The sequence below is a fragment of the Apodemus sylvaticus genome, chromosome X, assembly GCF_947179515.1.
Source record: "Apodemus sylvaticus chromosome X, mApoSyl1.1, whole genome shotgun sequence".
NCBI classification, from domain to species: Eukaryota; Metazoa; Chordata; class Mammalia; order Rodentia; family Muridae; genus Apodemus; species Apodemus sylvaticus.
In genome coordinates this window covers 14,050,068-14,111,015 of record NC_067495.1, presented here as the reverse complement: position 1 = coordinate 14,111,015, position 60,948 = coordinate 14,050,068, and the positions used below count along the sequence as shown (strand labels likewise).

The 60,948-nt window shown below is 41.5% G+C and overlaps 1 protein-coding gene and 1 pseudogene across 1 annotated transcript; both read right to left on the bottom strand.

The window, feature by feature from the left end:
• Window positions 1–13,719: 13,719 nt before the first annotated feature.
• LOC127675274 (germ cell-less protein-like 2) lies at window positions 13,720–15,216 on the bottom strand. The gene has a single exon (XM_052171341.1). It carries the CDS (start codon window positions 15,214–15,216, stop codon window positions 13,720–13,722), a length of 1,497 nt encoding a protein of 498 aa, XP_052027301.1.
• Window positions 15,217–18,523: 3,307 nt separating this feature from the next.
• Window positions 18,524–33,881, bottom strand: LOC127675552 (actin, cytoplasmic 1-like; annotated as a pseudogene).
• Window positions 33,882–60,948: the final 27,067 nt, after the last annotated feature.

The window sequence follows — 60,948 nt, the reverse complement described above, 5'->3', positions numbered from 1 at the left end:
TTAGGCAAATGGATGGAACTAGAAAGTGTTATCCTGAGTGAGGCAACCCAATCACAAAAGAATACACATGGAATGCACTCACTAATAAGTGGATGTTAGCCCAAAAGCTCAAAATAAACAAGTTACAATTCACCAAGCTCAAGAAGAAGGAGGACGTAAGTGTGTGTGCTTCGGTTCCTCTAAGAAAGGGAACAAAATACTCACAGGAACAATAAGGTAGACAATGTGTGGAGCAGAGACTGAAGTAAAGGCCACCCAGAGACTGCCCTACCTGGGGATTCATCCTGTGAACAGTCAACAAAACCTGACACTACTATGGACGACAAGAAGTGTATACCAAAAGGAGCATGCCACGGTTGTCTCTGGAGGGACCCTTCCAGAGCCTAAGAAATACAGAGGCAGATGCTAACAACCAACTATTGGACTGGGCATGGGGTCTCCAATGGAGGAGCTGGAGGGGCATCTGGAGGAGCTGAAGGGGTTTACAGGCCCATGGGAAGAACAATGATTTTGGCCACCCAGATGCCCCAAGACTCCCAGGGACTGAACCATCAACCAAGGGGTTTACAGGCCCATGGGAAGAACAATGATTTTGGCCACCCAGATGCCCCAAGACTCCCAGGGACTGAACCATCAACCAAGGGGCACACATGGTTTCAGGCAAAAATGTGGCAGAGGAAGCCCTTGTTGGGCATCAGTGGGAGGAATGGTCCTTGGTCAGGTAAAGGCTCAACAAAGACCCAAACAAAGGGAAACTGAGGGCAGAATGAGGGAGTGTGTTGGGTGGAGAGGCATAAACATGGACGCAGGGGGAAGGAGGAAGGGGAGGAATTGGGGGGTCATAGGGGAGGGGGGATATCAGGAAAGGTTTTACCATTGGCAATGTAAATGAAGACAATATTCAATAAAAAATAAATTAATTAAAAAATAAAAACTTTTAGATGCCCATGAACATACAAGAAGTCTACAGGCTTCCAGTCTCTACCTCTGGATCAGGAACAGCCTTGGCAAAGGTGCTCCCATCTCCAGGCAGTACAAGAGGCCAGCTGTGCACCCGGAGGCCAGCTGGGAGGAGGCAGCGTGCACTGCTGAGTCCCCCCTTGCAGAGCAGAGGATCCAGTCCTGAGGCCTCTTGCAGGAGCCTTCCAGTCTCCGCCTCTGGATCAGGAACAGCCTCGGCCACTGTGCCCAGTCTCCAGGCAGTGCAAGAGGCCAGCTGTGCACCCGGAGGACAGCTAGGAAGAAGCACCTTGTACTGGCCAGCATTGACAACAAGACCAACTAACACCAGTGAGAAATAGATAGCAAAAGGCAAACATAGGAACATTACTAACAGAAATCAAGGCAATATGTCAGCATCGAAAACCAATTCTCCATTAACAGCATGTCCCGGATACCCCAACACACGAGAAAAACAAGATTTGGATTTAAAATCACTGGTCATGATGCTGTTACAGGAACATATGAAGGACATAAATAAATCTCTTAATGAAATTAAGGAGAAAAGGGATCAAAAGTTAGAAACCCTTACAAGGGAAACACAAAAATCATTGAAAGAAATTCAGGAGACTATGGGTCAAAAGATAGAAACCAATAAGGAGGGGGAAAAATCACTTAAAGAAATAAAGGAGAACTTTGGTCAACAGGCTGAGGTCATGAACGAGGAAACAAAAAGATCTCTTAAAGAATTACAGGAAAACACAAACAAGCAAGCAAAGGAGCTGAGCAAAACCATCCAGAATCTAAAAACAGAAGTAGAAACAACTAAGAAATCACAAAGGGGGACAGCTTTGGAGATAGAAAACCTTGGGAAGAAATCAAGGGCCATAGATGCAAATATCAAAAACAGAATACAAGAGATAGAAGAAAGATTCTCAGATGATGAAGATACCATAGAAACCATGGACTCAACAGTTAAAGAAAATGCAAAAAGTGTGCAACCCAAAACATCCAGGAAATGCAGGACACAATGAGAAGACCAAACCTAAGGATTATAGGCATAGATGAGAGCGAAGATTTACAACTTAATGGGCCAGCAAATATCTTCAATAAAATTATGGAAGAAAACTTCCCTAATCTAAAGAGAGAGATGCCCATGAATATACAAGAAGCCTACAGAACTCCAAACAGACTGGACCAGAACAGAAATACCTCCTGTCACATAATAATCAAAACCCCAAATGTACTAAACAAAGAAAGAATATTAAAGGCAGTAAGAGAAAAAGGCCAAGTAACATATAAAGGAAGACCTATCAGAATCACAGCAGACTTTTCACCTGAGACTATGAGAGCTAGAAGATCCTGGGCAGATCTCATGCAGACTCTAAGAGAACAAAAATGCCAGCCAAAACTACTATACCCAGCAAAACTCTCAATCACCATAGATGGAGAAACCAAGATATTCCATGACAAAATCAAGTTTACCCAATATCTTTCCACAAACCAAGCTCTACAAAGGATAATAGGAGGAAAACACCAATACAAGGAAGGAAACTTCACCCTGGAAAAAGTAAGATAGTAAACTTCTTTCATCAAACCCAAAAGAAAATAACCAATAAAATATAAAAAATAACATCAAAAATGATAGGAAGTAATAATCACTATTCCTTAATATCTCTTAACATCAATCGATTCAGTCCCCCCAATAAAAAGGCATAGACTAACGGACTGGATATGTAAACAGGACCCTACATTTTGCTGCATAAAGGAAACACACCTGAGTGTCAAAGACAAACACTACCTTAAAGTAAAAGGCTGGAAGACAGTTTTACAAGAAAATGGTCTCAGGAAACAAGCCAGAGTAGCCATTATAATATCAGATAAATTGACATTCAACCTAAAGTCATCAAAAGAGACACTGAGGGACACTTCTTGCTGGTCAAAGGAAAAATACAACAAGAAGAACTCTTAATCCTGAACATCTATGCTCCAAATGCAAGGGCACCCTCATTCATAAAAGAAACTTTACTAAAGCTCAAAGCATACATTGCACCTAACACAATAATTGTGGGTGACTTCAACACTGCACTTTCCTCAATGGACGGATCAGGAAAACAGAAACTGAACAGGGACACAGTGAAACTAATTGAAGCATTGGACCAATTAGATTTAACAGATATATATAGAACTTTTCATCTAAAAGCAAAAGAAAATACCTTTTTCTCAGCACCTCATGGTACCTTCTCCAAAATCGACCACATAATTGGTCACGGGACAGACCTCAACAGATATAAGAAGATCAAAATAATCCCATGCCTCCTATCAGATCACTATGGAGTAAAAGTAGTCTTCAATAGCAACAAAAACATCAGAAAACCCACATACACATGGAAACTGAACAATACTCTACTCAATGACACCTAGGTCAAGGAAGAAAGAAAGAAATCAAAGACTGAAATCAAACAAGTAGAAACAAAGAGAACCATACAAAGAATCACCAAAACCAGGAGCTGGTTCTTTGAGAAAATCAACAAGATAAATTAACCCTTAGCCAGAGTAACCAAAGGACACAGAGACAGTATCCAGATTAACAAAATTAGAAATGAAAAAGGAGATATAACAACAGAAACTGAGGAAATTCAAAAAATCATCAGATCCTACTACAAAAGCCTATACTCAACACAACTAGAGAATCTGGAGGAAATGGACAGCTTCCTAGACATATATCCGACACCAAAACTAAATCAGGATCAAATAGATCATTTAACAGTCCCATAACACCTGAAGAAATAAAAAGGGTCATAGAAAGTCTCCTAACCAAAAAAGCACGGGACCAGATGGCTTCAGTGCAGAGTTCTATCAGACCTTCATAGAAGACCTAACACCAATACTGTTCAAACTATTCCACAAAATAGAAACAGAAGGAACTCTACCCAACTCCTTCTATGAAGCCACAATTACGCTGATACCAAAACCACATAAAAATCCAACAAAGAAAGAGAACTTCAGGCCAATTTCCCTTATGAATATTGATGCAAAAATACTTAATAAAATTCTTTCCAACTGAATCCAAGAACACATCAAGATGATCATCCACCATGATCAAGTAGGCTTCATCCCAGGGATACAGGGATGGTTCAATATAAGGAAATCCATCAATGCAATCTACTACATAAACAAACTCAAAGAAAAAAACCACATGGTCATCTCATTAGATGCTGAAAAAGCATTTGACAAAATTCAGCATCCTTTCATGCTTAAAGTCTTGGAAAGAACAGGAATTCAAGGCCCATACCTAAACATAGTTAAAGCAATATACGGCAAACTGGTAGCCAACATCAAACTAAATGGAGAGAAACTTGAAGCAATCCCACTAAAATCAGGGACTAGACAAGGCTGTCCTCTCTCTCCATATCTTTTCAATATAGTACTTTAAGTTCTAGCTAGAGCAATTAGACAACATAAGGAGGTCAAGGGGATACTAATTGGAAAGGAAGAAGTCAAATTATCACTATTTGCAGATGACATGATAGTCTACTTAAGTGACCCAAAAACCTCAACCAGAGAACTCCTACAGCTGATAAACAACTTCAGCAAAGTGGCTTATAAAAAGTGGAGTTATAAAATCAACTCAAGCAAATCAGTTGCCTTCCTATACTCAAACGATAAGCAGGCTGAGAAAGAAGTTAGGGAAATGACACCCTTCACAATAGCCACAAATAGGCACTCAGGGCTATGAGTTTTCCTCTTAGCACTGCTTTCATTGTGTCGCATAGATTTGGGTATGTTGTATCTTCATTTTCATTCAATTCTAAAAAAATCTTTGATTTATTTCTTTCTTCCTTGACCAAGGTATCATTGAGTAGAGTATTGTTCAGTTTCCATGTGTATGTGGGCTTTCTGATGTTTTTGTTGCTATTGAAGACCACTTTTTCTCCATAGTGATCTGATAGGAGGCATGGGATTATTTCGATCTTCTTATATTTGTTGAGGTCTGTCCTGTGACCAATTATATGGTTGATTTTGGAGAAGGTACCATGAGGTGCTGAGAAAAAGTAGTGGGATCCAATGCCCTCCTCTGGCATGTCTGAAGACAGTGACACTGTACTCACATACATTAAATAAATAAATAAATAAATAAATAAATAAATAAATAAATATTTTTCTAAAAAGAATATGTTGTCCTTATAAGAGTTGCCTTAGTCATGGTGTCTGTTCACAGTAATAGAACCCTAACTAAGATACCAGGATTCAGTTGATTACCAGGCCTCCCATACTTACTAGGTCTCACTTGCATACGAGGCCTCAAATGGATTCCAGGCTTTCTATGTTTGGGACCCTTTCCTTGCATGCTATGCTTCTCATATTAACAAGGCAACACATGTATACCTGGCTTAACATTCCATCTAGGAATTTATACGCACCGGGTCTCCCATGTTTCCAAGGTATCTTTTATACTTATTAGCCCTTCCAAGATTTTCACATCTTTCTTTGTTTCTAGGACTCCCATGGTTAGTATGCCTCCCCAATCTAGCCAGGCTACTCATACTTTCCAGGCCTCTCAGAAATGCAGTCCTCCAATGTATATCAGACATCCCATCCTTTTTAGGTCTCCCATCTTTCCAGGTTGTCCTTGGGTTCTAGGACTCCAGTGCTTATTAGGCCTTCCCATGATTCCAAGGCTACTAATGCTTCTAATCCTAAAGTGGTTTCTAGGCCTCCTATGATTATTAGACCTTCCTTGCATACTAAGCTTCTTATATTAACCAGTATTTCCATGTATATCTGTCCTAACCTGCCATCTAAGACTCTGGTACTTAACCAGGTCTCCCATGCTTGCTGTACATTTTATGCTTATCAGACCTCCTATGTTTATCAGACCTTGGATCATTCTTAGTCCTTCCAAGATTTCCAGGTCTTTCTTTGTTTCTAGGATACCCATGGTTAGTTGGCCTCCCCATGCTTGCCAGACTACTCATGTTTTCTAGGCCACTCAAGCTTTCCAGGCCTCCCAAGCATACCAGGCTGTCTATGGTTATAGGACGGACCTCCCCTTTTTTCTACGTTTCTTATGCTTTCAGATTCCACAGGTTCTACCATTCCCATGCTTACTAAGCCTCCCAAAATTTCCAGGCTTCTTGTGCAATAGGGCCTACTAAACTCTCCAGGTCCCTCAGGCTTACCAGGCCTCTTGTGTTTATCAGTTCTTCCATCTTTATTAGGCCCACCATGCTGTTCAGGTCCTTCTGGGGTTCTGGGACTTCCCTGCTTACTAGACCTCCTAAGGTTTCCAAGACTTCCAGGTTCAGCAGGCCTTAAACATTTGCATAAACAATATCCCATGTTAACCAGGCATCCCATACTTACCAGAGCTACCAGGGTGCTAGGCCACATTTGGTTATGAGACCTGACATATTCTTCAGGCCTCCCCTCATTACTTGTCCTTAGTTGCTAACTAGGCCTTACATGCTTGCCATACTTCCCATACTAGGCCTCACATGTTCACAATGCCTCCCATGTTTACTAGGCAACATATGGTTATTCCAGCTTCCATGGTTACTAGGCCTCCCATGTATACCATGTACTAACAATTACTCCAGGCCTCCAATGATTAAGAGGCTTATGATGCTATCTAGGCCTGTTATGCTTGTGATGCCCTCATGCATATCAGGCCTCCGAAGCTTTCCAGGTCTCTCAGGTTATGCAGGCCTGAAATAGTTACCAGGCTGGATACTGCCAGGCTTACTTGGTCTCTCATACTTACCAAGTCTACAATGGTTGCTAGGCATCAGTTGGTAACTAGACATCACATACTTCTCAGACTTCTCTTGGTTACTAGGCCTCATGTGCTTATCATGCCTCCTATGGTTGCTAGGCCTCACCTAGTTACTTGGCCTCACATGTTCACCAGGCCTCACATGGTTATTCTACCTCCCATGTTTAGTAGGCTTTTCATGAATGCCTTGTCCTGACATGTTTACCAGGTCTCTCATGTTTATCAGACCTATCATGCTATCTATGCCTCTTAGGTGAACTAGGCCTTTGAAGCTTACCAGGCCTCCTGAGGTTTCCAGCCCTCCCAGGCTTAGCAGGCCTTAAACATTTACCAAAAACATAACTTTAGCCATTTTGTATTCAGTATCCATTTTGCTCATAAGGTAAAATTAAATTCAGGTTCTCAGGCTCTACTTCCCAGAATAATTATTAATAACTGACAGTGAAGAGTGCTACTAATAAGCCAAAAAGTTATGGTTCAATCATTCATACCCTGTTAATTCAAAGTTCTGAAATTCCCCAGTTCACCACATGTCCACCTTCCCATTTACCTCACTCAGGACCAATCAACTTAAAGTGTGGCTGATAATACTTTACCTAGATAGCCAAAAATATGGTACCATGTCACTGATTGTCTTTAGATGTTTGAACCTAGTTTTTCATATAAAAAGCCTGTCCTGAAGACAAACTGGTGCCGCATTAGCTTTTCCTTCTTGTAGTCCGGGATGTCCAGTATTATGGTTTGTGGTCAATAAACTATTCTTGCTTAACTGAAAGTGGTGTGTTTATGGTTTGTGTGACAACTCTCAGACCTCAACACCATACTTATCAGCACTCTCATACTTACCCAACCTACCAGGGTACTAGGACCCACCTGGTTACCCACCTGGTTACAAGGCCTTCCATCTTCTCCAGGCCTCCATTGATCATTAGGATTCAATTGCTAATTCAACCAGGCCTCTCATAGTTAACTAAGCAACTACTAGGCCTCAAGAAATTTCTAGGCCTCCCATGGTTATAAGACTTTCTATGTATACTAAGCTTCTCATATTAACCAAACTTTCCGTGTATACCTGGCCTAACATGTCACTTAGGATTACCAGGTCTCCCATGGTTCCCACACATCTTGTGCTCACCAGGACTTCCATGTTTACTAGAACTCACATACTTACCAGTCCTTCCAAGATCTCCAAGTCTTTCTTTGGTAGTAGAACTCCCATGGTTAGTAGGCCTCCCCATGCTTCCTAGGCTATTAATGTTTTCCAGATCTCCTTAGCTTCCCAGGCCTCTTAGGCATTCCAGACCTCCAATGTTTATCAGAGCACCCCACCCCCAATTATTTATAGGCCTTGGAGAGGAAACTTAATGGTTCTTTGGAAAGTCAGTTATGTTGAATGGTGTTTTGCTGCGGCAAACACTTGAAGGAACATTTTGCTGAAGTTGACACATGTGAAAGGCTAAGGCAGACTTGTGAATGAAACTTTTGCTGAAGCAGACACAGATGAAAGGATGTTCTGCTAAGGCAAGCATGAAAAAGGACACACAATGAAAAATTCTTTGCTAACTGCATGCATGTATTGGTCCTTACATTGCATTGTTGAGCTGCATTTGTCAAGACTGCATAGAGAGAAACACCAAAAAACTTCTGGTGGTGTGCTGCAGTTTCTTGTTGCTTCCTTGAACTCAGGATGATTGACAGAGTGATGCTAGCTGAGACAGACTCACATGCTGAGGTAAGACACATGGAGGACATGTGATATTTGGAGGAAGTATAAAAGGGACTAGAAAGATAGTGAAGGAGCCTGAGCTTGTCTTGCTTGCATAGCAAAACACCTCTTGGTCTAGTATCTTTGATGATCTGATCTTCTTCACTTCACTGAGAGAGACATAGTGGAGAACTTTTCCTGGCATTCCTCCTGGTCCCTCATACCAATTTGGCTGAGAAGCCTGGTTGTCTCTGTTAAGTAGTGCCACTGCTGCTGATTCCTGTTTGCTATCTTAACTCTACTGGACTGTAGCTGCTGTTTCATGTGTGGTAATTGCCTGCCTAGAAGACTGGTCTGCAGCTGCTGTATCATATTTGGTGTTTGATATTGGACTGAATTTCTGCCAAAGAAGATTAAGCTCACCCCCAAAGAACTATCACTGAACATGTCCACTTCCTCCATAGCCTAATAATTGTTCTCTTCCTCTACCTCTGCTGGGTGGTGGGCTAGAGAAGAGGTTGAACCTTTAATAAAAGTAGGTTGTAAAAAAAAAATTACGGTTACAATGCTTTCCATATTTCCCAGGTCTTTTGTGTGTTCTAGCACTCTAAAGCTTTCTGGCAAGCTTCTTACAATTATTGGGTGTTTTCCCAGGAGTCACAGGCTAACTAGGAATCTCTTGGTGATCAGACCTCCAAATCTTACTAGGTCACCCATGTTTCCTGATCTTCTTTGGGTTCAAGGACACTTATGCTTACTAGTCCTCAAATGGTTGGACTTTTTTGACTTCCTAAGCATTCCAGGCCTCCCAGACTTACCAAGCCTCCTATGATTCTTAGACATCTCAACCTATCTATGCTTCCCAAAGTTTCCAGGTCTTCCTGGGGTTCTAGGCCTCCCATGCTTACCAGTCTGCTAATACAGGCCTCCTAAACTTTCCAGATGTTCCAGCCTTACTGGGCCTCTAAGGGTGAGCAGTACCTCTATGGCCTACCATGTTAGCCAGAACTTCCTTCAGTTCTAAGAATACCACGATTGCTGAGCATCCCTATATTTGTCAGATTTCCTGTTCTTATCATGCTTCTTAATCTTTCCAGGCCTCCCACATTTACCATGCCTCCCATACCTCCAAGTCCTCTCATAATTACCAGATCTACCATGGATACTAGGACTCAGTTTCTAACTAGGCCTAACATCTTTACTACACTTCCCTTGGTTACTAAGCCTCATGAGCTTATTTTGCTCACTATAGTTACTAGGCCTTACCTAGTTACTAGGCACCCCATGTTCACCAGGCTTCAAATGATTATTCCAATGCCATGATCACTACTCCTCCAATGTACATCAGATCCTGAGAAGTACAGCAGGCCTCCCATGTTCTAAGGGACCTATCATGCTATCTAGGTCTCTTAGGCTTACCATGCCTCCCATGTTTACAATTCCTCCTACACTTTCCAGGCCTCCAAGACTCAGTAAGCCTCAAACATTTTCCAAGGCTCCCATGCTTACCAGATCTTTCAAACTTACCAGGTCTACCATGGTTACCGGGCCTTGGTTGCTAGCTAAGCCTCACCTACTTAAGGCGTCCTTGGTTACTAGGCCTCATGGACTTATGCCTCCTATTGTTATTAGGCCTCATCTGATCATTAGTACTCACATGTTTACTAGGTTATGGCTTCGCATGAGTTCCTGGTCCTGATTAGTTTACGTGGCCTCTCACGTATACCAGGACTGTCATTCTATCTACTCCTCTTAGGTAAAACTGGGCATCCCATGCTTACCAGCTTAGGAGGACTGGTAAGAAGGAGCAATGGGAAAAATAATAGGTCTAGATAGCATGATAGGCCCCTTAAACACTGGAGGCCTGCTACACTACTCAGGACCTCACATATACGGAAGGCCTAGTAACCTTGGAAGGTTGAATAATTATGTAAGTCCTTCTAAACAGGTAAGGCTTAGAAAACATAACAGGCATGATGAACTGGTGAGGCTTAGGAACCAAGGTGAGTATGGTGAAAGTGTGAGGCTTTTCTAAAAAGTGGGGCCTAATATGGGTGGTAGATGTGGTAAATTGGAGAGGCCTTGGAGACATGGGAGGCATGGTAAATGTGGGAGGCCTGGCAAGATTAGGAAGCTTGGTGAGAACAGGAAATCTGACAAACATAGGGAGGATCATCAATCATGGTATTATTAGAACCGAAGGAAGACTTCATAAACATCTTAGGCCTAGTAAGCATAGGGGTTGTGCTTAGCATTAGAGGCCTAGTAAGGCTGGAAGGTCAGTTGAACACAGGAAGCCTGGTAAACATTGGTGGCCTGAGAAATTTAAGAGGCCTGTTAAGTATGAGTAGCTTGGCAAACCTGGGGAGTCCTAGTAAGCATGGGAATTCTAGAAACAAAGAAAGAGCTGCAAAGATTGGGAAGCATGGTTACTATGGGATGAACAAAAAAACATAGGAAGCTTGGTACGTCTGGGGGAGGCCTGGAAAGCTTAGAGTCTGGGTAAGAATGAGAAGCCTCTGAATACTGGGAGGCCTGGGAAATACAGGCATCTTAGAACCCAAGGAACGTGGAAAACACGGGAGGCCTTGTAAGGATGGAAGGAGCAATAAACGTGGGAAGTCTGACAAGCCTTGGAGAACTAGAAAGCTTCAGAGGCCTGATCAGCATTAGGAGCCAGGTGAATAAGGGTAGACAGAGTAAGCATTAGAGCCCTCCAACCAAAAACAAACCATGGAAAGCACTGGAGGCCTAGAAAGATTTGGGAGGTGTGAAAATACATCAGATGTCTGCTAAGCCAGGGAGGCCTGGAAACCACAGCAGGCCTGAAGATGACGAGAAGCATCCAAGGATAGGGAAGCCCAGTGAGCACGGGAGTCCTAGAACCCAAGTACACCCAGAAGCACAGGAGTCCTAGTAGGGACAGGAGGGTGGGACATGATACAAACAAGGGACTTGTTAGCCTGAGACTGCTGGAAACGCAAGGAGGCCCAATGCAAAGGGGAAGGCTGGCAAGATTTGGATGGCCTAGTAAACATGGGAGTCCTAGAACCCTGCAATCCCTGGAAAGCATGGGAAACCTAGAACAAATGGGAGCTGTGATAAGAATAAGAGCTGGGAGTCCAAGAAAGCATAGGAGGCCTGGGGATCACAAACAATGGGGGAGGCACTGCAACTACGGCAATCCTAGAACCAAAGAAACACCTGGAAAACTTGGAAGGCCTGGTAAGGATGTGAGCTCTGTTAATGTGGGAGGCCTGGTGAGCATAAGATGAGCAGGAAGCCTGGGAACCCTGGTAATCAAAAGTCTGCAATGGCAGCTTAGGCCGGGTGTACATGGAAGCCTGGTTAGGATGAGAAGAAGCATAGTATACCTGGACTCCCTCAAAGCCATGAAAATCCTAGAAACTATTTGAGGCCTAGTAGCCAAGTGAGGCCTAGTAATCATGTGAGGCCTGGTAAGCAACTGAGGGCTCTTAACCAAGGGAGGCCTGGAGAATATGGAAGGCCTTGTAATCAGGTGGATCCCAGTTCCCTGACAGGCTGGGTGAGGATGAGAGGGTGGGTAAGCACTGGAGATGTGGTAAAGGCTTCAAGCTTCGTTAGCCTGGGAGGACTGAAAGGCTTGTTCAGTACCCAGCATTCATGAGGTCTAGTAATGATGCGACTTTTCTTATGAGGTGTGGTGTGCATGTGAGTACAAGTAAACATAGGTGAAGTCTAGTACCCATAGGAGGCATAATGAGCACATGAGGCTAGTAGCGAAAGGAAGGATGGTAAAGACCAGGAAAGGACAACTCTCAGCTTCATATAGAAAAGAAAACAACTCAGGATAGCTAGTACAATCCTGAATATAAAAGGAACTTCCGGGAACTCAATTCCAGTTCAAGTAAGACTACGATGCTATGGCATTGAAGAAAAAAAAAAAAATGTAGTATGTAGTAAAAACAGCATGGCATTGGGAAAGAACACTGATCAAGGGAACATTTTATGGGGACTTTAAAAGTTGGATTAAGTGGATTTTGTACCATACCATGGTTGTGGACCTATGAAGACCAAGGGTTGGATGGTTATGGCTTAAACGTGATGTGTTTGAGTATCATGCTGACCAGAGGAAAAGTTGTGACAGCATCTACAACCATGAGAGAGTCTAGGCTCTGGAAATGCCTGTTGAAGGTTGTCTTGATTTCGTAAAGTGACTTGGGAAGACCTATCTATCCTCAGTGGCACTGTTCCTTGACTCTGATCCTGCACTCTACCCAATGGAGAAAGTTAGTGGAGAATTTGCACAAAGGTCATCTCTTTCTCCTGCAGGTGTAATGTGGCCAGCTTTCTCAACCTCCTGGCCTGAAAGCCTAGAGACTCAACATATGAGATGAAGTCAACTGTTGCTCCTAAGGTGCTTTCCTAGGTCTTTTAAAAGAAAGTCAAGGCAATAGGAAATGAAACTAAGGCCTAGAAATTGAGCAAGATACTGTGAGACAGCTCATTATCTTGATAGTCAGATAATAGGCATCATGAAGACCTGTTTTCCATTTTCTGGCTTGGTTATCACTTTCAAAATTTGCATTCTTGGTATTTACACTTACATCAATACATAAATATGTTACATGAGTAAACATAAATACATTACACGAGTATATATAAATATATTACATGAGTATATATACTTCTATGTAAATATATTCCATGTATAATTCACTTGTTTAAACAGCATACGACACAATATATAACTACAAGATCAATATCTGTTTGTATGCATTTATAGTTAGAGATAATCAGCAGTAAATATTTTCCAAACCCATACTTGACACTACTTGGTTCTTTGAAAGCCCACACCAACACGGACGAGTCTCAATCATTCCTACTTAAGCAATGATTTGCATCTTATAAATTTTCATAATGAAAGAAATGGTTCACAACAGTTTCAGCAATGGAGTGATTTTTATTTGTCTCAACTTTAGCTAGGGCCAATTCTACTTAAGTTCATTGAGATGTTTTTCCTTGCAAACATAGTCTCTTATTTCCATTTCAAGTTTGACACTTGGCAGTAAATGAAAATCAGAAGACTAGCTTCATTTGATTTGATTTGACAAATACTTTGTTGGACGTGAAAGATTTCTTCAGAAATACATGGAAATAAGGTGATGGTGGGAAGCAGTCACTTCTGGTGGTATAGGACTTGCAAGAATTGTCAGTTTGTTGTTGGTCTTCTTTACTGTATTCATGACACAGCCTTCAGATTAAATGAGCCATTCGATGAATGCAAAATGCTCTTACAGTCTAAAAAATGATGAGATTACTCGTTTTCTGCACTTGCTAGGTTTACGAACAGGAAATTGCCAAATATATACAAAGGGAAGGTTAGAATTTCAGTATCCAAATTCATTACAATTTGCTCCTCATTATATTCAAATGTAAGGATTTTATAACCTGTTGTTTTACTGAAAGTTACTTTCTGGTTGGAGTCAAAACACATCAAAGTTATTCTGAATATGATATTTCGGATATGGTTTTCGCAAGCAGAACCATCACACTCCTGATGCATTTGCCTGAAAATTACACACTGCCTGGTAAAGGTGACACGAATAGGAAAGTTAAGTCGGGAAGCTGACCACTTCCAAGTGTATCTACCATCTTTGGGGATCCTTTTACCACATCTCATGGTGCACTCTTCGAGCTGTTCTTCATTGATGGTTTGTGGTCCCGTTGCCCCGTATTCTTGTGCATGTAGCAAAATCAGCCACTGTTGTTTATAAACGGGAGACAACCAATGCAAAGGAATTAGACGATCCTCTTCAAGAATAATTGTGGAAGCCAAATCACAGATGATGTGCTGGAACCTTAGCGTTTTAAACACTGGTTGAAATATTAGTCCTTCTTCACTTTCAAGAAAACTGATGTTGTGGATATATCCCATGCAGGTGGAAAGCCAGTTGTTAGCATGGTCCAAAAGCTGCATGAAGGTTCCGTTCCAGTATGGATTAAAATAAAGGAACATCCATTTTTTCAGTGTGGTATATACATCCATCTCCTTTTGCCTCACTAGTAAGTCAGAAGAAGAGGCAAGAAGATACATCAACTTTGCATCTACTTCCTTGTAAAGGGCCACACTTGGATGTATCATCAAATTGTGAAGAAGCCATTCAAAGCACTGGGTCTTTACAGCATTTAATCTATAGGTTTCTGCTGCCAAATAATAGGAGCACGCAGTGTTCCTGTTGATGGTTGTCTTCATGATCCCATCACACTGGCGAATTACTCGATCCACCCGAAGCAGGCATGCTGCTGCCAAAACGTGAGGAACTTCCAGAGGTGTTATTGACAAATCCTCATCCGTGTACAAAGAACCAAACACAATGTGCAGAGATCTGGCATCAATATCCTCGTTCTTAATGACCAGTCTAATAACACGACTATGTGATTCTCTCCAAATACCTTTGAGGATGTTAGCAAAGTAGCCTGAATGACATAAAAATACTTTGTGTAAATACCATGTTCTTCCCAGAGCAAGGATTTTAATGTCGCTGTCTTTCCCGTTCAAAAATAAATTTTCATAAGCATAATTAGATGAGATCTTAACCCTCTTCCTGTAGATGTAGTTGAGAACTTGATGTAGATTCACTCCCCGGTTTTGAGGTCCATGAACTTCAGAGCTTGGTGTCAAACCTTCCGAACTGCTCAGTTTTCGCTTGCGACTGACAGATGGACGGCTGGGACTGGCTATGGCTTCTGGCTGTGGCTCTTCCAGGCTGGAACCCCCGCATCTCAAGACCCTGCTGGTTAAAAGCCCCATTGGTGAAACCTCCTAGAACAGACTCTCATAGAGGCTTCTTGGTCGTGGCATTGCTGTAGTCTGCCAGTCCTGGCAAGTCTTCACTGGGTTTCTGTATGAAGGACTCTGACGTCACAGAGAAGGCATGGCCTTCTTCATTGTCCACGTGTGCCCTGCCTGAGCACAGGCCACGCCCCCTGATAGCAAGCCCTTTCAAAGCTAGGAAGTGCATCCAATCCTACCTCTTCCCTTGCTCCCCTCCTCCTGCCCTTCCCACCTCCCCCTCCTCCCTTACTCTTAAGAAATCGCAATTCATAAGAAACCAACTCATATTTTTAAATATTTCTTTGTATTACTCTTTGCTTTTTTTAATTTATTTATTTTTATATACATTACAAATGATTTCCCCTTTTCTGGGTCCCCACTCCCCGCAAGTCCCATAAACCCTCTTTCATCCCCCTATTCTTCCATCCACCTCTTCCCACTTCCCTGTTCTGGAATTCCCCTATACTCTTGCACTGAGTCTTTCCAGAACCAGGGCCCACTCCTCCATTCTTTTTGAACATCATTTAATTTGTGGATTATGTCCTAGGTATTCAAAGTTTCTAGGCTAATATCCACTTATCAGGGAGTGCATACCATGATTGATCTTTTGAGACTGGGTTACCTCACTTAGTATGATGTTCTCCAGCTCCATCCATTTGTCTAAGAATTTCATGAATTCATTGTTTCTAATGGCTGAATAGTACTCCAGTGTGCAAATATACCACATTTTTTTGTATCCATTCCTCCGCTGAAGGACACCTAGGTTCTTTCCAGCTTCTGGCTACTACAAATAGGGCTGCTATGAACATAGTGGAGCATGTGTCCTTATTGCAAGCTGAAGAATCCTCTGGATATATGCCCAGGAGTGGTATAACAGGGTCCTCAGGAAGTGACATACCCAGTTTTCTGAGGAACCACCAGACTGATTTCCAAAGGGGTTGCACCATCTTGCAATCCCACCAGCAGTGGAGGAGTGTTCCTCTTTCTCCACATCCTCGCCAACACCTGCTGTCTCCTGAATTTTTGACCTTAGCCATTCTGACTGGTGTGAGGTGAAATCTCAGGGTTGTTTTGATTTGCATTTCCCTTATAATTAATGATGTTGAACATTTCTTAAGGTGTTTCTCAGCTCTCCGAAGTTCTTCATGTGAAAATTCTTTGTTTAGCTCCGTACCCCACTTTTTAATGGGGTTATTTGGATCTCTGGGTTGTACTTTCTTGAGTTCTTTGCGAGTCTGGTCAGCAAAGACTATTGAGGCAGAGCGAGGTGAACCAATACCAGACGTTCCTCCCACTGTCTGATAGCTCATATGTATATTTTCTTAACATCACCTCACCTCTCACATGTCTGTTTTAGCAAAACATCTGCTAACCTTTGTCTGCTTCTGCCAAACCTTCTCTCACCTGTGTCTGCTTCTGCAAACCATACTCTTTCCTGTATCTCCTTCAGCAAATCATCCTGTCACTCATGTGTCTGCATCAGCAAAACCTTCTTTCACGTGTATCTGCTTTAGCAAAGCATCCTTGCACCAGTGTCTGCTTCAGCAAAGCATCGTTATACCTTTCTGTCCCACTGAATTATCATATAATGTACCTGAATTTCCAATGAAATCAGAAATCTCAACTTCATAATAGTTTCAGAAGTAATAATAATGTTGCATTCCTTAACTTGTTTGCTTTTAGTCATGCCTAGATGACATCCCAAGAATAATCTGTGAGAAGAGTGAACGTCTCACCACACTAGATATTATTAAGAACTTTGATCCCTACAGTGTCAGTATCAGTATTGGCTTTCAGTTGCAATATGAGCCTTTTACTCTCCTTGAGGGCCACCTCTTTTTAGTTGATTCTTATATTGAGTCTTACATCTCTAATAGCTTCCCAGAAATGCTTAAGTGGTGAAAGTATTTGTTCTCTCAGAATACCATTCCTTGTAAAAGCATTAATATAAACATTCCACCTATGAGGAAAATGTAAGCAGAGATGGGATAGAAAAGCTGGTGGGGATGAGAGATTAACTAAAGTTAAGGATATATTTAAAAAGCCACATGGAAAATTACTATTTATAATGCAATTCAAAAAAGTCTCAAAAGACAGATTTAGCAGGTAGATGGCCTGTATGTCTACATAAGGTTGCTGCTGAAATCCAAGGAAAAACCAAAATCCCAATTCCAGATATGAGATACTGCCATATGATATTTTATTCAGGGTGTTTCCAGAAATCTGTAAAATAATCCAGGCTCTTTCCACTCTTTCTGTTTGCCAACCACTACTATCTGATAAGACCCTGATACAAATGACAACCACATGTTGGTTGCAAAATATAGAAGAATTAAGCTGCAGTGGACCTGGAATCTTCCTTCCAGATAGTTAGCTTTCATAGTTCTTCTGGACTGGGCTATGCAGGATACTGGCAGAGTAATGGAATCAAGATTAATGTTATTAGCAGTTTTACCCAGACATGAATTTTATCACGTATAATTCCAATCTTCTGAGAAAGATATGTCCCCCTATACCATAGTGCCATGACTGTTATAAGGGTAGTCTATATCTCTATCTGGATTTGAGGCCAATTTCACAGGAAGATGGAAAATGTCTTTGGCCCTAGGGGAGAACTTACTACTGTTGTATATGTAAAGTCTCAAGGTGTGAAGCTCACTTTTATGTATTGATATTTATATTCATGAGAAAATGCTACTCCAAAGTTCATTCAGAGAAGCCCCTTTTGCAATAAACTGCAGTGGGGATCAATATGTATTACTGCTCAAAGCATGATAATAAGAAATGGTTAAATAGTATTAATGTCTTGTTTAGGCATGAACACTCATGGATCCATAGAAGAAAGAATCTAAAAGCTGGAAGATAAGGAGAAGGGCTATGAAATCTGTTTTTTCACTACAGGACAACCAGGGAAGTCATGACTTCCCAACACCTGTGAGTATTTGTAATGTCTATACATGACTAAAACCTCTCCACAGTAAAGCCTTTGCCAGGTAGGGACCCCATTCCACATTTCCCTCTCTTGCTTACATATTAGGTATTGGTGGGTTGTGAGGGAGAGAGAGTCATTATCTTCCATATATCCACTGTGCAGTGTCCTGCATCTGGTCTCCAAGATAGAGTTTTTAACTCATGGTCACACAGAGAATCCTGGTTAACCTCTAGGTTTCTCAAACACAAACAAACAAGCCTATGTCTGAAACAGAACCAGGAGGAGGAAAGGGTTAGTAGACATGGAAGGGAGACTAGAAAGGTTAGGGGGATCATAGGAATCTGAATATAATTAATACACATACAGAATGTCAATGTCACACTTCATGATGGAATTGAGTGTAGTTTCATGGATGCCACAGGATTCCATACCCAAGAAGGAAGGCTGGAAAAGAGCCTCAAGACAGCAGAAGTGCTCATTGACCATAGTGAGGACCTGGATGCTGAAAGCTCTTCTCCAGAGAGGAAGAGGATGCAGCAGTGGCCATCTCTTCCTGCAGGTCTAGGGCAACACAGCACAACTTTGCTCTGATGGTATGCATGACTTCCTTCCCAGCTGTGCTGGTGAACTCTTGCCGCACTTGGTCAGATACTTCATGAGGTAGGCTGTCAGGTACAGGCCAGCTAAGTCCAGACACAGGAGGCACGGAAGAGAGCAGAGCTCTCAGTGATGGGCCCATTGGTTGTGACCCCCATCTCTGGACTCCATCACAATACCAGCGGTACAATCAGAGGCATAGAGGAACAGCACAACCTGTATTGCTACTTATATGGTTGTGGTTTTGCAAGTCTCAAACATGATGTCGGTGATCTTTTCCCAGTTGGCCTTAGGGTTTTAGGGGCACATGGTGAGCAGCATAGTGTTCTTTTCGGTGGTCACATGCCTTTTGTTGTAGAAGGTTTGGGACTAGATCTTCTCCATATTGAACCAGTTGGTGACAATGCCATGATAAATGGGGTACTTTAGGGTCAGGATGCCTCTCTTGCTCTGGGCCTCCACAAAGGAGTCCTTCTAACCCATGCCCACCATGATGCCCTGGTGCCTAGGGCAACCCCAGAATGGAGGGGAAGAGGGCCTGGGAACATCCTAACCAGCCCACTGGACTCTACCCATGTTGGATCCATTGTCAACAAAGACTGTACTTAAATCATCATCCAGGGAAAACTGGTGGTCAGTTTGGACCTTCAGGAGAGGAGCTGCTAGAACCCTGTGCTAGTGGGATGAAGCACATTGGACATACTTTTTCTCTTGAGGGAAATTTAGCTTGTTTTTACTTTCTCCTCTTATGAGCAGAGCTGCAATGGGCACAGTTGAGCAAATGTCTCTTGGGTAGGTTGAAGTATCCTTTGGGTATGTGCCCAAGAGTGGTAAATCTGCATTTGGGAGTTAGATCTTTTCCCATTCTCCAGCACAACTATCACACAGACTTTCATAGTAGCTGTATAAATTTGTACTCCCACCAAAGATGAGTGCTTCCCTTACTCCACATCCTCCCCAGCATGAGCTGTCACTTGTGTAGTTGATCTTAGCCATTCTGACTGGTCTAAGATGGAATCTCAAAGTAGTTTTGATTTGCATTTCCCAGATGGCCAAGGATATTGAACATTTCTCTAAGTGTTTCTCAACCATTTGAGTTTCCTCATTGGAGAATTCTATTTAGATCTACACTCCATTTTTAATATGGATGATTTGTTTCTCTTGGTATCTCGAGTTCTTTATATAGTTTACATATTAGTCTTCTATCAGATATGGCGTTAGTCAAAATATTTACCCATTCTGTAGTCTGCGTCCTTGATGGAATGATAGTGTCCTTTGCCTTACAGAAGCCCTTTTGTTTCAGGATGTCTCATTTAGTAGGTTTTTTTAAACTTGTTTTTGATTATATATTTGCTTTATTTACAGTTCAAATGGTATCCCCTTCCTGTGCTATCCCTCCGAAAGATTCCCATCCCCCTCCACCTGCTCACCCCCCCCTCCAATTTCCTGACTTTCATTCCCCTACTCAGTGCCTTCACTAAAGGTGTCCTGTTTAGAAAATCTTCTGTGCCAATGAGTTCAAGGTTATTCACCCCTTTCTTGTCTATCATGTTCAGTGTCTCTGTTTTATGTTGAGGTCCTTGATTTTCTTGTATTTCTTGTGCAGAATGCTACGTGGATCTATTTGTATTCTTTTACATGCAGCCACCTATTTTGACCGGCATCATTTGCCAAAGTTGTCTTTTTTCCAGTGTGTATTTCTCACTTCCTTATCAAAAATAAGGTGCCCATAGGTCTAATGATTTCTGTCTGTGTCTACAATTAGGTTCAATAAATCTGTCTGGTTTTGTGTCAGTATATTTTTGTTACTCTAGTTGCAAACACAGAATCCGTACTGTTTCTCTATCCAAGAAAATTTCTCTGTAGTACAACTTGAAATCAGGGATAGTGATACCTCCAGCAGTTCCTTTGTTGTTTGTGATTGTTTCAGCTATCCTGGGTTTTGGTGTATCCATGAAACTGAGATTTGTCCTTCCAACATATGTGATAATTTGTGTTGGAATTTTGTTATGGATTTCAGTGAATCTGTAGGTTGCTTTGGTAGGATGGCCATTTTTCCTCTGTCATGTCTACTGATCCATGAACATGTGAGATCTTTCCATCTTCTAATATACTTCTTCGAATTCTTTATGTGATGTCTTGAAGTTTTTAATGAATGCATGTCTTTTACTTTCATGGTTAACATTACCCCCAAGATGCTTTATGTTATTTGAGGCTATTGTCTAATGCCTTGTTTCGCTGGTTCTTTTTCATAGTCTATTTTTCATTCATAGGAAGGTTATTGGGGTTTTTGTCATTAATCTTGTATCCACACACTTTTCTAAAAGTATTTATCTGCTCTAAGAGTTCCCTTGTAGATTTTTTTGGTAATCTATATATCCTATCATATTTTCTGTGAATAGGGAAACTTTGAATCCTGCTTTTCCAAATTTTGTTCACCCTCGTCTCCTTTAGTTGACTTTGCTGTAGCTAAGACTCCAAGTACTATATAGAATAGGTCTTGGAGAGAGTGGAAAGCCTTGTCTTGTTTGAGTATCTCTCCATTAAGATGACGTTAGCTATGACCTTGATGTATACTGCCTTCATTATGTTTAGGTGTTTTCCTTGTATCCTTGTATCTTTTGAGGACTTTTTATCATGAAGATATGTTAGATTTTGTCAAAGGCTTTTCAGCATCTAATGAGTTGCTCATGTGGTTTTGTCTTTTAGTCTGTTTATATGGTAAATTGCACTAATAGGTTTACATATGTTGAACCATCCCTACATCTCTGAAACAAAGCACTCTTGATCATGGTAAATGATGGTTTTGATGTGTCCTTGAATTCAGTTTGTAAGTATTGTGAGTGTATTTTGCATCAATGTCAATGAGGAAAACTGCTTTGTAATTTTCTCTTGGTTGGGTCTTTATGTGGTTTTGGTGTCAGAATAACTATCTGTGGCCTCAGAAAATTTTTTGCACAATGTTACTTCCCTTTATATTTCGTGGAATGATTTTAGTAGTATTGGCTTTAACTTTTCCTTGGCAGTCTGGTAGAATTTTGTAGAAAACAGCCTTTCCATTGGCTGGATTTCTTTTTCTTTTTTCTTTCTTTTTTTTGTGGTTTTGTTGTTGTTGTTGTTTTTCTTTCTTTTTGCAAGGGGTTTTAATATATAAAAGTTTATACTATGCTTTATAAGTCACTTTAAATTGCTTATCTGATTTGACATTTCTGATTTTTCAACCTTAAATGATATTTAACACTGGTGAGTGGTATGCATCTAGAAAAATATGCTTGAAATATCCTTTCCAACCTCTTGAAGTTATTATCTATCCTTGATTGTGGCATGCATTACTTGTATTCATGCAGAAGCATGAATCCTGTTTCCCCATCTATTCTTTTAATCTGTGAGATTTTTATTGTAGAATTTGAGATCATTTATATTGAAGGATATCAATGACCAATAATCGTTGATTCCTATTATTTTGCTGCTGCTGGTGGTGGTGGTGGAGATAGTAGTAGTGTGTGCATGTTTCCCTTGTTTTTGGTTTGGTTCATCTAAGATTATTTACTCCCTGTGAATTCATGATTATAATAAATGTGTTTGTATTGAAGTTTTCCTTGTAGCCTCTTCTATACGACTGGATTTGTAGATTATATTGCTTAAATTTGATTTTATCATGAATTTTTTTTAAATTTTCTCCTTCTATGATAATCAAAAGTTTTATTAGGTATAGTAACTTGGGCGACACCTGTGGTCTGAGTCTGCAGCACATCTCTCCAGGCCCTTTTGGCTTGTAGCATCACAATTGAGAAGTCTGCCTTTTTATAGAACTAGGTTTGTTCCTCTTGGCACTTTTCATGTTCTTTCTAGGTCCTGCACATTTAGTGCATGGATGATTATGTGCTAAGGTTCCTTGTTTTCTGGTCTAGTCTTTTTCTGTTCTGTGTGCTTCTTGTACATCAATAATTATCTCCTTTATGCTAGGGAATTTTTCTCCTATGATTTTATTTAAAATATTTTTTGGCCCCTTTACCTCTTCTATTCCTATTATTCCTTAGTCTATTTATAGTAACCCCAATTTTGTGGAAGTTTCATACCAGGAGTTTCTTAAAATTAGCATTTTCTTTAAATGAAATATCCATTTTTGTCTATTATACTTCAATTCTTGAGATTATGTCTTCCATCATTTGTATTTGGCTGTATTTTGTAGTTCCTTTTCTATTTCTGGTAGAATTTTGCAGAAAACTGCCTTTCCATTAGCTGGATTTATCATTTCCAGAATGTCCTCATTTTTAAAAATTGAATCTGCTTTTCTTTTCAAGTCTTGAACAATTTTATTTATTTCCTTACCCTGTTTGTTTTTTCTTACATGTCTTTAAGAAATTTAATAATTTCTTCTTTAATCCCTTTTACCATATTCACAATAAGGACTTTTCCTTGTATATCAGCTATATTGGAGTATTCAGAGCCTGCTGTAGTGAGGCTATCGGGTTCAGGTGGAGACATATTGTCCTGGCTGTGCTTTTACACTGGTGTCTAAGAATCTGGTTTGGGGAAAGTTTTAGGTGCTGATGTGGGGCTTTGTTGGGTGGGTGGGGTTTTTGTTTGTTTGTTGGTTGGTTGGTTGGTTGGTTGGTTAGTTGGTTAGTTGGTTTTACTTATTCATTTTACATTCCACTGTCTCTCTCTTTTGGTCACCCCCTCCGACAACAATCCTTCCCCCATCCTCCCTTCCTTTTCCTCTGAGCCTGTGGGACTTTCCCAGTTGTTCCCCTACCCTGGCACTTCAAGTCTTTGCTAGACTAGCGATCCTTCTCCCACTGAGGACAAACAATGCAACTCAGATAGTGGAATCTATTTCACATACAGGCAGCAGCTTTTGGGATAGCCACCCTATTCAACTTGTTTGGAACTCACATGAAGAACAAGCTGCACATCTGCTATATATGTGCGGGGAGGCCTAGTGGACTTCCAGCCCATGTATGTTCTTTGGTTGGTGGTTAAGACTCTAAGAGCCTTTAAGATCCAAGTTAGTTGACTCTGTTGGTCTTCCTGTGGAGTCCCTATCCCCTCGGGGCCCTCAATCCTCCCTGATAATCTTCCATAAGAGTCTACAAGCTCCATCAAATGCTTGGCTGTGGATATCTGTATCTGTCTGAGTCATATGCTGGGTGGTACCTCTCAGAGAACATCATGCTCCTATCTTTATGATTCAGGAGATGGTGTTTTGTTGTTTGGTTTCTGTTTCCTCTCTGGAGTTTAAGAGGTCATAACTGGATTTTGCCTGAAATGTTTTTTTGTTTTTTTGTTTTGTTTTGTTTTGTTTTTGTTTTTGTTTTTGTTTTTGTTTTTTTGGTGGACCTGAAAGTTGTGACCATTGGGGGTACCAGGTAAAAAGTATTTCTGGGTATTGGGAGCAGACATGTGGGTATTTGGATAGGCTAGGTTTCTGAGGGAGTTCACAGAAGGGAACAAAACAGAGGGTTCCACCAGGATCTGCATTTTTAGTCTTCTTTGAATCGGGGTGTAACTGGCATTTGGCTATTTTGTGGGTTCTGATTTCTTCCATTCTTCTCCACCCTTTCAACCCCCTAATGTTAGGTAAGAAAGAAGAAAGAATAGAAAGGAAAGAGGTGATGTTATCTTTAGACTACTTTCTGCTGCATAGGGGTATCATGTTCTTTGGGGCAAGTTTGATCTTTGTTGTCAATATATCTAATTTCTTCTTGTTATTCTTTGTGCATGACTCCTCAACAAACTGCAACCAATAGCAACCAACAACTAACCCACTTCTTGGGGCCTTTGCATGTATATACCCCAGAAAATTCCCCAGAATTCCAAATGTCACACAATCACGGAAACTATCTGCAGCTGGGAAAATCATGCCTCTTCTAGACAGCGAGGCAAATCATAGCCACCTGCTGTGCATAATCTGGAGCAGCCACATATCACACATTTGGGATTAATATAAAAACATATTCTTATACTACCTTTATGTTTTTAAAGGAACAAAAATGCCAAAATTGTCACTACATGATAGCAGAAAATGCAGAGAAGTTACCCCAATAGGTCTACTATACTGGCTGTTGCAATTGTGGGCTAGAATAAAGCAACTGGTTGGGGTAGAGTGGGTAGGAGAAAAAGACCTGCGGGATAAACAGAAGATGGCATCAGGGAGCAGGGAAGACTTCCATCTGTGTTGTGTTGCAGAAATGGGAGTGAGACTAGAAGCTTACAGAGGAAGATGGAAGACCTGCAGTCAGCCACAGTTCCATGGCAGGAGTGGCCTGTTTCTTTATAAATTGTTTTAAAATGTAGATACTTCCTCAAAGAACTGCTTCCAATGTGTCTCAGAGGTTTTCTTATGTTCTGTTTTCATATTCACTTAGTTCCTGGGATTTTGTTATATGTACTCTTTTCACTCTTAGTTTCTTCTTTGACTCATTCACCATTTACTATCAAATTTATTTCCAATAATTTGTGTATTTACTGGAGCTTGGGTAGCATTTTTCTTATGTTTTTGTTTATTTGTTTGTATGCTGTCATGTAGTATAAAAAGATTGATTCCAAATTGAATTTGTGATGGTCTCTTTTATGTCCCCAGATGTGTTGTATTTTAAAAAATCTTCTATGTATTGCTGAGTAGAATGTGTATTCAGTGGTGTTTGGATAGAATATTCTGTAGATATCTGTACTTCATTGATGTATAATGTCAATAAATTTTAATGTTTCTCTATTTTTTTTGTTTAGTTGATGAGTCTATTAGAGAACTTGGATGTTAAAATAATCTACTACTAATGAATTGGTGTCAATCTGTCTTTAATCCTAGTATATTTTTAAATATAAAATTGGGTATCTCTGAGTTTGATGCATGTAACTTTAGTCTTTTGTCCTTGATGTCACTGAGCCTTTTCTATGTGTCCTGTCTTATTTAAATCCTTGAATTATTTGAAAAGATTTAGGATTTTTCTTTGAACTTCTGTGTGCTGGCATTTACCTATGTAATCCTCATAGGTAAGCATTTCTACACAACTTTTGATTTTAAAGAGAAGATACCACTGGGTTGATCTTCCTTATTTGTTGGTATTCCTAAGAAGAGATCTGGGCATGTGGAGCTCCTTTGTCAGTTCAGAGTGTATGGTGGATGGAGCATGATGAGGGTAACAAGATAAATGGGTGTGTTAGGCCCAGAGATGTGCTAGGTTAGTCAAACAAAATGGCTGGGTGGAATGAATTCAGATGGACTTAGGGTACTGTGGTGGTACATAGATTTTTTTGTCCTATGCCAAGGTGGGGGTGTGGAAGTAGATAGGTCATAATAGAAATGATGGCTATGATAAGAGAGAGTCCTATAGTTTGATGGGTGGGTAGCCAGGATCCTGGCCCAAGCTTAGAGTTCCTTCAGAATGAAGACAGAAAGGCCAGACTAGGCTGGGGCATTGTTTATGGGAACCAGGCTAAATATGGTAGGTTGCAGAAAAGGCCCATATGAAGTTGGAGTAATCACCAGGCTTATACCTGGAGGAGGATATGGAATATCTGGGGTAGAATGGGGTTGTGTGAAAGCTGAACCAAGGGTCCTGTGGGTGGATGCAGGTAGGGCGTGTCCTTATTCACTACTTTTTAAAATATAGATATGTTTCCATAGTAAAGAGTTTTCCTAGCTAACATTTTTCATAATCAGTTTTCACCTATTTCCCTGAGTTTCCTTATCTGGTCTCCCATTGTTCTTTATTTGTCTAGAATATGCTTATTGTCATTTTCATCATATGCTATAAATGTAAAAAGTGTTTCCTTTAAGATTTGATGAGCTCTTTGAGATTTAGTGTTCATTTTAGGTTTGAATTTGTTGTGGGAAATTGTTTTTATTGTTCATTTATTCCAATTGCTATTGATCAGTTCATAGTTCTGTGTTTTCCTCAGTCACTTCTGCTGGTCTGCATACCAGGCATATCCTAGGGGATCTACAGGGCTCTGGCTTGGCCAGAGAGGCCAAAGAATTGCAGCTTTCCATGAGGGAACTGGAGCAAGACAGGCTCCAGGGCCTCTCCCACAACCGACCAACTGACTGCTGCAGCTAGCCCAGAGTTAGTGACAGGCAGTCGGATGCATGGGTGGCTAAGAGCCAAGGTCCAAGCCACCAAGCAGGAAGTGGCTGTGGTAGGCTTAAGCAGCTTCCAGTGATGAAAGTTTCAGGAGAGAATACTCTTTCCTGGAGTGTTACAGCTCAGTAAGACAGGCACTCTCAGAAGATCTTTGGTGAAATAACGCATGCACATTATCCCCTGTAGACAGGGATCTTATTAGCATTTTAGGGTAGGTTGGGATTTAAAGGCAGATAGATGTTTTGGGTTGTTTTTTTGTTTTATGAGACAGGGTTTCTCTGTGTAGCCCTGGCTGTCCTAGAACTCACTCTGTAGACCAGGCTGGCCTCGAACTCAGAAATCCACCTGCCTCTGCCTCCCAAGTGCTGGGATTACAGGCGTGCGCCACCACCACCCTGCAGATAGATGTTTTCTATTAGCTTAGTCTGAGATGTTAAGGATGTATCCATCTGCATGTGGAAGGGCTTCAGGTGTTGTTCCTACATGACTGATTGTCACAGTCCTCTCAATGGGATTTCCTGGTCACATGTTCCAGGACATGAACCTGGTCTGAAGTAGATTTAACCACCTACAATTCTCTATTATGAGAATCGCCAAGATTTCTGACCCTGCTCAAACTTACTAGGTTTTCTGTCTGGTGGCATGGCCCACAGCCCCACATACCTAAGCTATATTTATAAAATTTCTGCCATGTCACTTAAATTTTCAAGTAATTGAATAAATGTTGTACATGTTCTCCTTTTTGTTACAGTGTAAAGACTACGCTTATAAAATGTAAATAAAATATAAACATACATATGAAAATAGAGAGGCATAGTCTTCAGTCATCTTTCAAAAGATGTAGCTCTGTCTTTTCAAATCCAGGATCAATCAGAGTAGTGAAACAAAGGAGAAACCCTATGTTCTGGAACTAGCTGTAGAAAGGCAGTTTCCTGTGGCCTGCAGGGGCACAGTCAACCACAATTTGAGTATTTCCCATGCAATGTGCCTGTATCCACAGAGCATGTTAACATCACACCTTAATCTTGCATTATATCAATTACATATTCCTTTGCTTTGACAGTTGATTTTTCTAAAAATATAGACCAGGCAATGGCACAAAATAGTCCTTGTATTCTGTTGTGTTGAATATGGGGACCAACTCACGGGGCATAAATAGCATTTAAATCTGAAGACTTCCAATCGGGTGACACCATTCTTTTGATCTTATTTAATTGAATTACTGTTTATTCAAAGACAACTTATATGTTTTATTGATTTTAGCTATAAATGTGTTTGAGGTGGTGTTGACTTTATTAGTTATTTTCATTGAAGTATAATTTCAAATCCATACATTTTTCTCTTTTGCAAACAGTGCCTGTGACTGCATGTAAACAGCACTAGCCCACAATAAAGAAAGAACAGGTTTTCCAACCTCCAAATCCCTTTATAAGAAAAACATCCCTTTAGAGACAGACACCCTTCACCAGTTGTTTGCCAAGTATCCCTGCCCTTCTCTTTCTCTCCACACCCTGCTCCAAATTTCCCTGTCCCTCTTGTGCCTAAACTCTAAAACACTTCCAAAGAAAATCATCCAGCCAGTCTTCCAAATCACAAACCCTAGGATCATTATTATATGCCTGCCATTCTGGCTTCTGTATGGTCCTTATCTTTGGTTCATGCTTCAATCCAAACACATCTCAGCTCTTTTTGAATAGTAATTTCCACAGAGATTGAAACATTCCATCCTGCTGAGGAGTTAAAGCCGGAAGATAAAAAACACAAAATAACATGAGGAAGTTCCTGAAACTGGCCAGATTATCTAGGCCACTTCCTCCCTCTCAAGAGTATACCAAAAAAAAAAATTGCCTTGAGTAACTTTCAGGCAAATTACCAGCAAAGAAGACTCTGAGTCCAGATCAGCTGCCTGAAAGAAGCTAGATCAGCCAAACTGTCAAGAAGCTTAGACCAACTGAATCACTTGGAAAGGCAAATTTCCAAGCCTCTGCTCTGCTTGTAGGTTGGGCATTGTCCTGGAGTGGGCTTTGTGGATTTAGCTGTGTCTTTAGTCACTTTTGCTCCTATAAGTAACCCTTCACCCATATTCCTGAAATAACTCCAATAAATTCATTGCTAAGCCAAGTTGGACTTTGGCACTGTTCCTACTTTGGTCTGTTATAGGATCCTTATCTGGGGTGAATAGAGGTCTGTGTTGTGTTTCCCAGGAAAAGTCTTGCCACACAACATCTCTCTCTTCACAACCCCATTCACTGATACCATCTCACAGCCCTTGCTTTATAGTTATAGAGGTGTTGAGTCACATGGTGTCCCCTCTAGCTGTCTTCCTCACACAGCTGCACTCCTTCCAGTGCTCCTTCAAGTTGTCTGTTGTCCTCAGGTGTCTGTCTCTCATGCATCACCATCTCACCCACCAGTATTCCCCTGACCCAGACGGGAAGAATTGAGGGTGGACAAAGAATCAGCACCTGGCTCCTGAGAGCAGCAAGCACCTTCAGACACTGGCATGCCAGGGGGTACAAAGGCAATGCTTTCCCCAGAACCCAGAGCGCTAGTATCTGAGACAGTATTGTTCTGTGTAATGGAGTATTATAGACAGGGTATTTGTTATCTCTCACAGTCCAGAGTTGATGCCCAAGTCACTGATGAGATGGTATTAAAAGGTAGACCCCAGGGTTGCAATGCCACTTGCCCCTAAAACCAGAACTCTTCAGTCACAGATAAGTGGATCTTTGTGAACTCAAGGCAACCAGCCGGGTTTATATACTGAGTTCCAGAGCAGCGAGGCTCTATAGTGAGATCATGTCTAAACAAACACACAAACCAATAGTAGACACTTTAGAGGTGATTAGGATTCTGTTGGTTCCTAAGAGGGGGTCATAGATAAATAGTATTTATGTACTTAGAAAGGTCACAGACAGAGAGTGTGGCTTCCTTTCTCTGCATTCCACCATGTGGTGATACAATAAGGTAGCAGAGGAGAAACATAAGAGTGCTTCACTAGAACACAGCCATGATTTACCCTTACCCTGAACTAGTACTTTTCAGATGAATGTAGAGAAACTTTCTGTGCATTCCCTTCCTGTGAATAATTTTGTATTATCTCAAGAGGAGATATGTGGGTTCTGAGTAAAGTTGAGCTACCTGTCTTCTTAGTATCGTTCTTTCAATGTGTAGATCTGCCATTCACTTTGGATCAGCCATCACACCCAAAAACCTCACATTTGCCACATCCTGCAGGGCTCAGAGACAGACATACCTGGGCAATGATGTAATCAACACTGACAAACACAGACATGTACATAAAAGCTGAGGTCAGTTGTCCATGATTACTCTGATGGAGAACACCAATTTCAAAAGCAACATAAAAACTCAACACATTTATTTTACACCTGTGAATTCAGGAGGTGGATTTAGCCAATATCCATAAGAGATCTCTGTTAGGGACTTCAGGCTGCAGTCATCTTATAGGAGGACAATAAGACTGACAGTCTCTGCTCACATTGTCAATATTCACAACTTGATCATTTAGAAAGCTTTTTCCATATTCCTAGGCATAACCTAAGGAAGGTTTTGCTAATTTCTTGATAGCCAGGTGATTAGAAAGGATATAGAGTAATAACTGCTGTGCTGTAAATTCAGTAATATATAGATATAGATAGATTATAGATATATAGATATATAGATATATAGATATATAGATATATAGATATATAGATATATAGATATATAGATATATAGATATATAGATATATAGATATATAGATATATAGATATATAGATATATAGATATATAGATATATAGATATAGATATAGTCCCACAAGTGTCCTTCCCACACACCAACAAATAAATGCAATAAAAGAAAGGAAAACAAACAAACCCAGAAAGCTAGAATGGCAAGAACTACTTCTTACAGCTCCATCTCTCAAAGGTTCTGCAGCCTTCTGAAACTCAGTATTCAGAAGCGACCAGGTAGGGAGTGTCTCAGAATCAAAGCAAAACACACGTACACTGCTAGAAAGCTAAGGAACTTTTGGTGTTACAGATGAAACATTCTCTTCTGGTATCAATTCTTAGAATAGCTTGCCCACTCATGACTAAAATATTCAGAGCAGCAACATTAATCTTCAGTCCACTGTCTGAATGACTGAGGGGCACATGCCAGGGATTTGCAATTGCATCTTAAGCACTTATTCCCCCCCTCATGAAGGAAAGGCACATTGTGTGTGTGTGTGTGTGTGTGTGTGTGTGTGTATGTATGTATGTGTCTCTGTCAGTGTTTTTGTCTGTGTCTGTACCTGTGCATGTGCCTGTCTGTGTCTGTGTCTGTCTGTGTCTGTGTCTGTGTCTGTGTCTGTGTCTGTGTCTGTGTCTGTGTCTGTGTCTGTGTCTGTGATTATAGGCAGGATTTATCTGTGTAGCCCAGGCTGTCCTGGAACTCATTCTGTAGGTCAGGCTGTCCTCACTCTCAGCGAGATTTGCCTGCCTCTGCCTCTGCCTCTGCCTCTTTGCCTCTTTGCCTCTTTGCCTTTCTCTCTCTCTCTCTCTCTCTCTCTCTCTCCTCTCTCTCTCTCTCTCTCTCTCTCTCTCTCCTTCCCTCCCTCTCTCTGTATTTTTCTGCCTCTCTCTGCCTCTCCCTGCCTCTCTCTGCATCTCTGCCTCTCTGCCTTTGCCTCTGTCTCCTCTGAGTGCTAGGTTTAAAGTCATGCACCAATGCACCACCAAAGAGAGCTCCAAGGAATTTTTATCAAAGAAAATATTTAATTGGGACTGGCTCACAGTTTCAGAGGTTTAAGTCATTATTGTCATGGTGGGAAGCATGACAGTGTGAAGACAGACATAAACCTGGAGATGGAACTGAAAATCTGCATCTTGATCCACAGGCAGCAGCAGGAGACTGAGTGCCACACCTGAAATAGCTTGGGCACAGGAGACATTAGCTTGTCCTGACATTGCCATACTTCCTCCAACAAGGCCACGCCTACTCCAACAAGGCCATACTTCCTAATAGTAACAGTCCTTATGGACCAAGTATTCAAATAGATGAGTCTATTGGGGCTCTTCCTGTAGAGATGAGCCTTTCCACCCAGAGTCTTTGTTCTGAGAGTAGAAACTCTGACACTGAATTATTTCTGATTAAGTGCCTAGGCCATAAGCTTTGTCTTGATCACCGACTAGCTCATAACTTAATCACCCATTTTTTTTTCTATTCTAAGCCAAACTAAGTGTTTGGTTACCTCTCCTCATTTTCATAGGAATGTTCCCTTCAGTGCTTGAGGCAAATCTCCCAGTCCTGTCTATTTTCCAGAATCCTAACTCTCCCTTCCAGATGTCACACCTTCCAACCATTCCTCAGACTATAGGCTTTTTATTAATACGTGATGCTTTCATGTAGTACATAAGATATTCCATCCACATGGTCCTATTCAAACCAACACAAAAATACTTCTTTTTATATTTCACAGCTTGCTATGTAATATCTATGAATATTGTACAATACATTTAAATCCTGGACAGGTTCTTATTACCATCACCAGGGTTATTGATCCTGATTGTAAATCTCTACCAGATGGTGTCTAAGGGAGTGCAAATGGTCAAGTAGGGGTCATAGAGTTGAAAGAAAAATCATCAAACCTTAGATTCTTGTCAGAATTCTGCTTACAACAGCCTGGGAATGAAGGGAAATCAAATAAAAGTACACATGCACTCTTTCTGTGGTAATACTTAATATGTTGTTGAAAACCAGGAGCTGATACTGAGATGGTGCAACATAAAAAAACTTATCTACAGCCTAGCCAAATATGAAGTCTTCCTTATTATGAATGTGTGGTCAGGTAGGAGGCATGTTAAGGATTAGTAGCCTGACTACTATGGGTAGGCCTAGTAATCCTGGGAAACCTAGAACCCAAGGAAGACCCGGTAAACATGGTAGGCCTAGTAAACAAAGAGCTCTGATTAGCATGGAAGGATAGGTGAAGTTGTGCAATAAGATGATATCAGAGTCCTGGTAAGCCTGGGATGCTTGTAAACCATTGGAGGCCCTGATAGGATTGAGAAGCCTGGAAAGCATGAGGAAGCCTAGTAAGCTTAAGAGTCCTAGAACCCAAAAAGTCTTGGAAAGCATGAGAGGCTTAGAAAGGGTGGGATGTCTGATAAATAACAGAGTCCTGGTAAGCCTGGACTTTGGAATCTTTGGAGACCTCACAAGCATGAGACCTGGCGGGAAGCATAGGCATATATATATATATATATATATATATATATATATATATATATATATATTAATATTATACTTTAGAGGGTTCAACCTCCCCTCTAGTCCACACCCACCAGAGGTAGTAGAAAAGAAATGTTACTAGGATACAGGAGAAGTGAAGCTGTTCAGAAATAATCTTTGTTTTTCTCAGTCCACTCCTGTAGCAAACAGCAATCATGAATCAGCATGTCTTTGAGGTCATATGTATATTCCTTCTACACATCATGTGTCCTTTCACATTTGCAAACCATCCTTTTACCTGTGTGCCCCTGTGAAACATCATTTGACATACTGACTTTCCAAAGAAACCAGAGTTCCCACTTCATATGCCCTTTTGATTAAGAATTGTCCTTTTCTCTAAGATTAATAATCTACACAGAATAGAAATAATTACAAGAACCCTCATGTTTTAAATAAATGGCTTATGTACAACATAGATAAATAATAGTCTAACAAAACAACTCTAAATTTCTGTCAATATACTATAAATCAAACATACAACTTTTAATTTCTGTCAATATACAACAATCAAACCAAAACCTTAAAATTCTATCAATTATCAAATAATTCAAAAACTTAAATTTCTATTAATATAAAATAATTCAGACAAAAATACTTCAACTTTTTTATCAATCCCTGATCATAACCAATAATAAACTTCCACCCTAGAATGATAACAACCATAACAAATCAAATGACCAAACATATCCACCCCAACTTAAGGGACCTGGATGATGGTGTTCTAATTGCTTCCTACTCACTTTCCCCATCGTGGTCACCATCTCCCACAATCCTTCCTTCCTTCCACTCCACTTCTCCTCCTCTGAGTGGGTGCAACCACATGGATATCCCCCCACCATGCCAAATCAAGTCTCTGTGAGGCTAGGTATACATTCTTCTACTGAGGTCAAAGAGGGAAGCCCAGCTAGAAGAACATATCCCATCTATAGCAAACAGCTTTTGGGACAACCCCTGTTCCAGTTGTTCAAGACCCACATGCAGACAAAGCTGCACATCTGCAACATAGGTGCAGGGAAGCCTAGGTCCAGCCTCTGTGTGTTCGTTGGTTGGTGGTTCAGTCTCTGAGAGCCCCAAGGGTCCAGGTGAGTTGATTCTGTTGGTCTTCTGTGGAGTTCCTATCCCCTTCAGGGCATGCAATCCTTCCTCCTATTCTTCCATGCGAGTCCTCAAGCTCCCTCCACTGTTTGGCTGTGGGTGTCTGCTTCTCTCTGAGTCAGCTGCTGGGTGGAGCCTCTCAAAGGACTAAAGTGGAAACTTCTGGTTTCTTTTGAAAGTCAGTTTTGTCAAGTGATGTTTTGCTGGGCACACAGGTGAAAGGATGTTTTGCTAAAGCAGACACTTTAAACAATGCCTCACTGAATAAGACACAGGTGAAAAGATGTTTTGGTATATCAAACATGTGAAAGGATGTGTGATGTTTAGAAAGAATATAAATATGACCCCACAGACAGCAGGAGTTCAAGCATTGGTTTGCCTTGCTCACTCACCCTAGTTTTCACTGATGACATTCATGTATTGGTTCTCCTTATATTGTGTTGCTGAGCTTCGCTTGTAGTGACTTCATACAGAGAAACTCTCCAAAGAACTTTTTGTGATATCCCTGCAGCTTTTTGCCACTCAGCAGACACAGGCTGGTTGAAAAGCTTCACAATTTCTTCTGGATTGAACTTCTCTTGCTGATTTGTGTATGGTGTCTGCACATTAGACTGGATTGCAGCTGATGTTTAATGTTTGATGTTTGCAGGTTGTGAAATATATATGCCTGCAGGTGGTGCCCAACATGGCTTAGGCATAATGGGTAACTCTGCTTCTAATGTGGTAGAGGAAATGACAAATTATGAGGGTTAGCAATGATGCTTAAGGAGGTTGGCAAATGGCAGCTACTGCTACTGGGTCTCCTACTGTGTTCTTGGAGAGGGTTTTCTGGTTTGCTTCATATTCTTCATGTATACCATTTTGAAAAAGATTGGGGGAAAAGATGAAATATCAGATGGTTCACTCAATTCTCTTATATTAAAAAGGATTGCAGAGTTGGCTATGCAAGTATAGAGTTTTCAAGTAGAGGTAGAAATACTTGGAAAGCAAAAAGAGTCAGTGGGAGAACAACAGAGTTCAGACTCGGTGAATGAGGCTGGGAATGTATTGCTCAATGAAAAAGGGAAGCAAACTAGGCTGGAAGGTAAATTGCTGCCCTGCCCTGCTCCAAGTACTTTCACTATCAAGTACCCAAAGTACCTCAGTGAGACAAGGGACTGGGGAGAGCAGGAGGTGCCATAGGGATAGCATATGTCATATTGCATAATGTCATATTGCAGCTTTAAGAGCTTGGGATATGAATAAATAGCCCAAGAAACAAGCTACTTCATTTTCTAAGGTAATACAGGGTTCTGCAAAAGCATTCACATACTTCTTATGGAGATTGTGTTCAGCTACAAATAAAGCCATATCAGACCCTGAAACTAGACAGTCATTGATAGCAATCTTGGCCTTTGAGAATGCAAACACTGAATGTAAGAGAGCAGTTAGACCATTGAAAACATGAGGAGCCCATATAGATGAATGTATAAGGAAGACAACTGGCATCGGTTATCATGGTCATAATGTCATCATGATCATAGGGCAAATCATAGATATAAATAAATATCAGGAATCAAAATGCTCTGTGATTTAATTGTGGTGAATTTGGTTATTTCCAAAGAAATTGTGTAAGGCTAAGTCAGAGCTCAAAATAACAGTTACATTGACTCTAGATGTAGGACCATGAAAGTCAGCCTGTTTCTGGTTGAGCTAGGTTTAAACTCAATGACCCATCAGGAGATAATCCAGCAAGGAATGTTAGCCATGCTCCGAGATACCGGGCTCATGACTCAAGGCCGCAGCTCTCCACTCCATAGGTCTGTGGCCATGAGTCACATATTTTCAAGACAGATCTCCATTTTAATGAGGTACCTAAAGCCCCAATGGGCTTAGCCAATTAAGCTCTCCTTCCCAGACACTCCTCCCTGCAAAAGGTATTTTACCTCAGGCCCAGTCTGAGAAAGTGGGGTATAGTTTTACTCATTATAACTCTCAGTCATGACAATAAATGCTTCAAAACCATGGACTTCCTCTTCTTATCTAGACAATTAGGTAAGTGTGAGGCCTGCTAAGCCCTGGAAGCCTGTAAATACTAGGAAGACTAGTAAGCATGGGAGGTTTGGTAAGCATAAGAGGCCTAGATAGTATGATAGCCCCTTAAAACATGAGAGGCTTCTACACTTTTGAGAACCTGGCATTCATGGGAGGCCTAGTAACCTTGGGACTTGGAATAATGATGTGAGTCCTAGTAACCAGGTGAAACTTAGTAGCCATAGTAAGCATAATAAGCCCCTGGGTGCTAGTAACCAAGGTAAGTAAGGTAAGGCTATGAGGCCTAGTTAGAAACTGAATCCTAATGACTATGATAGGCCTGTTAAATGTGAGAGGCCTTGTAAGTATGGAAACATGGTAAATGTGGGAGGCCTGACAAGTTTAGGAGGCCTTGTAAGATGAGGAAATCTGACAAACGTAGGGAGGCTCAGTAATCATGGTAATCTTAAAACCCAAGGAAGTCCTAGTGAACATGGTAGGCCTAGTAAGCATAGGGGTCGTGCTTAGTATTAGAGGCCTAGTACGGCTGGTATGTCTAGAAAGTTTAGGAGGCCTGATAAGTATTAGGAGATTGACAAGCATGGAGAGTCCTGTCAAGCATGGGAGTTGTAAAACCCAATAAAGACCTGGAAATCTTGGGAAGCATAGTTAGAATGTGCTGTCTGGAAAATGTGGGAGACTTGGTAAGCCTGGCAGGTCTGGAATACTTAGGAGTTCTGGTAAATATGAGAAGCCTCCAATCATGGGAAGGCCTAGTAATCATGGGTGTCCTAAAAACCAAAGATGCTCTGGAAAGATGCCCAAAGAGACCTTGTAATGATGGGAGTCCCGTAAACATGGGAGGCATGGGAAGCTCAGGAGTACTGATAAGGATGAGAAGCCTCTAAGCATGAGTAGGCCTAGCAAACATCAGAGTCCTAGAACCCAAGGAAAACCTGGAAAGCATGGGAGAGAGGCCTTGTAAGATTGGCAGGTCCCATAGACATGGGAGGCCTGGTAAGCATGGGAGGCTTAGAAAGCTTAGGAGGTCTGATAAGTATTAGTAGCCTGGTAATCATGTGCAGAGCTAGTAAGCATGGAGGACCTAGAACCCAAGGATGTCCTGGAAAGCAAGGGAAGCCTAGAAAGAAAGGGAGGTCTGGTAAACAAGCAGGCCGAGTAAGCCTAGGAGGCCCCAAAAGCTCAGGAGTCCTGATAACAATGAGAAGCCTCCAAGCATAGGGAGGCCTATTAACATGGGAGTCTTAAAAGCCAAGTAAGACCTGGGTGGCTTAGTAAGAATGGGACATCTAATAAACAAGAGAGTTGGTAAGCAAGCCTGACTGGCCTGGAAAGCTTTGGAGTTCCTATAAACATGAGAAACCTGGCAAGTTTGGGGAGGCCTAGTAAGCACAGGAGACCTAGAACACATGGAAGACCTAGAAAACATGGAGTGACTAGTAAGGATGCAAGGTCTGGTAAACATGGGAGGCTTGGTAAGCATAAGATGTATGGGAAACACTGGAAACCTTTTACACATGAGTCCTAGATGGCATATTTGTTCAGGTATACATGAGAAGCCTGCTTTATATTATCTTAATATACATGGCAAGTCTCATAACCAGATTTGGTTGATGAAGCTAGACTGGTGGTTACCACAAAAATCACACCATTCAACATGTGGGAGGTTTATTAAAGGAAAGTGGTACAGAGGCTGTCCCTGGGATAAGGAAGGAAAGAAAGAGATGGGAGAAGGATATTTATCGGGTCTGTTCTGCATGTGCAAGAGGATATTCGAAGAGAGAGAAGAGAGACAATGTGTTTGTTGCCTCTGGGCAGCTAATGATGACATGTTGCATCATTGCTGACTCCTGTGAGGTGTCTGTAAATATGATTTCCAGGCACTTTGTGAAGTCCCTTTTGGCTGTCCATAGATGTGCCTAATTGCAAACAGTGCTCTCTTTTTCTTATGATAAAGAGAAGAATTAAAAATGGCAGTGATGGTGAGGCAAGGTTATGGGTCTCAGATTTCTTAAACTGCTTTCTGCTGCCTAGGGACATTGTCAATTTTGGGGTGCAGTTGATCCTCACCATCAGGATACATTTGACCACTGTTGGCACCAGGCTCCTCTGTGGTCAGCAGTTGGTAATCCTATAAAAAGACCTGAATAATTGTTTAGTTGGAAAGTTTTTGGATTTGTCATTGGAGCAATGTGGGGAGTTGACAAAGCAGAGTACAAATAGTAAAGGTAGAAAAATAACAAGATGTGGGGCCAAGAAAGGCAGTATCCATTTCCATATGGGGTTTTCAAAGGCCTAGGGATCAGAAGAAGCATTGAGTTGTTCCTTAACGTTTTTTGGAGGTCTCTTGGAGCTGCTGGATTTTCTTCTTTACTATACCTGAGTGATTAATTTAGAAGTAGCATTCCTGGAGAAAAAGTCAGAAGCCACCTTCTTCAGCTATTAAGAATGTCTAGTTACCATCAGATTTGAAGTACCACTACTTCCAGGGAATCTATCTGTCCTTGGAGAGTGAGTATGGTTTGGGCTACCTATTGAAGATCTTGGATAAACTAGAAAGAGAGGTGGCCAGTCCTGCTGTTCCTGTAGCAACACCTGACTTTATTCCTGCAACAGCAGGAGGGGTAGGATTTGCATTGCAGCTATTGAATCCACAACCAGAATTGGTAAGGCTACTCTTCATGGATTATCCCTAACTTAGGGAAAATAAACACCAGTGTACAAACTCCTGGCTAGCTGGCAGGTAGATGACCATACACCTGAGTGTATCGATAAGTTCTGGACTGTAGGACACTGTGGTAGAGGTGAGGTATCTAGAGTTTTTCTTATAGTCTAGGGAACTTAATGTTCCTATAGAGCATGTCCCAAATGACTTAAAACAGTCTGTCATGCTAAAGAGGATGTGACAGAAAAGGTAAGGTGTTGAGACAACACCATGGTCAGGGCAGTTGGTGAAAGGTGAAGCAAGGCTATTTGACACTAGATGCCTTAGTTGGGGTTTTACTGCTGTGAACAGACACCATGACCAATTCAAAACAACATTTAATTGGGGTTGGCTTACAGGTTCAGAGGTTCAGTCCATTATCATCAAGACATGGCAGCATCCAGGCAGGCATGGCGTAGGTGGAACTGAGAGTTCTACATCTTCATCTGAAGACTGCCAGCAAAATACTCAGTTCCATGAAGCTAGGGCAAGGGTATTTAAGCCCATGCCCAGTAGTGACACACCTACTCCAACAAGTCCATTCCTCCTGATAGTGCCACTCCCTGGCCCAAGTAGGGATACAAATCATCATACTAGAGAAACTCTAAGTGGCAAATGTGAACCAGTTCTAGATGGCACACACAACTAGCAATCTACAAAGCAGCCAGGTTAGGTGACATTAAGGAGCTGAGAGGCCAAGGTCAGAGTCTAGACCAGAAGGAGAAATGACAGGTTAGAACTATTTAGAAGAGGTAATGTTGAAGAAGTAATGACTTTGGAGGAGTATTTTAATTACTTCTTATATTTCTTCTGTCTCTGGGGCTGGATAATTGGGATGTATTTTCTATGGATATGAATCATCCTTATTGGGAGCTCCAGTTAGTGCAGTAGAGTTTACCAACAATGCCCATTTCCCATCTTGGATTCCATGGGTCCTGGATATAGAACAAGAGGATCTTGCATCATTGATAGAAGAGGCGATTGATCTATAATACTAGCATATGTAATTGGCAAGGCCAATATAGGCACTCCCTGTAAGCATCAGGACTATCCATGAACAGCCAAAGCCTGTTTACAGTCAGCTCCTGAACCCAGAGATGGCATCATCTCTAGGCAACCGTGCAGCTCCTGCACCTGTTTCCATGGCACCCATCTCTCTCTCTCTCTCTCTCTCTCTCTCTCTCTCTCTCTCTCTCTCTCTCTCTCACACACACACACACACACACACACACACACACACACACACATACACACACACACACACACACACACACACAAACATCCTGCGCATGCATTACCTGTATCACAGCCCAGATAAAAGACATATACCCTGACTCATAGCTCTCTCTTCTTCACTTCTTCTCCTTCACTCCCACCTCCCACAAGGAGCCTGTTAATAAAGACTCTCACATGGGACCTGTCTGTGCTGACTTAGCATGATTTGCCTAGGAGTGCACCATTTATTTTAACAGCACCCCCCATATTTGTCTGGTCATTCCTTACAGCAATCCTTTGTCTGGTCAAAAAAGAAGCAAACAAAAGGTCATAATATTTAGATGGAATGGTGGATATGGGGATGATGGAAATTCTGATTGGCTCCTGGCATCTGGTTATAGAGCAATCCTATTTGGAGATTCTGATTTAAGTGATGGTTTCTTGAACTTTGAATCTCTATGTATAAATGTTACCCTGGATAGAAATGAACAGCAAAAGGAGGAAGAAAAAGCCTTATGCAATCCAGTAGCTGCAGGACTGAGCCTCATTTTACTGGAATTGGGGACAAAGTGGTTGGTCCCGATGTCCTCTGAAGCTTAAGAGAGCAGAGTCCTGTTGGAGTCAATATCTAAGAAGAATAATTTTGAGATGGAGGGATAATGGGCTTGAGATGAGACAGGTGAACCCATGAGACAGTCCCTCAAGCTTACAGGATGTGGAGGTCACACAAAACACCTTGAAAAGGCCCTACCATTTAGGGGAAAGGAGTGGGAGAAAATGGTCAGAAGAGAGAGAAGGACCTGTTCTCCAATGCTGATAAAGAGTAGACAGGAGATAGTGTATGACTATGGAAGACAGTTGGCAGTAAAGGTCCATAGGAGGGAGCAGAGATGACAGAGTAAGGGAATGAGTGGGTAGTAGAGAGAGGAGAGAGTTTGGGTGCAAGACTTGGAGTCAGGGCCAGGCTCATATATGAGCTCAAGGAGTGAGATGAAAAGAGGTCAATTGTGGAAAGCCCATAGCCTGAGAAGAACCAGTGGTACCTGAAAGGAAAGAATCTTGGAGGACGTAGAGATTGTAAGCCTTTGTAAATTAAGAGCTGGGACAGGTTATGAGAGGAGAAGATAGTGAGAGGTGACCCAAAGGTTAGTTTTTTGGATTCTCAAATAAGGAGCTTAGCAGTTGCTAAAGCACATATACAAGGTGCCCATCTCTGGATGGTCAGGTCTAACTTTTTTTCACAAGTATGCTACAAGTGCAAAGGAAGGTCCTAGTTGGTGACCTAGAACTCCAAGGATATATCTCTATTTTTCAGTTACATAAAGGGAGAAAAGATGGGTTAGGTTTGGAACTTGCAAAGCTGGGGCCAAAGGAGCCTCTGAAAGTGCTTAGTAACAGGTTTGAGAAGAGGTTGCTGAGTGGGGCCGAAGGTTGCTCTATATAAAGGGTCAGGAAAGGAGGAGGAAGGAAGGAACCCAGAAATGCAAAATGCCAGCCATTCCTAGGAATGATAAAATCTCTTTAGTAGAGGGGACTGCTAGAGACTAAGTTAGGTGTTTTCTACCTTTAAAAAAAGTGGCTTTGTGGGTTGGAGTAATTGTTCGTCCCAAGTACATGACTTGAGGAGTGGACAATTGAACCTTAGTAGGTAAGACTCTATAGCCTTGGCTGGACAGAAAATTTAGAAGAACAGAGGAGATAGTTTGGCTAATTTCTAGAGAGGGACTTCAGACTAGAATATCATCAATGTAGTGAATAATCTTAGATTTAGGGCAAGACAGAGAGAGTAGGTCAGAAGCCAGGGCCTGGCCAAGTAAGTATGGGCTGTCCTGGAATCCCTGAGATAGAACAGTTCAGGTGAGTTGGGTAGAGAAGTGGGTATCAGGTTCAGTCCAGATAAAGGCAAAGATATTTTATGACTGGACATATAGGGGGATAGAGAAGAAAACATCCTTGAAATCTAGGACTGAGAAATGAGAGGTACTTAAAGGGGGTGGTAGATAGAAGTGTGTAAGGGTTAGTCACAACAGGATGGAGAAAAGCCACTGCAGAATTAAGGAGCTAGAGATCTTGAACCAAGTTACAGATGTAGTTGTGTTTCTTAACTACAAGTATAGGGGTGTTAAAAGAGAATGAAGTAGGACAAAAACTGGTTTTTTTCCTTAGGAGGTCAGAGATGATAGACTTAAGTACCCTGGGGTGGGGTGGGGGCGGTAAATCCTGAGCTTGGGTGATCTATGAGGTTTGGTCCTGAATTGGATCACTATAGGAGAATGGTGTTTAGCTACAGAGGAGTTCTAGATGTCCCTGACACGGGGGTCCACCTGGAAGGCTGGCAAAGGAAATGACATGTTAGAGCCAGTAGGTTGGGTAGCTAGAAGGAGGGTTTTGCTGGTGAGCTTGAGTTCATATGAATGATCAGAGCAAAAGAAATAGAGGCTCCTACTTTGGGTAGAAGGTTTCCTAGTAAGGGGATGGGACACATTGGCACCAACAGAAAAAAAAAGATGGGTGAGAAGAACGCCACTGTTATGGGAAATATTAAAGAAATTGAACCATCATGTTCCTGTGTTCGTGCCCCTACCCTGGTGGCCTGGCCGGCCATACACTGGCAAGCAATGACCAACCTGTTTTATCTGGTGGAGATTCTAACTCTGAACTCCACAATCTCTCCACCCAGCTGGCTCCCTAGGTTCCCACTGTCAAGTTGCTACAATGCCAACCCTGTGCTTTAAATCCCCCACAGCCTTGGTACAAGCAAACCCATGCCTGGCCACCATACCATTCTCTCTTGAATCCAGCTGAGCTGCCATGTGAAGGAAAGTACAACACAAACTTTGTTCAGAAACAATGGTAACTCAGTCTCTGGGTGCAACAACTAAAACCTAACCTTGTAAGCTTTATTAAACTCTGATCTCTCTGGTGACAAATGCTTGTGGATCTGCCATGATACTAGAAAAATTCTAGCAGTTGCATCTTACCCCTCTGCTGTCCCTATTCCAAAGAGGACATAACATTTTCCTGCTTCCTCTCTTCTTCTGTCCAACCCGGAAGTCCTGCCTACTTGCCCAGTGATTGGCTCCTTTATTCACTAGGGGATTGGTTCACAAGAATAGCACTGGTCCCATCCACAACACACCCCTAAATGCAATTAAATGGTGGGGTCTGGTGAGGTTGGTAAGGCTTTCTCCTACCCTGACAATAGGAAAACAAAGAAAGATGGGTCCCCAAAATGCTCTCCGGACTAAGTAAATGGTCCCAGTGTCCAAAGAAAGGAGTTGGGCCTCTGTGATACCTTAATGACTACCCAGGGCTACCTGTTAATAATGGTAGTGATTGGGTCAAGGGAGCTTGGGCCCCTTCAGTTGTCCATGGTCATAGACTATTGGCTGTATGGTGGTCTGGAAGTGATGCCCCTGTGCCATGAGCTACAATAAGGGCAATCAGCAGCTAAGTGTGCCACTTCATAGCACTTTGGACATGGCCCCATGGCTTTCAGGGAGGGCCTATGTGTAGTGATCCTGCTGACCACATTTGAGACAGAGATATGGTGGTTCCTGAGTCGTAGGAGACCAGGGAGCCTGGCTGGAGCTGGTTGTACAGTCTTGGCCAGCATATGGTAGTTTTGTTTGTAGGCCTTCTCCTCCCTCCCATGGTAAACTTTAAAGACTAGGGCTAAGACTTGTGCCTGTGGAGTTAGACTTGTCCCTCCATGTGTTATAGTTTGACCCTAATATCAAGGTAGCTTTGGGAAAAGAAATGGGTCATCAGGAGTTGTTTACCTTCTAGATAAGGTCTTTGTAAGGCACTCTAAAATTTGAGGTGGGTTTTTCTATTTGTCCTGGATGACTTCTTGAAGTTTTCCATAATTTATCGTCTTAAGGGCATCCAGGAAGCAAGTTGTAAATTGGTCTCTAGCTAAAATGAGACCTGATATATTACAGTTTCATTGGGGATGCTGGTTGGGCACTGTCTTAGACCAAATCAGGTGTGCCACACTGGTTTGGTGTATTTCATTTGCATGTACTCTAGCCTGATCTGAAACTCACCTGTGCTTCTTGGAAAGTAAGTTGTTACTGAGAATCATGTATATATCACAGAAACTCAGATTATAAGATTGAGTGATACACTGAAATTCTTTAATAAAAGTGAAAGAGTAAGAGGTTTAGGATCCCAGTCTTTTTTTTTTTTAATCTGAGAAAGTTCACTTAACAAAAAGGGGATATATATCCTAACTACACCATCTAGCCCAGTGACTTACCACAAAGAAAGAACTGAAACTGTGTTAGGCTGGGTGACAGAAGGGCTCTGGAGGAGGTTGGCTGCAGAGCAAGAGCTAGTAATTTGAGAACTGAAAGTAGGTGCTAGCATGGGATGGTTATAGTGGCCTATAGCTAGTGAGGGAGGGGAGGAATCTGGAGAAGCTGGATGCAGAGAGGAAGCTGAGGAGGCTGGGGAGTATGGGAAGCTGAAGAAGCTTGGGGAGCAGAGGAGGTGTAAGAGGCTGGTCAGGGAGAGTAAGGAGGGAGCTTGTTAGCTTGATCAAGGATAGTGGAAGTTTCCTCTGGCTGAGATTTCATAGCTAGGAGGAGCTGGGTTGGGGAACAGGAAGAACAGAGAGAAGGTTTGGAGCAAAGGTAAGAAAAAGCCTGTATGCAGGAAATTTCCTTCTATTTTCCAGATCACTGGCAATAGTTGCAAAGATTCCTTAGAATATTAGGAACAGAAGTGCTATTAGAGGCCATTTAGAGTAGTTATTTAGTGGGTATTGGAGTGAAATCTGATTGCAAAGCTGTATGAGTCTGGAAGTCTAGATCAGGCGCTAGTTTTGGAGGGTTGAAGTTTTCCAGGAGGCATCCCAGTTGGGAACCTAGAGGTATGGACAAAGATGCAATTCCCATGGGTGAGGAAAAAAGAGTTATTATTTTCTATCACTTGTGGTGTCCCAAGGGTAGAAAAGGTAATAACAAAACACCTGTGGTACAAACTGGCTTACCAGATCATCACATGGTAACCAGGGACCAATAAGACATATGCCCAGGAAATGCATAATACCAAGTACTGAGATTTTTGAGAGAAAATGAAGGAGCCATGTCATGAGAAGAGAGAAATTTTGCCCAGGGGAAGAGGTACTAAGGTGGGGAATCAGCAAGAATGGTCAGTCATAGCCATGAAGACTATGACTGGGGCTCTTCTATCTCCAAGGACACCAGAGAGTTGCTGGGAACTCAACAGTCACTCCTTCAGGTCCAGTGGGAGCATTTATGCTGACCAGGAGGGAAAACACACTAATATTCAGGTGTTTGAATGCAAAGATTTAGCAAGTTGATAGTTGGAAAGTGAGCCTAAGTAGCAGGCAAATTTGGGATGGGGTCCTTGCCTGTGGGCTTATCCCACACAGCAGGGTGCATGAGGCAGGACCGCAAATCCACCAATAAGCAAATCCAAGTCTAGAAGGAAATACTAATGGAACCAGGTGGCTGATTCCAAAAAAAATCACACTGTCCAGCAGTTCTCACACTGGAGTGTCCCTTCCCCCACAGCATTTGGCTGGACTTCTTAGCCCATCCTATTCAAGCTATGACTTTCATGGCCGGCAGCCTCCACCCTTCCGCTGGTGTTATCTCCAGCCCTTGTTCAGTTGGGAACAATACAGCGGCTTTCACCTTAACTACCAAGGCAGCCTCAGGGCAGTCTCACCTGGAGACCAGCAGAAACCTATGAGACTGGAAGCAGGCGACCCACTGAGAAGAAGAACCAAGGAATTCGTGGCCATTTGGGGGGCAGGGTGGTTTTCTAAAGACTATATATTTTGGTTAAATAATAGTAAAGTTAGTCTCTATTGGCAACTGTCGTCTTGACTCACCTCTCTTTCGTCCCCTTCCCATTTATCCCCAGAATTCTCTTCCAGGTATCCAGTTCGCATGTGGCCGTGGGCGGCTACACTGGAGGTTAATTTTTTTTATTATTATTTTATTCGATATATTTTTTAGTTACATTTCAAATGATTTCCCCTTTTCTGGTTCCCCACTCCCCGAAAGACCCATAAGCCCCCTTCCCTCCCTCTGTTCTCCCACCCATTCCTTCCCATTTCCCTGTTCTGGTTATGTCTTATACTGCTACACTGGGTCTTTACAGAACATTAAGGGAAAGGAGTACAGAGGCTGCCTCTGGGAGAAGGAAGGGAAGAAAAAGGTTAAGGGAAAACATGACTTTTTATTTGGGTTGTGGAACATGTGCAAGAGGACATGAGACAGGAGTGATAATATGTTGCCTCTTGGCAGTTAATGATGACATCTCCTGTTTTCTCACAGTCTAGGAGCTTGCTGTGAAGATGCCTGATTGACAACACTGTCATGTAGACAGTGGGTCCAGTTGATGGGCTTTCACTGATCAGCATGGCAGATTAGTTCAATGTTTGAGGCCTGCAGTGCCTGGGAGTCCTGGAACAATTAGGAGGCCTGATAAGCATAGGAGGTGTGGTTCACCTATGGCAAACACAAGAGGCCTAGTAAACTAGTCAGGACATGGCATTCATAGGAAGCCTTGTTATCATGAGAGGTATAATAACCATGTGAGGACTAGTATTCAGGTGTGACCTAGCAACTGTAGGAAGCATAATAAACATATGATGCCAAGGGAAGTGTAGTAAACATGTGAGGTCTAGTAACCATAGTAGACCTGGTATGAGAGGCCTGGTAAGTATAGGAAGTTTAGGAAACATGGGAAGCCTTCTCAGCCTGGGAGACCTAGAAAGCTTAGGAGGCCTGGCAAACATGGGAAGCATAGTTCACTAAGAGGCCTGGTAAAAGAGGCCTTGTAACTTTGTCAGGACCTGGCATTTGTGGGAAGCCTAATCATCATGAGAGGTAGAATAATCATGTGAGGCCTGGTAAACACATGAGGACTAGTGACCAGGTGAGGCCTAGCAACCATAGGAGGCATGATAAACATGCAAGGCCTAGTAACCAAGGAGGTCTGGTAAAGATGTGAGGATTAGTTAGCATCTGAGCTTAGTAACAATGGTAGACCTGGTAAGTATGAGAAACCTTATAAGCATGGGAGGCATGGTAAATTAGAGAGGCATGATAATTCCTAGTAAGCTTAGGAAGCCTGGTAACTATGAGAAACATGCCAAGCATTGGAAGGGCTAGTTATCATGGGAATCCTAGAACCTAAGGAAGACCTGGTATTCATATGGCAGGCTTCATACACATAGGTGGCCTGTATAGCATGAATACTAGTAAGCATGGGAGATCTGGTAAACATTGGAGACCTGAAAAATTTAGGAGGCCTGAAAAATATGAGAATCATGGAAAGTATGTGTAGGCCTGGAGTGGGGCAAGTAGACTGTGCCACCAGACTGGAGACCTGGTAAGGTTGAAACCAAATGAGGCCTGGTTAATCATGTGAGGCCTAGCAAACATAGGAGGCCTAGGAACTGTGGGAGGCTGATAAATATGGTAGGCATAGTAACCAAATGAGGCATAGTAATCATGGGAGGCCTGGTAAACATGTGAAGCCTAGAAACCAAGTGGGGCCTAGTGACCATGGTAGGCATGGTAAGTTTGAAAAGGCTGGTAATCATGAACAGCTTGGTAAACATGGGAGGCCTAGTAAATGTTGGAGGCCTGATAAGTGTGGGAGCCCTAGTAAGCCAGGGAGTCCTAGTAACCATCAGACCTGGTAAACATGGGAGTCCTGGTAAATTTGAAAGGCCTGCTAAACATGGATGGCCTACTAAACATAGGAGTCTAAGCAAGTATGGGAGACCTGTTAAATTGAGGCCTGTTAAACTTGTGAGGTTTGGTAAACATACAAGACTATAGAAGGACTTTCTCAGACCTGCAAGTGGTATATTGACATGGAGGCTTTTAATTATGTTGAAAACTTAGGTCTTTCACATAGGTGAATGAATATTTTGCTGAAGCAGACACAGGTGAGAGACTGTTTTCCTGAAGAGGACACAGGTAAAAGGATGTTTTGCTAAAGCAGATGCATGAAAGGATGTTTTCCTGAAGCAGACACAAGTAAAAGGATGTATTGCTATAGCAAACTTGTGAAAGGACACATGATGTTCAGGAAAAAAAAATATATATATATATATATATATATATGTATATATATATATATATATGACCCCACAGACAGTAGGAGATCGAGCATTGGTTTACTTTGCTCTGGCTCACTATTTTTCATTAATGACATGCATGTGTTTGTTCACCTTACAATGTGGTGACACCATAGAGAAAAACTCATCAAAGAACTTTTCATGAGGTTCTTATGGCTTCTTTCTGAATCAGGGGCCTCAGGCAAATTGGTAAGCCTTGCTGTTTCTTCTGTTTCTTCTTGCTGTTTCTTCTTTGAACTATGCTTGCTGGTTCATGTTTGCTGACTGCTGCTGATGATTCGTATTTAGTGTTCGCTACTCGACTAAACTGCTGATATACTAACAATGAAGATTGGACTCGCCCCCCTCCCCCAAAAAACTATTTCTGAACAGGTCTACTTTCCCCATGTCCTAATAACTTTTTCACTACCTCTGGTGGGTCATGGGCTAGAGGGGAGGTTGAACACCTATTAAAATAGTTTGAGAAAAAAAGAGGTTGAGAAGTACAACATACCTTCACACAATGTGAAGAATATTTTACCCCAACAAGAGACCTAGTGAGCATGGGAGACTTTGTAAACATGGAAAGGCTCATAAATATGGCAGACCTGATAAATTTTGGAGGCCTTGGAAGCCTGGAAACCATTAGAGATCTCGATAGTATATTAGGTTTAGAGAACACAAGAGTCTTGGGAAACTTGGGAGACATAGTAACCTAGTAAGGTCTAGTAACCATGGAATGGAAGATCTGGAATGCATGGCAAGTCTGGTTAAAATGGGAGGTCTCAGAAGTATGGAAGCCATTGGAAACATGGAAGTCTGATAAACATGTGAGGCCTAGGAACCATGGGAGGCCTGGTAAGCAAGTAAGATCTTGTAAGTATGGGAGGTCTGGTGAGCATGGGAAACCTGATAATTATGGAAAGCCTGGTAAGCAGCAGAGGCCTAGCAAGCATTGGAGTCCTGGTAAACATAGTGAAAGTATGGAAGCTTTATGTTAGTATTGTCGTCATATGATAGCTGCCATTTTACTAGGGCATGAACACCATTTAAATTCAAGCCAAAGACTTAGATGTGTTCTCTCTCTCTCTCTCTCTCTCTCTCTCTCTCTTTTCTTCAGCTTACTAATTCCAAACAAAATCCATGAGTTAGAAACATATTATTAAGAAGGCAACCTGTCATTGTTTCTCCTGTATAATCTTAAATGGCCCATCTGTTTGTGGGTTTCAATCTTGTGATGCTATCTTAGACACATTACTTGTGGTTTTCAGGCTTAAAATCTGCTTGCCCAAAAGAATCCAGGTTGCATTATCAACTCCCAAGTCTGCTGTGTCCCTAGCTAGTCAGTTGGCTGTTCAAATCAATAACATTACTCTGCTTAAGAAAACTTGGTGTGTCCTGGGGTTTGGATTTTTGCCAGACTCCACAACCCTTGGAAACCCTTTCAACAAAGGAAATTTGAAGTACTCTAAACTGTCAAGACATTTAAGTGGAACTCTCTCTCAAGTAAACACCCATGCCTTGGTTATGTACTTTTCCTTTTCCTAAGGGCAAGTCTCTCTGCCTTTCCCTTTGCCTCCCCCAACCACATTCATAAGAAAAACTTTGCCTTAATAAATTCAAACTCTGCTTCAACTGATTCGTCCTAAAATTCATCTCTACACATGTTCAAAAATCCCAACTTCTGCTGGGCAGAAGTCTCTGAAATGACCTCCTCTGGCTGCTATAGATGGCAGCACAGAGCTCTGTCTCCTGTTTCTGCTGCAAGTGATGCTTAATTTTTCTTTCTTTCTTTCTTTCTTTCTTTCTTTCTTTCTTTCTTTCTTTCTTTCTTTCTTTCTTTTTCTTTCACTATCTTTTAAAAATTAATTATTTTTTTATTTAGTTACGTCCAAAATACTGCCCTCCTCAGTTCTTCCCCCCCCTTTCCTTCACCTCTGAGAGGGTGCCCTCTCCAGCATTCCCCCTCCCTCTGGTATCAAATTACTTCAGGATTAGGTACATCCTCTTCCACTGAGGCCAGACAAGGCAGTCCTCTGCTATATATGTGCCAGGCCATCATACTAGCCTGCATATGTTTTTTGGCTGGTGGCTTAATCTCTGGGAGCTCTGAAGGGTCTGGGTTTGTTGATATTGTTGGTTATAATCACCTTCAGTTCCTTTGATCCTTTCCCCAACTCTTCCATAGGGATCCCCAACCTCAGTCCAATGGTTGGCTATCTCTACATTTGGCTCAATAAGCTGCTGATAGAGTTTCTTACAATCAGAGCAATGGCGGCGGGGGTGGGGGGGGGTGGACACCTGGTCCAGCAGAAGGGCTATCAGCAGTGGAACCAAGGTGACAGGGTCCAGGCAGGCCTTGTGCCCGCTACCACTGACTTTGCTGGCCAGCCAGGCTGCAAGTGGTGGTAGATTTACAGTGCTTTCACCACACAGAAGCCACATCAGAACTCTGCCTCCCACCAGGCAGTTACAAGAGTCTTTCTGCCATCTTGGATCTCAGGCGCCAGAGAAATCAGACAGTCTGAGGTACACAAATATAACCCAAGGCCAACATCGCAGGTAGGGGGGGGGTCTAAGCCCAACGGGCTGTTGGGGGGGGGGCATCGGTGTACAAACCCAGCCAGGAGGTTATTTGCGCAGCTATGGGACGCCAGAGAGTTCTAGCAGGCAAAGTCAGCTAAGAGTCATAGCCCGAGGCTAACATAGCAGGGGTCTAAGACTGACAGGCCTTGGACTGACCCCAGGCCCTCGGCTGCTCGGTGGGCCATCTGTGTGCCAACCCAGCCAGGAGGTTGTTAGCCTAGCAGACTCTCCCGGCACTTTCAGGGAGCGTGCACATGCTGCCATCTTGGCCACCTGACAGAACCAATTAACAGTCATAGCCTGAAGGGAACTTTGCTTGGGCCTTAGCCTGCCAGGCTTTTGCCTAGACTCAGGGCCTCAGCAGCTAGGCTAGCCTTGTGTGCACCAACCCGGGTGGGAGATCGGCTGCCCAGCAGAGTGACTAACACTCAGAAAAGGTCCCGCAGCAGCATAGACCATCAGCACTCACTGAAGGAGCAAACAGGCACACCCTGGTTCACACAGACAACCTGGGGCAAGGCATTCTAGGGCTGCAAGGACAACCAAGAGGAGGGCAGCGCATTAGCCATCGGTGACAGGGGAAACCCAGTCATCCAGTGTTGCAGAAATAGCCATATAGCCTCAAAGGAGGCACAAATACCAGCCAGAGACAAGACCAACTAACGCCAGAAATAACAAGATGGCAAAGGGCAAACACAGGAATGCTACTAACAGAAACGTAGGCAATATAGCAGCGTCTGAACCAAACTCTCCAACATCAGCAAGTCCTGATTACACAAACACACTAGAAAAACAAGATTTGGATTTAAAATCTCTGTTCATGATGCTGCTAGAAGAACACAAAAAGGGCATAAATGAATCTCTTAAAGAAATACAGGGGAACATGAATAAGCTAGAAACCCATATAATGGAAACACAAAAATCACTTAAAGAAATTCAGGAGAATAAGGCTCAAGAGATAGAAGCCAATAAAGAAGAAACACACACACACAAAAAAAACTTAAAGAAATGCAGGAGAAAGTGAGTCAAACAGCAGAAGTCATGAAAGAGGAAACACAAAAATCTCTTAAAGAACTACAGGAAAACACAAACAAGCAAATGAAGGAGCTAAGCAAAACCATCCAGGATCTAAAATCAGAAGTAGAAACAACTAAGAAATCACAAAGGGAGACAACTTTGGAGATAGAAAACCTTGGGAAGAAATCAGGGGCCATAGATGCAAATATCAACAACAGAATGCAAGAGATGGAAGAAAGAATCTCAGATGCCAAAGATACCATAGAAACCATTGACTCAACAGTCAAAGAAAATGCAAAATGCAAAAAGCTTGTAATCCAGAACATCCAGGAAATCCAGGACACAATGAGAAGACCAAACCTAAGGATTATAGGTATAGAAGAGAGTGAAGATTTACAACTTAAAGGGCCAGCAAATATCTTCAACGAAATTATGGAAGAAAACTTTCCCAACTTAAAGAGAGAGATGCCCATGAATATACAAGAAGCCTACAGAACTCCAAACAGACTGGACCTGAGCAGAAATACCTCTCGTCACATAATAATCAAAACCCCAAATGTACTAAATAAAGAAAGAATATTAAAGGCAGCAAGAGAAAAATGCCAAGTAACATATAAAGGAAGACCCATCAGAATCACACCAGACTTTTTACCAGAGACCGTGAAAGCTAGAAGATCCTGGGCAGATCTCATGCAGACTCTAAGGGAACACAAATGTCAACCAAGACTACTATACCCAGCAAAACTCTCAATCACAATAGATGGAGAAATCAAGATATTCCATGACGAAACCAAATTTACACAATATCTTTCTACAAACCCAGCTCTACAAAGAATAATAGGAGGAAAACTCTAATACAAGGAGGGAAACGACACCCTGGAAAAAGCAAGATAGTTACCTTCTTTCATCAAACCCAAAAGAAAATAACCACTCAAATATAAAAATGACAGGAAGTAATAATCACTATTCCTTAATATTTCTTAACGTCAATAGAATCAACTCCCCAATAAAAAGACATAGACTAACAGACTGGGTAAGGAAACAGGACCCTATATTTTGCTGCATACAGGAAACACATCTCAATGTCAAAGACAAAAACTACCTTAGAAGAAAAGGCTGGAAGACAATTTTAAAAGCCAATGGTCTCGGGAAACAAGCCGGAGTATCCATTCTAATATCAGATAGAATTGACTTTCAACCTAAAGTCATCGAAAAAGATACAGAAGGACACTTCTTGCTAGTCAAAGGAAAAATCCACCTAGAAGAACTTTCAATTCTGAACATCTATACGCCAAATGCAAGGGCACCCTCATTCATAAAAGAAACTTTACTAAAGCTCAAAGCACACATTTCACCTAACACAATAATTGTGGGTGACTTCAACACTCCACTCTCCTCAATGGACCGATCAGGAAAAGAGAAACTAAACAGGGACACAATAAAACTAATTGAAGCTTTGGACCAATTGGATTTGACTGATATTTATAGAACATTTCACCCTAAAACAAAAGAATATACCTTTTTCTCAGCACCTCATGGTACCTTCTCCAAAATCGACCATATAATTGGTCACAAGACAGTCCTCAACCAGGATAAAAAAAAAATAGAACTAATCCCATGCCTCCTATCAGATCACTATGGAGTAAGAGTGGTTTTCAATAGCAACAAAAACAGCAGAAAGCCCACATACACATGGAGGTTGAACAATAATCTACTCAACGACACCTTGGCCAAAGAAGAAATAAAGAAAGAAATCAGAGACTTTTTAGAATTTAATGAAAATGAAGATACAACATACACAAATCTTTGGGACACAATGAAAGCAGTGCTAAGAGGAAAACTCATAGCCCTGAGTGCCTCCAAAAAGAAAATGGAGAGAGCATACACTAGCAGCTTAATGACACACCTGAAAGCCCTGGAACAAAAAGAAGCCAATTCACCCAGGAGGAGTAGAAGACAGGAAATCATCAAACTCAGGGCTGAAATCAGTCAAGTAGAAGCAAAGAGAACCATACAAAGAATCAACAAATCCAGAAGCTGTTTTTTTTTTTTTTTTTTTTGAGAAAATCAACAAGATAGATAGACCCTTAGCCAGACTGACCAAAGGGCAGAGAGAAAGTATGCAAATTAACAAAATTAGAAATGAAAACTGGGATATAACAACAGAAACTGAGGAAGTTCAAAAAATCATCAGATCCTACTACTCAACACAACTGGAGAATCTGGAGGAAATGGACAATTTCCTAGATAGATACCAATTACCAAAATTAAATCAGGACCAAATAGATCATCTAAACAGTCCCATAACCCCTAAAGAAATAGAAGTGGTCATAGAAAGACTTCCAACCAAAAAAAGCACAGGACCAGATGGCTTCAGTGCAGAATTCTATCAGACCTTCAAAGAAGACCTAACACCAATACTCTTCAAACTATGCCACAAAATAGAAACAGAAAGAACATTACCCCATTCCTTCTATGAAGCCACAATTACGCTGATAGCAAAGCCACACAAAGAGCCAACAAAGAAAGAGAACTTCAGACCAATTTCCCTTATGAACATCGATGTAAAAATACTCAATAAAATTCTTGCCAACCGAATCCAAGAACACGTAAAAACGATCATCCACCATGATCAAGTAGGCTTTATTCCAGGGATGCAGGGTTGGTTCAATATACAGAAATCCATCGATGCAATCCACTACATAAACAAACTCAAAGAAAAAACCACATGGTCACTTCATTGGATGCTGAAAAAGCATTTGACAAAATTCAGCATCCTTTCATGCTTAAAGTCTTGGAAAGAACAGGAATTCAAGGCCCATACCTAAACATAGCAAAAGCAATATACAGCAAACTGGTAGCCAGCATCAAACTAAATGGAGAGAAACTTGAAGCAATCCCATTGAAATCAGGGACTAGACAAAGCTGCCCACTTTCTCCTTATCTTTTCAATACTGTACTTGAGGTACTAGCTCGGGCAATTCGACAACATAAGGAGGTCAAAGGGATACAAATTGGAAAGGAAGAAGTCAAACTATCATTATTTGCAGATGACATGATAGTCTACCTATGTGACCCAAAAAACTCCACTCGAGAACTTCTACAGCTGATAAACAACTTCAGCAAAGTGGCAAGTTATAAAATCAACTCAAGAAAATCAGTAGCCTTCCTATACTCAAAGGATAAGCAGTCTGAGAAAGAAATTAGGGAAATGACCCCCTTCACAATAGCCACAAACAGTATAAAGTATCTTGGGGTGACTCTTACCAAACATGTGAAAGATCTGTATGACAAGAACTTCAAGACTCTGAAGAAGGAAATGGAAGAAGACCTCAAAAAATGGAAAAACCGCCCATGCTCATGGATCGGCAGGATTAATATAGTTAAAATGGCCATTTTGCCAAAAGCAATATACAGATTCAACGCAATACCCATCAAAATCCCAACTCAATTCTTCATAGAGTTAGAAAGAGCAATTGTCAAATTCATCTGGAATAACAAAAAACCTGGATAGCTAAAAATATTCTCAAGAACAAAAAGAAAGTCTGCGGGAATCAGTATCCCTGACCTCAAGCAATATTACTGAGCAATAGTGTTAAAAAACTGCATGGTATTGGTACAGTGACAGGCAGGCGGATCAATGGAACAGGATTGAAGATACAGAAATGAACCCACACACCTATGGCCGCTTGGTCCTCAACAAAGGGCCTGAAAACATCCAATGGAAAAAAAGATAGCCTTTTCAACAAATGGTGCTGATTCAACTGGAGGTCAGCATGCAGAAGAATGCAAATTGATCCATCCTTGTCTCCTTGTACTAAGCTCAACTCCAAATGGATCAAGGACCTCCACATAAAGTCAGACACTCTGAAGCTAATAGAAAAGAAACTGGGGAAGACCCTTGAGGACATCGGTATAGGGGGAAAGTTCCCTAACAGAACACCAATAGCTTATGCTCTAAGATCAAGAATTGACAAATGGGACCTCATAAAATTACAAAGTTTCTGTAAAGCAAAGGACACCATCAAAAGGACAAATCGTCAACCAACAAATTGGGAAAAGATCTTCACCAACCCTACATCAGATAGAGGGCTAATATCCAATATATACAAAGAACTCAGGAAGTTAGACCCCAGAAAACCAAATAACCCTATTAAAAATGGGGTACAGAGTTATACAAAAATTCTCACCTGAAGAACTTTGGACGGCTGAGAAACATCTTAAAAAATGCTCAACTTCACTAGTCATCAGGGAAATGCAAATCAAAACAACCCTGAGATTTTACCTTACAGCAGTCAGAATGGCTAAGATTAAAAACTTAGGAGACAGCAGGTGTTGGCGAGGATGTGGAGAAAAGAAACACTCCTCCACTGCTGGTGGGGTTGCAAATTGGTACAACCACTCTGGAAATCAGTCTGGCGGTTCCTCCGAAAACTGGGCACCTCACTTCCAGAAGATCCTGCTATAGCACTCCTGGGCATATACCCAAAAGATTCCCCAGCATGTAATAAGGATACATGTTCTACTATGCTCATAGCAGCCCTATTTATAATTGCCAGAAGCTGGAAAGAACCCAGGTATCCCTCAACAGAAGAATGGATGCAAAAAATGTGGTATATCTACACAATGGAGTACTATTCAGCCATTAGAAACAATGAATTCATGAAATTCTTAGGCAAATGAATGGAGCTAGAGAACATCATACTAAGTGAGGTAACCCAGTCTCAAAAGATCAATCATGGTATGCACTCACTAATAAGTGGATATTAACCTGGAAAACTGGAATACCCAAAACATAATCCACACATCAAATGAGGTACAAGAAGAACAGAGGACTGGCCCCTGGTTCTGGAAAGACTCAGTGTAGCAGTATAAGGCAAAACCAGAACAAGGAAGTGGGAAGGGGTGAGTGGGAGAACAGGGGGAGGGAAGGGGGCATATGTGACTTTCGGGGAGTGGGGGGCCAGAAAGGGGAAATCATTTGAAATGTAAATAAAAAATATCTAATAATATATATATATATATATATATATATATATATATATATATATATATATATATATATAAAGAGTTTCTTACAGGACATCTATGCTAGGCTCCTGTCTGCAAGCACAACATAGCATCAGTAATAGTGTCAGAAAATGGTGCCTGCACATGGCATGGATGCCAAGTCACTGGATGTCCTTTCCTTCAGCCTCTGCTCCATTTTTGCCCCTGTATTTCCTTTAGACAGGAAACTTCAGAATTTTCAACCCAAAATTTTTCTGAAGAGGTCAGCTCAGAGACATTAGAAAATTCCAACAGACCACCTCCTTTCCCAGAAGGGAGAGGGCATTGGAGCACATAGGCACCCATCCCCTCAAGGAAGAGAGAGATCATGAAGCATGTAGGCACCCCTCCCCTACGGAAGGCTCTTTACATTCCTCAGAAAGTCCACAGGGGAGACTGACCTGGTGGCCACCCAAAGATAAGGGAAGTACTTGCTACATTTCCTAAGGACCAATCAGTTTAAAAGTCACACTGTTCTGCCAATCATATTGTACCTATTGGCTGATGCTGTATTCTATCCCTGGAAACTGTATAAAATCAGCTGCCCGGGGGTCACCTCCTCTCCTTCTGGTACAGGATAACCCCAGTGCACTAGAACAATAAATTCCTCTTGCTTTTGCATTGATCCCCGGCTCAGAGTGGAGTAGTTCATTCCAGGACTGGGTGTCCCCAGTAGCTAAGGCTTATCAGAGTCTTACAATTCCCATTTAAATGAGATGCTTGAATTTTCATGGGTTTAGCTGCACCTTGTTTCAAGAATTAAAGAGATGATATGCCAATGTGGAAAGAATAAGTGCAAAGCAGTTAAGCTCCATGCCATACTGTTTACCTCAGCTTCCTGAGCATTTCTTTTTTTCAGAGATTATCTATTCAGGCAAAATTGGATCATTATCCAAATTGTTAGATAGCTACATGTATATTAGTAGCATTGGAAGATATGAGAATGGGTCCCTGCACTATGATCCTCTTTGGACCCCAACTTCCATTTTCCTAGTAATACTAGGGAATATTCCCTCATAATAATAGAAAGGCTAGCAAGCTTTTCCACTTGTGGTCAAAAGAATAGAATGCCCCTGGACCAAGGTAGAAATATGTCATTCTAATATGTTCCAAAGATGAGAACATTACAGACTATTGTCTCCTCTCTTAAGAATTAAGCCAACTATGCCTATCAGTCATCTTGCCAGGAGTCCATTCTCTCCCAGAGGAAAGCTGATTCACCCAAAGATATATTAAGGAAAGATATATTAAGGATAAGGGAGGAATAATTATCTTCTTAAAGAGAATATACTCGGTCACCTTTCCTGAAAACCATGTAGTCATTGACAGAGCACCTACAATGTACACACATGCCCACTTTCTTTGGTTAGTTGGAAATGTAGAACATTTCCTTTCACTTCTTTCTATCCCTCTCCTTTTTTTCAAGCACTGGCAAAAGCTTGAGTGTGCTTTGCCTGATAGTCTGGAACTTCTTAGACTCTCTTTGAAGTACCTTGCTCCCCTGTTTACACTTGTATTTCATGTAAGCAGTTTGCTAACCTCAATTGCTGAGCTTGCCTGCATTCTTGGATCAAAACTCAAAAGGAACAATGTTCTCTCTTCCTTTTCTACATATCCTTCCTCCTAGGAGCTATGAAGCTTGCCTATTTTTCTTCCGTTGAAACTCCAGTAAAATTTCCCTTGAACTTCCTTCTTGGTTTGTTGTTAAGTTCTTTTCCTAATGAGACTAAGAATGCCAAAGAGGAAACCCCAATCTTTCTGGAAATAAAACCACACAAGAGAACTTAAAGTTGAGCCAATTTGAAGCAGAATTGGAGTTTATTAAAAAATGAAAGAAAAATGGCAGTAAATGTATGCTTACCGCTTTTCCAGAGGAAGGGAGTTGATTTTCAGTGTCCACATCAGACATCTAATAACCACCTGTAACTCCAGCTTCAGGTGATTAGAGTCCATATTCTGGTCTCCACAGGCACCCAAACACAGGTAGACAAATGAGCACACCTGGACATAGAAATAAATAATAAAACAACCCATTTTAAAAAGAAGGAAGTAATGAAGGAAGGCCCTTAGAGGAAAAGGTGAGGAATATCCAAAAACCTGGGTGTGGTCTTTCCAAAGTCTTAGCATTAGACATTTATACCACTTGTTTTCTCTTGTTACATCTCAACAGGTGGCTAATTTTATCTTCCTTTTATCCCTCCTCAATAAATGAGTTTAGAGTGCTATAGAGATAGAAAGTCTTGGAGTATTGAAGGTGAACATTGCCATCCCCTTGAATTTATACCCTACCTTCCATGGTAATACAAGGAAGGTATACCCTCTACCACTCCACATGATGTAAATTTTCATATGATGAAAAGGTGGAGGAATCTTCATTTTGTTGAAGGCTAGTAAAATATATATATATACTACTTCACAGTTTTAAAACAGACTGTAAGTTCTACCTCTGGCCATGGGTGGGACCCGCCATTCCAAGCTACCCAGAATATTTTATATTTCCTTCTCCTCCTTTTAAGTGGTAATCCAGCTTGGTCTGTGGTTCACATAGTCAGGAGTCCATCTCTTCGCCTTCCCACGAGAGGAAATCACCAGAGGAAACCACACATGTCAAAGTAATAGGAAGACTATATACGCCCTTATTGAGATAACATCCTAGTTCTTCATGGCATCCCCTCTCATGGCAGCCACATGCGGTCCTTCCAGCATATAGCACTGCAGAGTCCACCACCTTTTTGGTGTTACAGAAAAGTCTTAACTTTTCCTTTTTTTTTTTCATTTTCATTGATTATTATCCTTTATTGTGTTGTATACTGTGATAATTATTCTTCACAATTGAGATCTGTCACAAACTTTAGGTAAGATAATTGACTTTTCTTTGTAATTTTAATTTTATCATCTGAACACAGACCTACCAAAAAACTATAAATTGAGAGAAACTCACATTTCAAAGAAAATAGAGCTCCTAAGATTTGGAAATCACAAAGAACTGGTAAATTGAAGGGTTTCAAGTATTTGCTGTCAAAACTCACCCCACTTTTCAAAAAAAAAAACAATATTTGAAAATTTTACACTATCTCTTCTATTAGATTCAGTGTATCATATTTAATGTTGAGGTCCTTGATCCACTTGGACTTGAGCTTTGAGCAAGATGACAAATTTGGGTCTATTTTCATTTTTCTACATAAAGACAGCCAATTAGACTAGTACTATTTGTTGAAGATGCTTTCTTATTTCCATTGTATATGTTTGGCTTCTTTGTCAAGGATCAAGTGTCCGTAAGTGTGTGGTTTTATTTCTGGGTCTTCAACTCTATTTGGATGCTGGCTGAATGTGAAAGCATGTTAATCCTGGCACTCTAGGCTTTTTAAGACTTTTTCTGAAGTTCCTGATCCTATACTGACAGATGACTACATGCTGGTCTGCATTACAAAAGCTATATTGTACTCTCTTCCACACCCTCTGAGTGTAGCTGCCAAGATTTACAGTTTGCCTGCCCAATTAGCTTACCTTTTTTGAAATTTTGTCTCAAACACTGCCTTCCTTCTGAGTCCGTCTTAAAATTCTTTATCAAAGAGAATTAAGAACTCAAAAGAATACCTTGGATCTGCCATAACAAAAACATTAGTATAGGTTTCTGCCTAGAAGTATGTCATACATCTTTTCAGTGCTTTAAGTTTCTTTAGCTAATGAATTTTCTACTCTAGATTGGTGGGTGACTCCTCTATGTAGGCCCAGTATTTCCATAATATGAGTATGTTGCAGGATTTTCCATGTCCAACCATATTAGGGCAGTGGAAGGCCTGTGATTGGACAGGAAAAGGGAGGCGGAGCTAGGAGTTGGGGGGATAGAGGTCTCAGGAGGAGGAGGGGGAAGAACCAAGATGGCTTCAGACATGGACCTATGTGGCATTTACTAGCCCCAAATAGCTAAGTTTTTATAAGGTTAGAAGTATTGGGCTAAGGCTTTTTATCATTATCAATTGGCTCTTAAATTACTGTACTGGCA

What these genes read in the sequence shown, in the direction of transcription:
- LOC127675274 (XM_052171341.1), bottom strand. Translation starts at nt 15,216, where the DNA reads ATGGGGCTTTTAACCAGCAGGGTCTTGAGATGCGGGGGTTCCAGCCTG.